Source organism: Peromyscus californicus, unplaced genomic scaffold, assembly GCF_007827085.1.
Source record: "Peromyscus californicus insignis strain IS unplaced genomic scaffold, ASM782708v3 Scaffold_8__1_contigs__length_139910024, whole genome shotgun sequence".
Classification (NCBI taxonomy): Eukaryota; Metazoa; Chordata; class Mammalia; order Rodentia; family Cricetidae; genus Peromyscus; species Peromyscus californicus.
This window is the reverse complement of record NW_026294606.1, coordinates 54,938,650-55,010,738: the sequence shown is the minus strand read 5'-3', so window position 1 is coordinate 55,010,738 and position 72,089 is coordinate 54,938,650.

Genomic DNA, 72,089 nt, shown 5'->3' with positions numbered 1-72,089 from the left:
AGCCCCATTTTCCACCTTTTGGAACGGGCTTCACTGTACATCTGCTTAAAAATGCTTGTTCCCTTTGCCAATCATTTAGGATCATCTGGGTCCTCCCAGCAGCATGAACATCTCAAAGAATTCATTCTTGGTGCTAAAATGAGGACTAATGCTTTGCTTTCCCTTCAACAGAAAGGGCTGAAGCAAGACACAAAGCAGGGATCTTAAGGGTATCTAATCTGTAGCCCAATCTCACAAATCCAAAGTGATGTGAAATACCACAAGGGAAAAATAAGCCTTCTGTTGCCATGGAGACCATGTACTCTGAGCATCTCTTGAAGCCTGCTGACCATCCCTGGACTGCCCTCTTTTGGGGCCATGTCTTTTCAAACTGACAGTGTTAAGCTGGCACAAATATGGGTCCTAGACAGTGGGAATTGGTTTGGCTTTGTGCTTTTCTTTCTGTTTTCTTTTTCTAATGTGCAGCAAACCTTTGTTTAAATTTGTAAGTAGTAAGAAATGCACACACCAGGAAAGCCTTCACCTGGATAAATACTGTGTACACAATCAAGCTTTGATCACATTCTGAAATGGTGGACAACAGTCTCATATCAATAATGGTTCAAGTGAGAATTTCCTTTTTGCCCCATTAACTGGCAGAACCTTCTCTAAGGCAGATTAAGTTGAATGGTACCAGTGCAATGCAGTTTCCTAGTGTGGCCCAGTTACAGAAGCACCTGTCACCCTCTGTTTCTGTGACTGCTTGAGAAGCACAGTACAGAGGCATCAACACCTTCTGAGCTGGTACTGTCACACATCACCCTGTGCAGTCCATGCTTTGTTTTTGCTGATGCACTTTATCTTTTGTTTTTATTTTTCCAGCTGCACATCTCCTCTTTGTAATGAAAAACAAAACATACAAGCAGAGTTATTTTAGCACATAAAGAACTCCCAAAGCTCAAGCTCATTGCCACAAAACAGCCACTTCATTCAGAAATCCTCCTCACTAGTGGGCAGGGAGGTGGCTCAGCACGCAAAGTGCTTGCTGCTCAAATGTAGTAACTCCAGTTCTGATCCCCAGAGAACATGTATGCAGTCCAATGGGACTGGCAGTCTGTCTGAAGTCCCTGCCTGTGGGAGGTAGAAACAGAGGATCCCTGAAGGAAGGTGTTAGCTAGACTAGCTGGAGCTTGTGAGTTCTGGGTTCAGCGAGAGACCATGCCTCAGTTTATAAGGGTGGACAGCTACCAGGAAAGACGCCTAAAGTGAACTTCAGGCTTACACACACACACACACACACACACACACACACACACACTTGCACTCAAGCATGCTAGCAAACATACATATACACATGCAACAACTCATACATACACACTAGAGAAAAAGAAAATTAAGTGAATACCCCATCACCTAGGAATGATAATGAAAATGTATTTCATCAAAAACATAAAAGTATATACAAAAATAGTAATAATAAAAAAATATATAAAACAAATCCCTGACACAAATGCCTTCTGCATGCTAAGGAAGTGAGACTATAATTTATTGTTTGCCGTGTTGTATTTATAATATTCTCAGAGAGACATTTGATATCACTGTGATACAGATATTTAAAGCAGTGAGATATTATTTGCTTGAATCCAGCAACTCTGAAATATTAGTGGAAGCAATAGTTTTTTTTTTTTTTAAGAATCTGATGGGAAACTAGAACTAAATGCAGCATCAACTATTTCTAACATGTTTCCCTAGAAAATATATTTTATGATGACAGCTATTGTGATGTTAGAAGATCCAACTTGCCTCCTGAGAGCGAAGACCTTGATACTAAAAATAATGTCCCACAGATGTCACTACAGAAGCCCCAAATTACCCTTAGCTCATTTAAAACTTCATCCCCAGATGCTGCAAGAGCCAAGTTCTAATATATGTTAGCACTGCATTTTTACCAATTAAAATCCTAATGAACAGTTATGAATAACTAAAGCAGCAATATTTTGGGGCTAAGGTTATATAACATAATACGTGATCAGAATTAAAAATTAATAGGCTTCTCACTAGGCCTTGTCATATAGACCAGTAATCTCAGCTGCTCGGGAGTCTGAGGCAGGACATTGGCAAGTTCTAAGAGAGTCTAGACTACATACCCAGGGCAACTCAGTGAGATCCTGTCTCAAAATAAAATGTAAAAAAAAGTGGTCTGGAGAAATGGCTCAATGGTAGAATACTTACTTTGTGTACACAATGCTCTAGGTTCAATTCTCCTGCCAATTAACTAATTAATGTGAACGCAATCTACATCTCAGCTTAAATGGATCAAGTACTGAGGACTTATTAAGTGGCTCATGTTGGGTACAATCAGTCACTAAAGCTTTGCTGGTCAGAACCCAGTGCTTCTTATGCTCTTTCCAGGTCACTCTCAGTCACAGCCCACTGGATGGTTGGCTTTGCTGTGTGCAAGTGCATGAAGCTCGTGAAAACACTGACCTGACAGGTGGTTGTAGCTACATTCTGCTGAGTAGGTAGTCACTGAGCCTCGTCCCTGTGTTTGGGAGTATCTCGTTAAAAACTTAAAGACTACAATAGCCATGAAACAGCATAGAAATAAATAGTGTGTGTCTAAGGAGTAAGAACTCAAAGAAATTGAGGGTATGTGAAGGTGTTCCCCCACATTCAGAATGAGCAAGTACTTTTAGAGTATATATAAAGCAGTTGTCCATAAGACTGTATTCCCTTGAAACATCATAGCCCTCTTAAATGTTAGTACAGCTTAGATAAGAAGTACCCTCATCTATCAACAGCTCATGTATTAAAGACCTGTTTTCTAAGGGGTGACTCTATTTGGACAGGTACTGGAAATATTAGGCCATTTCATTTCACTAGAGAAAGATGGTCATGCATGAGTCCTTTTGAAGCTTGTACTTGGTCCCTAGTCCTTTCTTTACTCGTTGCTTCCTGTCTGCCATGAAACGTGCAGCCTCTGCTACGTGCACTTGAAACCATGTTGCTGTAGGTCAGAAGCAACCAAGTCTGGACCTAGAAGTCTCAGCAACCATGCACCAAAATAAATCCTTCCTTCTTTACAGTGTCTGTGTCAGGTATTTCTCCACAGCTGTCAATTTATTAACATGATTATATCAATAATTTGTGTTTCTCCCAGTTGTATGAAAGTCCAGCATACACAAGTGTATGTGGTATGTATGAAATAATGATAATAAATGATAAAGTTTGTGGTTTATTTATTTCTGTACTGAACTTCTAGTCATTTTTTTTTTAAAGTATATTCAATGGGCCTGGAGAGATGGCTCAATGGTTAAGGGTAGGCACTCCTCTTGTGGGAGACTTGAGTTCAGTTCCCAGTATCTATGCAGATGGCTCATAGCTGCCTATAACTCCAGCTTCAGAAGAGCTGACATCCATTTCTGATTTCCCCAGGTACCTACATTCACATGTACATGCCCCCTCCTGCATATACATATAATTAAAAACAAAATAAATCTTTAAAAGACTGTATTCCTTCTAATTATGTATACGATATTATATGTACATAAATATATATAAAGTTTCCTGTAAAAGAGTTTTCTTTTTTATAGCAGAAACAGATGAAAGATCTCCTGTTTCCTCCTACCTTGGCTGTATCAAGAAGCTACACAGAGGGACTGACCCACATCATTTGAGTTTTTATAAGGACACTGTAATATTCACACAATGAAGTCACCTAATGGATTATTTCTCAGATCGTATCCCATTGTTAAGCAGCACATAGCTGCAATAGAATTATTCCCTTCAGATCAACTGTGATCTGTTTAAGGGGTCCCAAACAAACTGACTTCTATTCTCTTTCCAGTTCTTGTGACAGAAATAATACATACATCTTAGACAAGATTAAAATATGAATTGCAATCTTCACATTATCTTCATGCATACATTCTCTCATTTCCTGTTGGTATAAGAACTTTAAAAAAAAATAACTCATGTTTAAGGTTCACCAACCTATAGCTTCATCTTAATTTGCATTTGACATCTTACCAAGTTGCATTTGAAAAGGCTGAGCAGAGCCCAGAAGCCAGAAGCCGGAGGAGAGCTGCCAAACCCAAAGAGAGAGCATCAATCTGGGAGTAAAGACAGTCACAGTCGTGGTAAAGGTAGAATCAAAGAAACCACCCGAGGAGCAAATAACAGATTCTCAGCACAAAATAGACTTGTGAGAAACTAATTGCTACAGATTTTATCATGCCCAAAATAAAGCATGGAGAAATATCATGAGCATACTGTAATGCATAAAATCTTGACACTCATGAGAAAATACTCAAAATACACACTAGAAGGCTGGAGCTTGCCTGTAACGTTAAATTCTGCAAATTATTCCAAACAGCTAGCCATATTTGTGGCATCACATTGAACTGGGTGTGAGAGGAAGAGAAGAAACAAAAATAGACATTGTTCTTCCTTTAAAATGTAGAGCCCAGAAGATGACTTTGGAGTCACAGAGATGCTGTGGGCGATGGTAGAGGAGAATCATGTACAAGAGAGGCAGAAATACTGACTGAGACAAAAAAGAAACTCAGCCAAGTGGTCCCCTTATTGAGACACAGGGACCAGAATCTCATACCCCATGGCTTCCCAGTGATGGCTCTTCTTTGGCAATTATCACAAATGACTGTTCATTGCTTGGTAGTTTGAAGGAGGAGGAGGAGGAAAGACTGCATTCCACAAACTGTATCTCTGGAATTGCCAGGTTGACACCGCAATTACTGGCCCCATCAGATCCAGCAGTGCCTCCCGTGGGATTATTTGCATAAACACATTGCTCATGGCAATTCCTGAACATATCAGTCCTCTTGATCCTCCTGGGTTAAAAGTTTATTATAAAGCTTGCTCAGCAACCTCAGTGTGACTGTACTCTCATAAAGCAAATCCATGGGGCTGGGGAGATGGTTCAGTTGATAGGTGCTTGCCTTACAAGCACAAGGACCTGAGTTTGATTCCCAGAACCTCCATGAAAAAGCTGTGTGTGTGGTCATAGACATTTGTAATCACAGCTGGGAAAGTAGAGACAGGCTGGGAAAGCAGAGGCTCTCTGAGGCTTGCTGGCTAGCCAGCCTCGCCTATTTGATGAATTGCAGAACAGTGTAAGACTACGTTTCAGGAGAAAATAAAAGATGGATGTCACTTGAGCAATGATACCTGAAGTTACCCCTGCCCTATACACACTTACACAGAGAGGGGGATTGGAGGGGTTCAGTCAATCTCTAGTGGATTTCTCTGTCCCAGCTCAAGAATTCTCTGTTAATGGCACAACATCCAAAGAAATAAATATAGAGTGAAAGAGTGAGGGAAGACTTCACAACCACTGAATTTCAACCAGAGTGTCATGGTTCCAACAAGGAGTCCTTAGATTTTAATTTACAGAAACTGAAAGTAAGAGGAAGCCAGTGAATTTCAAGCCCCGTGGTTTGGAATGAGAGCAGTGCAGTTCTGTGATGAGGAGCAAATGAAATGATGGTCTCATGTCAGTGGGCCATACTTTATTAACTTCAGTCATTTAGTCATAAGCTTCAATGGTGGAGTGTACAGAAAAGAAAAAGGAATATATGGGCTATGGGGCAGGGACGGAATTCTTCTTTCTCAACAGGGAAAGCAGAATGCTAGACTTGGCCTGTGGAGCATATCTGGTACAGCTGACTTCACACCTGGGAAGTCACTGCTGTCACATGCTCCCAGAAGTTCTGCCCATCCATATAATAGGGAGATAAGGGCCAGTGGTATGAAACAAACTGGATCCAGTTTAGTTGGTGATATTTCTGCTTTACATACAAAGATGTTGTAAAGGAAGTCAGCTCTACTGTGAGATCCTTCTAGAATTTTTCTTTAGCAGTATCATGATACTCAGATGTTCAATTTCTTTCTTGCCCACATGAGAAAGGGACCTCCCTCACATAGCATGGCAGTAACAGCTGGTTGTATGGTTTCACAGTTTCCTGTTCCAAACCATCCACACAGAGAGACACATGCACACACATTCACACAAGCACATAAACACAGAGACATTTATGAACACACACACACACACACACACACACACACACACACACACACACACACACACACACACACGACACCCCCAGCCTATTTAAAAATATGAGGATAACAATTCGTTGGTTGTGTGATATTGGGGATTGAACACAGGCCCTGGAACGTGCTAGGCAAGTGCTGTACCACTGAGCTACTACTTTTATCTCATTAACTCTTCATACTGATTTTTCTTACACATAATTATTTGCTTAAAAGCTACCAGGTCTCTCGCTTTCTGGTCGCACAGGACTATCTGACTCGCCCATCATAAATGACCCATAACATTTTTAAGCTACTGGATCAATCTCAACTATTATCTTCAGTCACTTTGCCATGAGAACTTCTGGGATGGTGGTAAGGAATGTAAAAACAAATGATGCAGGTAAATACACCACCCTTAAGTACCACAAGTTATTGTTTCCCTGTGCATGGACTGACTCAATTGTTTACTTAATGGAGCACAGGAAGGTTACAGTACAATTCTGAACACTGTCCTTGGTTTATGAGGTGACTTTTTGCTGTAAAGGTACCACAACACTCAGAGCAGACATCTGAAGAACAGTCTACTGAAAGTTTTCTTCCCTCTTTGCTGTATAATAATACAAGTGATCTCAAACACACACTATGATGTTTTAATAAGATATCTCTGCCGTCGGGTTTTTTAAAAAGTCACACATAGTAATTCATGGCAGGCTTTTCTAGTTTGTGGGCGTGATGGTCTGATTACAAACTTTATGCAAAACAGGGGCAGGTTGCTACATGTTGCAAAATTACACAGACAGGGTGTGAGCATACCTTTCAGGTTGATTCTTGATAGAGAATAAGAAGCAAGTGACAATGAGGGGCTCAAAACTCCCCCCACATCTCCGACACCCCAGTCACGACTCAGAGAACACTCGTCTCACACACTGCCTGATGATGCTGTCTTGGAAGGCTGAGCAGTACAGCTGTTGCCCTTTCTCTTACTCACCATTGCCCTCTTCACACACCGTAGAAAACGATAGATTACCATTCTCCAATGTAACTTGTAAAATGAGAAGAAGTTCTCTGCTTGTGTCTTATGTCAAACTCTGTCAAAGAATAAGGTAACCTCCAACTTCTCCCACAGAAGATAGGATGAAGAATAAACTTGCCTTGGTCTAGACTGCCACAGGATGCCTCTCATTTCTACCCCTAAAAAATCCTCTTTGTAATTTAACAACTGTTCCAAATGATGTACACATACGTCTATAATTCTGTCATTACAAACATTTCCAATTACTTATTCTATTGTTCTATGTATTAAACACAGTTGTGGACTGAATTTTGCTCATTCCTCTTCATTCATACATTGGAACTCAAATTCCTATGGGCTGAGAATGTGACGCTATTTGGAGACAGGACCTCTATAAAAGTGACTTTTAAAAAATGTGTTGTTTGGGTGGACTCTAACATCATGTAATGGATAGCCTTACAAGAAGAGGGACTTAGGGGCCACTGAGATGGATCATAGGGAAAAGCATTTGCTGCCAAGCTAGGTAACCTGAGTACCATCTCTGGAACCCACACAGTGGGCAGAGAGAACTAATGTTCTTATGTTGTCCTCTGGCGTCCACATGCACACCATAGCATGCATGCATCAGCTCCACCTCAGACACATAAATACATTTAAATGTTTTTTTTTTTTTGTTTTTTGGTTTTTGGTTTTTTTTGGTTTTTCGAGACAGGGTTTCTCTGTGTAGCTTTGCGCCTTTCCTGGAACTCACTTGGTAGCCCAGGCTGGCCTCGAACTCACAGAGATCCGCCGGCCTCTGCCTCCCGAATGCTGGGATTAAAGGTGTGCGCCACCACCGCCCGGGCCATTTAAATGTTTTTAAGGAGATTGACATACACACATTCACAGAAGGAAGCCCATGTTATAACAAGGAAAATATGGACATATACAAGTCAAGGAAAACCAATCCTGCTCACATCTTGATCTTAGATTTTTTAGCCTCGGGAACTATGAGAAAATAAACAACCTAATTAATATGTCAGCTTTATAAAAGACTCTGAGCACCCTGTTTTGTCCATTGATTAAAACACCTAGGCTTTGGTCAATATCTGACTGATGAGCATGGCTGGGAATCTAGATTAATCCAAGAAGTGTTTTCTGTAATTTTGTAATAATGGATAGTTCACTGGGAAATGCTTACACCAAAACTCAACTTATTTATAATCCCTGTTACTTAATATGAGGACTAAAGCCATACATAGCTTGAATTGTGTCTTCAGAATGAGAATTCATGCTTGGGAGCTACCTGCTAAGCAGCTGCCATTATATTATTATTGAACATACCATATATGCACATAGTACATATTATTATACCATATGCACTATTAATTGGAGGCTCACTTTCTAGATCATGTGACCAGTTATAACCAATTACATTTGACCTTGCATCTGAATATGCTCAAGCCTTTGAAATGGTAAAACTTTGTAGTTAGAGTAGATTCTAGACTACAAAAACCAAAAATCAAATTGTAAGTATATTTTATTGTTTCTTTTGGGCCATTGAGTGGCATACAAAGCTCTTTGAATATATGTTCCAGAAATCATGTAACAGGTTGGAAGCAGTGGTTGTTCTCAGCCTTCTATGAGTCTTAATGAAGTAATCAAGAAGCAGCCACTCCAGCAAGACACTCTCAACTTTGCCCAGTGTGACTTCTTGTATTTTATATTCCACATGACTCATTCACATCTTCTGTTTATCTTCTTTCTCTGCCACGACACAGAATGTAGGGATTTTTGACTCCTTTGTTTAATAATGTGCCCCAAAAAGAACAAGAACAGCAACCAATTCATGGAAGAGCAATACATATTTGCTATTTGTTACACAGATGAGATAATTCAGTGTTGCTCCACATGTGACATTGTATTAAATACAGTGGATGGTGCTGTGAGAAATATCCAGTCCCAGCCTTGGAAAGACTTGTGAGGACCAGAGAGATAACTCAGTGGGTAAAGGCATTTGCCACCAAGTCTGATAACCTGAATTCAATCACTGGAACTCACATGAAAAGAAAAGAGAAGTGACTCCTTCATGCTTTCCACTGATCTCCACTTAAGTGCTTTTTTTTTTCCCTAAAGAAGACTTTCTGTGCAGAGTGATAGGAAAGAGCAGGAGTTTGATTCCAAGTGATCCCCTAGATCCTATAAGAAGAGAGGTGAAGGATAAAAGTGAGAAAACCTAAGAAATAGAGAAATATGCCTCAGACCACAAAGGGAAGAGGATCAAAACTAATAATGGACACATGCAAACTGCTCACATGCTCGCTGGCTGGCTTCATTGTGCCATGCAGGACTCCATGCCTAGGGAATGGTGCCACCCACAATGGGCTGGATTTTCTTACACCAATTAACTTAATTAAAACAATCCCTTGCAAATACAATCACAGTTCAACACAAGGCAACATCACACTGAAACTCTTCACAGATGACTTATCACTGACCGCATTGCTTCTTTCTTTGTATATTCAGATTCTACTACATGTCAGATTTAATGGATGCTTCATCAAAGTTAGATAACTATTCTTTTAAGAACCAAGGTGTCCTTCACTAACCATTTACCATCTCTGGTCTACTTAAATCAACAGTTCTCAATCTGTGGTTTGCAACCCCTTTGGGGGTCACACATCAGATATCCTGCATTTCATATATTTACATTACAATTCATAATGGTAGCAAAACTACAGTTATGAAGTAGTAACAATAATTTTATGTTTGGGGGTCACGACAACATGAAGAACTGTATTATAGGGTCTCACCATTAGGAAGGTTGAGAACCACTGACTTAAATTGTTTTGTGCCAAGGTTAAAATAGTAAAGGTTTTGGCATTTGAAAAGAGAACTGAGTAGATAATTTAATGCTTAGCCTAAAAGGAGTAGTAGAATTTTATTGAGGTCAGTGCTCACTCTAGGGGCTACTTTTGCAAGTCTTTCCATTTCATAGTTTAGTCGATTCTCTAAAAGCCTGGAGCTCAGGGGCTAGCGTGGGCAGTGTTCTCTTTGTCCTTAGAGGTAACTCTTTTATTCTGCTATCTCACCTCAAGCAGTGGAGCAAATGCTAATCAAATCAGGAAATAGACACCTTATAGTGCAGCTGCTGCAGGAGTGAGAGAAGGCTGACGACTGTACTGGAAGGGTGTAGGATGGTGTGTTGTCCCCCATTCCAAACACTGAATGGCTGGCAAAAAATCTTACCTTTAATCATAGTAAAAAAAATCATAAATACAGACAACAATGAAACACTAATGATTAAAAAAATCAACATCACATAAAACTAATATTTCCAAATACTTTATTATATTTATTTCTTGTGGTGGAGGAGCACAAATGTGCCACATGTCTGGAGGGCAGAAGACAACTTTCTGGAGTGAGTTCTGGCCTTCTACCATGTGGAAGATGAGGATCAAACTGAGGTTGTCAAGTATGGTAGCATGAAGTTTTGCCGACTGTGCCATCTTGCTGATTCAATACTAACCTTTTTTTTTAACATGGCATTGTCATATAGGTTTAAAATATATAATCTGAATGAACCACCCCAATAATCCTGTGTGAGCAGCAATTTTATTGTCATGTTGCAGATGGAAGGATGGAGAACGGAAAAACTAGGTAAGGTCATATAGCTAATAAGAGCAAAACTATTAAGAATGAAAGGAGGCCCCTTCTGCACACAGTACACACACAAAGTGAGAGAAATACCAAAAGAAACTTAGGGACATTAATATCAAATATTATAGATCATATAGAAATAGAATTCAGAACAGTGTATTTTTAGATGCTGACATTTTCCTGAGCTAGCAACTTTGGAAATATAAACGGGATACAATAATGATGCTGTCTCCATTTACCATTTTGATGTGCTGTTTATTGCATTCATTTGGACTATTTTTAAATTGCATTAAAATATTATTTATAGGTGCTAGTGTGATAGCTCAGTGGATAAGAGCATGTACTGCTCTTACGGAGGACCTTAGTTCAGTTTCTAGCACACACGTTAGGCAACTTGCAACAGTGGAAACTCTAGCTCTAGGGGGATCCAGCTTCCTCTTGTGGTCCCCACAGATACATGCACTTATGTGTACACATACCCATACCACACACACAAAATAAACAAATAGATAAATAAATAAATGAATAATATATTATTTATAAATGTTAGTGAATGATTTCACTTGCCTTTGGATTTTATGCATAAAATAAATGTAAGTAGTCTTTACTGCATACAAGCAGACACAGCTGAGAGAAATCAGACCACGCACTATTAGGAAGAACACTGCAAGGGGTTCATCCACTGCTGGGGGAGAGGAGTCACACAGACCAGAAGCTGGAACTTCTGAAAGAAAACACTGAGGAGTTGACAGAGACTCCCTGTGATCTTAAAACCTCACAGCAACATCCATAGAAGCTGTTGTTATTGATGTGCTAATATGGGCACATGCATGTTACACTTTGTGTAGCTCAGATAACAACTTCCTGGTAGTCAGTTCTTTTACTACCCTTTGTTTTGAGGCAGGGTGTCTTTTGTTTCTGCTGCTGCACTGTATACATCAGAACATTGACCTACAAGCTTCTGGCTGAATCTCCTGTTTCCACCTCCCATCTTGCCATAAAAGTTTGGGGACTACAGATTTGTGCCACCATATCTGGTCTTTACATGGGTTCTGAGGACCAAGGTCTGGTCACTAGGTGTGCTCTGAAAGTGCTTTTCCTCCCCCAAGTCATCTGCCTGACCCTGATTTCTTTAAAAGGAGATGGAAACCAGGTATGGTTGTACACACCTGCAGTCCCAGCACTCAGGAAGCTTAGGTAAGAGGATGGCCACAAATTAGAGGACTACATAGTGTGACTCTATCAACAAACTAAAAATAAATGAATGGAGAAATTAATAAATAAGCAAATACATAAATCGAGACATAATTAAAATGATGTGTTAAAAGTATTTGGGGGCACTGGAAAGATGGCTCAGCAATTAAGAGCACCTGCTGTCCCTGCAGAAGACTCATTTTCAATCCCAGCACCCACATGGCTGTTCACAACTGTCTGTGGCACCAGTTCCAGGGAAGCCCATATCCTCTTCTGGTCTCTGTGGACAGCAGGCATGCACATGGCACACACATACGTACATGAAGGCAAACACTCATATACATAAAAATCTTTTTAAAGAATACTAGGGATTCCCCTTCTGGTAAAGATCTAGAAATCATAAGAGAGATACACTTATGCACTAAACCAGTGGTTCTCAACCTTCCTAATGCCATGAGTTTTCAATACAGTTCCCCATGTGGTGGTGATCCTCAACCATAAAATAATTTCATTGCTCCTTCATAGCTGTGATTTTACTACTATTATGATTTGGAATGTAAATATCTGATATGCGTGCTATCTGATATGTGACCCTGAGAAGGTTGCCTCCACAGGCTGAGAACCTCTGCTCCAAAGAGTCAACCTCCCACCACTGTCTCTAATAATTGACCTAATAAACTCATGAACAGAAAAGATTCATTTTGTTTCATGGTTTTCATGATTCCAACCCATGGTTAATTGGGACAGTTGCTTTTAGACCTGTTCTGAGAAAGTAGATCATAGCAGGAACTTTATGGTCAAGCCTTACAGCTAGAGTTTAGCCAGAATGCAAAAGAGAGAAAGGAATGGATAGATTCCCATTATGACTTTCAAGGCCATTATTTTGAAGCTGAATATGATGACCTCCCATCAGGCCTGGCTTCACAAAGCTCTACCACAATAGCGTCAAAGGTTTTAGGGGGCTAACTCAAGGTTCAAACGATAACATTACTCTAACAATGAGAAAGCAAAATTATCTGTCTGTCTGTCTATCTATCTAATGCATAAAATATAAACCATGTCTTAGGGGCCTAATTCAAGTTTCAAATGATAACACTACTCTAACAATGAGAAATAACAAAATTATCTAATTACATATCTATCTGTTATCTAATGCATAAAACACATATCAGGTTTTAGGTGGCTAATTCAAGATTCAAATAACACTACTCTAACAATGAGAAATAACAAAATTATCTATCATCTATCTATCTATCTATCATCTAATGCATACAAATATATACTATGTGTAAAATAATCTAAGTACTATGTATGCATGTATACATGCGAGGCATTTACCCACCAACCCCACAGCTCCCCAGAGTTTTCTTGAGTGTGAGCAGCAGGAAATATTAGACAGAAGGATTTAGATTGTGGAGATAAACAGATAGAAAATAAAGGATAGCCTCGAGGGGGCCTGGAACTTATTCCAATGGGCCCTGACTGTCTCTGCCCCAGGGTATTTATAGAGACACCAAGGGGTGGAGCAAAAGACCTCCTTCCCCAGCACAGCCAAGTGCTGACCATCTCAGACACCTGCACTCAAGCCAGTGGCCTTAATCATCCTCTATGCAGATCTGCTGGGTAAAGCCACGAGGAACCTGAAAACGAGCTCCCACACATACATACATGACGAAACAAAGACTGAATAATAAAATCAATCCATTCAATTGCTTTTGAATTTTTTTTCTTTTTATAGGTTGACTTTAAAAAAATTTTTATTGACAAAGAATCATAATTTAACTCCTTTTTGCTCTGCTAGAACAGAAGGTGATAGGAGTATTTTATGTGAATATTTTTCCTTGCACAAGTTTCATATCTAAGCGGGTTTTCATGGTAAATTTACTGTTTTTACATATACTATTTAAATTCCACTTTCCTGTTGCTATCTCAACTTCACCTTCTAACACAATTCTAAAAATCATTTTCTTTAATTTTTCATTTGTTATATCATCTCTTCCACCCTTTAAACTTAAATACCCCCTCCCATATATGGAAACTAAAGAAGACAAACAAAATTGAAAGAATCGTCAAATAAGATATCCACTAAGAAAAAAAAAAAGCACACATATCAAACTCAAGCTTCATAATTGGAGTCATGAAGAAATCAATGATTTAAGGAGAAAGAAGCCAGTTAGGCATGTCAGCTGTTGAGATGCCTCCGTAAACACACGAAGGAATGTGACAAAGACAGAGAACACACAGACTCCTCAGCTAGAAGACGCCACATTTGAATATCGTGGGAAGGGCTCTGCCAGGGAGATGTTTAAAATTCAGTACGGCATTTTAATTAAATTACAACTCTGAATTAGACATAAATCAACTTAGACCCACTTTGGTTTCATTTTTAGCACAAAGAGCCTATCATCTTTAACATTTCATTCAAAGCTAATTAAATATGGATTTATGGCTCTGGGTACCTGGAAATACTGGGGAACATTCAGAACTTGCTGACCCACTGGGAAGGTAACTATTTTGAGGCTCCTAACTGAATGTCAAATATTTGCTGCAGCATGCTGCTTCACAGAGCTCAATGTGTTTTCTGGGTGTGTAAACACATCTCATAAAACTCTCACTGTTGTTTCCACCCCTGGTAACAGTGTAAATTCACTACAAACTGCAAGTCTCTGTTTGCTGCCCACACAATTTCAACACAATGACTCCGGTTCTCCCACTCTGCAACCCTTGGCATTCCTGTTCCTTGAAATAGGAAAGAAGCATGGTCAGTCTCTTCTTTAGCCAGAGATCCTTTGTTGCATTCTGTCCACAGCAGAACAGTGCTAAAAGGATTTCCCGTTCTGACTATGGGTTAGTAAGCACGTCTGGGTTGAGGTTTTTTTTTTTTAAGTGTTTTCTAATCCAGTGTCCAGGTTTGTCTCCTGGTCAGTATATGTTCTCTGGAGGGACTGTGCAGCTTATATAGGGATTTAACACTCCAGGTTAGAGAGAAGAAATACATCTAGTAAAGATGTCATCTTCTGTTGTTACATTGAAGACAAGCCATGTGGTCATAGGAAAATGCTGCATGGGGTATACTTGTAATCCCAGCACAAAGGAGGTTGAGGCAGGAGGATTCTGAGATCAGCTTAGTCTGCATAGTGAAATCCTGTCTTAACAAATCAAGGAAGGAAAGGAAGGGGGGAGAGAAAAGGGAGACAGGGAAGATAAAGGAAAAGCAGGGGGGAAGGGAAGGAGGGAAAGATAAAATGCTTTCCTGGAATCATGGGTCTAGGAATACAAAAAGGAAAAGTCTTCTTCTCAATGGCAGTCATGTCTGGAAAGAAATACAGCAAGCTGGGTTTAACTAAGAACACTGCTGTGTATCCTGGTCGGGGGTGGTGGTGAGGGGTGGCAGCTTTGATGTACATATAGAATAATCTGTCCTGAACTAGACAGCCCGAGCAAACGTCTTGGCTTCCTCAAATCCTTCTATACTTTGAGAGACTATAGGAGGTCCACAAACAAAATGTTTATGGACATTTTTAAATGACTAAAAATGAAGTTTCAAGTTTTCTTTGGAGCACAATGAATTTTTATCCAGGACTCGTGCAAGGAGAGGACAGGGCGGCATGGAATTTCTGATATAGTTCAAATAACAGCAAGGGCGGATGAGGCACTTGTAAGAAATCTGGACTGTCACCAGGGAAAGAGCTTTCACAGAACAGCCCCTGCTGCAGTCAATCAGAAGGATCCTAGAGCAGTGACAGGTGGCTTTGAACTTGGCTCTCAAAGACAAGACTGTTGAAATGCTGTGCCAATTACCCTCTGGATTCAGCTTCACACTTACACAACTCATATTCCAAAAATATTTGTTTTGCTTCCTAGTTAAAAATAAATAAATAAAATTCCTTTTTAGAACTCAACACATAGCTTGCCCTAGAAAAAAAAAAAAATCTCATCATATGGTCTGCAATCTGTCACTAGGGGCTGAAGTCTACTTGGTCTGGGACCCAGAAGCCTCTCTCTGAGTCTTCATTTCCCAGTAAGCAGTGAGGTCATCAGAATAATCACTCTCACCAGGGCCTGGAGTTACAAATCTGTAATCCCAGATACCTGGAAGGCTGAGGTAGAAAGTAAATCCAAGGCTTACCTGGGCTACAGAGTGAGTTCAAAGTCACTCTGGGCAGCTCAGAGAGATTGTCTGAAAATAAAAAGCATAAATAAGATTGTTGATATAGCTCACTAGTAGAGCATTTACCTAGCATGTTTAAGGCCCTAATTTCAATCCCCTATATTTCAAATAATAAATATTAATAGTAGAATGAGCTTTCCTACATGACTGGGATATAGTTACAGTGGCAGGACTCTTGGCGTTGTAACCTCTCTCACTAAGATGAAGCACCAGCTGAAAGTTGACCTTAGCCAGGGTGCTTTCACATAGGCAACATGGTTCAATGCAGGCCATCTTAAATTCTAGTCCATGAGCCCCTTTACTGTTGGTAATTTTGAAGCTCAAGTCACCCCCCTCCCCGAAATGATTTCCACACATGTCTATGTCAACATATTGGCAAATAGAAACCCAATACCAGGCCAAAAGGAGATGCTTGGCTACGTTTGGACCAACATCTATATCCAAAGGTAAGATCCCCAGCCTTGCTAAGGAAACCTCAACATTGTCCCCTGGCTTTCCCCCAAGAAGCTAGGGAGGCAATAAGTTCTTCAGGCACATGGCTGTAGAAACCTGTTGGTCTTTTTTGTCCCATAAGCAGTATGTTAGGTGTCCCTCACCTTCTCTGTCTGCCACATGACAAATTCCTCAAATATCTCCATAGACTGTAAAACCCACACTTCCAGAGAATTAGAGGACGGCTGGAGCCAAACCACGCAATGCTGTCCCCCGAGACCCACCCTGTCGGCACCATTATTTTCTAAGATGAAGCCACAGGACGCAATGGTGGGGGAGAGCTTCCATCTCTGCTCCCACTGCTTTGTGGACCCCTCAATGGGAAAAGCTGGTTCAGCGAGACTCTGAAAGATTAGAGGAGCCATGGTTTGTCCGCCCCGGACTCTCAGGAACTTTTTTTGGCTGTTGGCAATGGCTCAATGAGTCATACATTTCACAAGCAATTTTCAAAAAGGGAAACACCTCTCTACATGAAATGTGATTCTCCTCTGAAGACAGACTGTGTCAAAACACCATTGACTCATCACTTGCTGTGAGCCTTCAATGCTTCCTACTGAAGACTGAATTGAGGGCTGGCTTTTTACTGTGAGAAGTCTGAAAGTCAATCCTGTTAAAAAACCAGCAAGGCAAACTCCTTGTCCTTCTACCTGAGTAAACCGATTACTACCTACTCTATCCCCAGGATTGTGTCACAGAAGCGTCACCTGATTTGGGGGCTTAGAGAGTAAAGCTCAGAGCTGAGTTAAAAGGAGGGCCAAGAACAGTGAAGGGGGAGGGAGGTGGAAAAGCAGAGGTGAGGCAGGAGAGGAAAAAGAAAAAGGAGAACTGAAGGAGGGAGAAGAGGAGAGAAGGAAAAGAAACAATAAAACTAGGAAACGGGAAGAGACGCTCTGGGACAGCTAAACTGTAAAGGGACTGAACTGCCTTCCACCTCCAGAACTCCAGTAGAAAATATGCCAATGACTAAATAAGCTGGGGGTGCAGAAGAAACCGGAAGATCCCCGGGGCTTACCAGCCAGCCCCGCTAGTCTACTTTGGCAAGTTCTGAGCCAAGAAGAGACAGTCTCATGAAAACAAGTTAATAGCTCTCTGAGACATTGCAACCAAGTTTGTTCTGTGGCCTCCATAGTCATGGGCACACACGTGCATGAATATGCATACCATGTGCACACACACGTGTATACACACATACCACCCCCACCCACAAAGAAAGAGCCCAGAAAAGAAAGCAGAAGAGGAAAAAGGGAGAAAGAGAAGGAAAATGAAAGGGGATGGGAAAAAAAGACTACTTTGGCCTGTATCTTGACAAAAGTGTGGTAAGGGAAGAGAGGGTGTGGATGGAATATTGTTGTTATTCTCAAAATTACCCTTGTTAGCAGGGCATGGCTAACTGGTCTTTTCTGACAAGCAAATCTCTGCACTCACTAGTTTGACTTTTCCCAAACATGCAGAAAGCATTTGTACTATTTCTTGATTAAAAAACTCAGGGCTTCTCAGTGCTCTATTCTTTTCCCCGGGCACCCTGGAACCATTTACTTTGTCCCAGGACTTCTAACTGAATCGGAGAGACTTTTTGCAAAGAAAGAAGTCGAAGATATTTAGTGTCAGTCAGATGTGGTCAGGACTGGTTTGGGTTAGATGATTCAGCTGTTTTGTGTGTATGTGTGGATTTCCCAAGATTCTTTCTGAAACTCTTGTTGAAAAATATCTTGTGTGATCTTGTAACAAATTAAACAAAAGACAAGCCACTGTGGGCTGTCAATTTGAGAAGTCTAAACCACAAAACCTCTGATTCATGCTGACCTACCCTGGAGGAAGGCATGCCTGGAACATCAGCTAAATTGTAACTTTCACAAATTCCAGCTCACTCCATTCATTCCTTTGGGGAGGTTCATGAGAAGTAGCAGGAGGGAAGCCACATTTCTAATAACCTCTATGGTTTGTTGTACTGAATGTGTTTAAAGGAGTTAAGATAAATATCCCGTCTCTCTCTCTCAGTGGGCTGTGTCCAGATGCCTTGGCTGTGCTCCTCGGCATTCTGACAGCTTCAGTTATCAATTAATTAAAGGATGGAAGGATGACCATATTTATTTGTTTTAATGTTAGCAGCTAAGTAATCCCTTCCTATGTATTTGCTGCTACAATTAACAACAGTGATTCACACATCTTGCCGAACTCTATTTTCCTTTCCAGCCGCACACACCCACATTTCTTCAGTTGCTTACTCACAGGGAAAACAATAAGAACCAGATCTGTTTTTCACCAACCAGGATTCCTTGCCAGGCCCTTCCCAGCCTGCTTCATGCAAATGGAATTTCCAGTGCCCCCCCCCCCCACCTCCCGCCCTGTTGTTATGTTGATGGTGGTGTTACCACCAGGTGTTTTCCTCTAGCCTAAAAAGGAAGCACTGTCTCTTGGGAATCTGATCTCTTGGGAAGCTATCACACCAAAGAACCATGTGTTTCCAGGACAACTCTGTGCAGCCCTGTGCTGGAGTTCAGTTACCATCATGCGAAGCCATAGAATGCATTCTCTCCCCTCTCTCTCTCTCTCTCTCTCTCTCTCTCTCTCTCTCTCTCTCTCTCTCTCTCTCTCACACACACACACACACACACACACACACACACACACACACCAGACACCGAAGTTCCTTTCTGCACAATCACTCCCTCTCCCTCCTTGTCATCACTAAGAAAATCCCCTCCCAGCGCCTGGGAAACGTTCTGCCCTGAGGAGGGATTGGCACATTTGAATTTGCAGTTTCTCTGAGGACGTGAAATGACAGCATTAATCCCTGGTTCTTATGCAGGCTGTTGTGTTGTTATTGTTGCTGCTTTCTGACACTCACGTTCCTGCCTTTATAGAGAACTCCTGGGTTCTAAGGCTGGAGAGCTCAGCACACTTAAAGAAGGAGCAGGAGAGCGAATTTTGCCAAGAAACATCAGAAATTTCCTGTTTTCCAAGTCTGGCTTTACCTTCACCCTCCAGGTCAGTGTTCCCCTGGACATCTGCACCTTTTGGCTCCTGCTGGTCTGTTTCTTCAAGGATCCATGTGCCACATCCAACGGCCTTCTTATAAAGATAAACAAATGTCTCATTAATGCCACTTCGTATGAGCTAATGCATGGGATTTGAAAACGAATGCATTCCTTTTTCCTTTCAGTATGTATCACTTTAGCACAAAGAAAAAAAAATACTCAAACAAGTACTGAAATTTTTCAGTTTATTTTTAAACAAAGAGATGCAATGTCAGATGTTTAAAACTCTGTGAACAGATGAGGAGATAACACATTTAAAATGATGTAAGTCCATAAGAACACAAATATCATATTTTATATTTTATATGTTCTTCATCCATATATGAAGTTTAAATATGTAGCATATATACACATAATACTTTACAGTCTTAGAGGGGAAAACTGAAAAGAAATAGTTGTTATGTAATTAAGAATGAAGTCTAGTGTGAGCCATATGGCTCCCTGAGTGAAGACACTTGCCACCAAGCCTGAGGACCTGAGTTCAATCTCTGATACCCTGATAGGGAAAGGAGAGCACTAACACCTACCTGCATGCTGTCCCCTGACCTGTACTCGGACTCCACTCTGGCTTCTTTACACCCATACACATACACACACAAAAGAAATAAGTAAACAAATTAAAAAATAATGAAAGTGTGAAATCTAGTGATTTGTCAAATAATTTAAAATTACAGGAATAAATGCAGAAATTGTAACATAAAATTGGATTCTATAGAAACCTCCTAAAAGTCAGTCTCAAATCTGCAGTCTCCTTTTAACTTTCCTTCATGTCTCAGCCAACTCAACTTTAGTTGAAATGTAGCCTTTTGAGAAAGGTCATCTACTCTGTAAGTTTTGCCGAACAAATTTACATTTCACAATGGAAACTCTGAGTCAGGTATGGTGGGGCTCAGGCCTGTAATCTCAGCAACGGGGAGGCAGAGGCAGGAGGACTACGAGTTTAAGGTCACCCTCAGCTACAGACCAATATAAGGCCAATCTGGATAGCAGGAGACCATGTATAATGGTATTTGCTCTGCCCATTACCTTGGGCTATATGGCCCAAAAAAGGCAGTGCTTCTTGCCTTCATAGTGACCTCTTAAAAGGAAAGGGAGAGGGTTTTTCTTAGGGTGATTGGAAAGCCAGGTGCATTTGCTCCTAGAAAGAACAGAGGGCAACTTTAGCTGTTTACTCGATTCTTGTGAGTGTATTTCCTCAATTTATATCTTAATAATTCCCTATTACCCATGAAATAGACTCATGTGGATTGATCTTAACAACCATGTCTCAAAATAACAGGAAAAAAAGGAAGGAAGAAGGAAGGAAAGAAGGAAGGAAAGAAGGAAGGAAGGGAGGGAAAAGAAAAGAAGAAAAAGTAGCTGTGTATTTCTCCTAAAAGCACCATAATTATTCTGCAAAACACTCCTGTGTGTCATATACTGCTGAAGCCTCACAAGAGTAAGAATATTCACCCTTCTAGCCATCTCTTAATATATGCTTAAAAACAAGGCAGTCAAGAGCTGCACAAAGATGAACTAGACTGACCGTGAATCCTTTTATATTCTGTTGTTCCCATCTCCTGTCATTCCTGTCTTCTGTACAGAATCATAAATGTAAGTTGTAACAGGACTTTATAGGAACACCGACTTACATACACACATGTAAGTTGACTTCAGCTAATTTTCTAGTACTGAAGTTTGTGTTATGCTGTAGTTAAATTTTCCCAAGTAACACTGAAAAAACTTTCTATCTCAGCTTTAAGGAAGATGATTGGTTCCCAGCTGCTATGTGGGGAGACAGCAAAGCATTTTGTCACATTGCATCAAGGGCCAAGCTACTGCCTCTAAATGTCAGAATATCTTGTACCTATGTAGGTAGAGAAGAGCAAATAATGGCATCATTGTAAAAATGCGCATTAGAACGATAGTCACAAAACAATTACTAATTTCACCTTACAGTTGATAGAAGCTAAGAATTGGAAGAGTAGATCTACTTAACTTTTGAATATGTTCTCTATTGGTCATACATATGGAGCAATCCTGACCAACCCCAGCATTCACCAGTTCTAAGATACAAGTGTCATTAAGCTAATTCCAAGCAACATCACATAGATAGTGGGAAAGATGCCCAAGGGACTGAAATGGCATCCCAACAGACTGAGAGTGTATGTCTATGAGCTATTGCATGACACTTCCTGGGAGACTGGAACAAATGTCTATTCACCCCAGAAAGGGCACTGGCAAAATAAAAAAACTCTACTCAACTGTAGCTCAGTGAACCAATGAGATTTTGAGTTAACTTAGAGAACTATGTATGACTCAAAGAACCACATCACTGAAAAGCCCACCCCATCATGAGTTGCATCCCTGGAGCTCTCCTCCAGATGAAGAAGGATTAGCAGTAGCTGTGGTTTGGGTTTAGAAGGAGCGAGTTCATTAAGCATACAGTGAGAAGGGGTAAAAGAATTAAACAGTGAGCAGCAGTAAGACAGTAGCGCATCAAATCAGATACTTTAACCACGCAGCCGAAACAGACTGGGGAAGTAGTCACCCAGAGCACTTGACCAATATAGAAGATCCCAGACAGAACGTCATCTCCTGGATGACACTTCCAATCAGCCATTCCCACCACAAGTGTTGTTAGATCATGGGATAAATAGTGGCTGAGTCTCTTCCTTTGGCTTATGGCTTGCATCCCAGCTGTATTCAAAGGTACAACACCTTTACTCTAATGATTATTATTCTTCTATTCTCAAGGATACAGTGTTTGTACTCTTAGCTGCTTTGCTGGTTTCCTTTCCTTTTCCTGTGGGGCCACCAGGCCAGCCTGTCCCTGGCAAGGGTTCTTGGAGGATACCCTAAGACAAACATGCTTGGGGCTGCAGAGAGGGGCAAAGCAAGACAGTGAAGTTAGACAGCACATGCCAATTGACTACTATAGTATAATAGTACAATCTCCCTGACCAACTTGCAGGCAGCCCCACCAAAGGAAGCCCCCAACCACCCCTTACCCTCTGGTAATCACTTGGACTTCTGAATCTCCTACATTTCGTGAGCTTCATGAGCCTTTCAGGCTTCTGTAGCTTCCCAAATCATGTATCTTCCCTCTTTCCTCCAGGGGGAAATGTTTCAGTTCCTAGGATTTCTTCTCCAAGGCACAGGAGTTCATTTGTGACATTTTCCTCCAAGCTCTGAAGTTTCTGTGTGTCTTTCTTCCCGTATAAAAATTTTATAGTCATTTGCCTTATCAAAGCCTAGAGATGTGCTGAAAGAAGCCAGTGAGATAATGGTTAGGAAATTACTTTTGAAAATGCCATATAAGTGCAATGCTGTCACCATCCATTTGTGAAATTGCAGAGAGGAATGATCCAGAACATGTATGTCAAGTTAACAAAAGTCTCCACCCTTCATATTGGATCACCATCTATATCTTGTCAAATCTTGTATCTTCTAACATTCCCTAGATAAGAGACCCCCACCCTTAATATCTGATCACCTACTACATCTATTCAAACCCTTTCAGTCCTCAACCCCAACCTTACCTCCAGGTGATATCTGAACATGATCCACTTTCAACAGCTCCTTTAAAAGCTGTTTAGCCTTAAGTGTCCTCTTGCTGATTTTTTCACTCATTACTCTCCCATGGCTATTAATCCCCAATTTTCCTTGTATTTGAAGTTGCACACAGTCTTTTCCCCTATGGCAAAATCCTCACTGCAATGTTTAATCTTAAATAATGTCTTCTTTGTCATATTTAACAAGTGTCTGGATAGATTTTTCATAAGCAGTGGAGATATTTAGTAATTTGTCAGTCATATGGTAGCATAAACCATGTATTCTAAAGTATATGGAAGGTGTTTAAGCTATTAAACATCTTCATTTTCTTCAATTCTCTATATTTCTGTTTTAATAGACTTCTTTCTTCTTCAAGAGAGAACAATATTCTAAAACTCTCTACAGATGTGGCAGTCAAAAGGAACTCTAAAAAAAGCACTCATATCCTTCCAAGATGACACTTCTCCAATACAACTTATTTGTATAAATAAGAAACATTGCCTGTTATAACAAGGAAACACTAAGGTTACAATAGCTGAAAGTTAATAAAAATATGAAAGCATTAAGTGAATGAGTTAATGTTAACATTTATATAAAGACGCTTTCTATCTTCCAAGTTTGCTCCAATACTATCAGCTAAGAGTGAGGAAAGGTGACTCCTGGGAAGGCTGAAGAAGACCCATCTGCTGCACTTGTACTCCTTACCTTCAGCCCACGGGTGGACCCTTCTAACCTGACCATAAAGCAGAAACCACGATCTTTATCTGTTACCACTTCCTACTTTGGAAAAGGGAGAGGCTAAAGGCAAGTCTCCTGGCTCCTAAATCTTTTTCCAATATACCTGATACAGCTTGCAGTTTCTACATCAGCAGCACAAACTTCCTAACTCTATCATTAGCTAAGTAGATTTCAAAATACAAGAGTGTTCCAATTGTAAAGATAATGATAGAAGAATCATTCTCATTATAGTGTAAATAACTTATTTTCACTGACAAAAGATTGATGTGGCACTAAGGACTTAAAGAAAGAAAGGGGGATTATGACGCAGCACTTTATGGGTTTCATGGGAGTGGAGGAATTGTCTTGTTTGAGGATAATCTTTTCAAAGAAGCCCACTAGTGTGAATATCCTTGGAAGGTGTGTTGGTTAGTTTTGTGTCAACTTGACACAAGCTAGAGTCACTTGAGAAGGAGGAACCTCAGTTGAGAAAATGTCTCCTTAGAATTTGCCCATAGGCAAATTTGTAGGACATTTTCTTGGCTACTGATTGATGCGGGAGGGTTCAATCCCTGTGGGTCATGCCAGCCCTGAGAAGGCGGTCCCAGATTGTTTAAGAAAGCAAGTCTGAGCAAGCCATGAAGGGAAACCAGTAAGCAGTGTTCTTCTGTTCTGTAGTTTCTGCCTCAGTTCCTGCCTCCAGGTTCCTGACTTCAGTTACTTCCCTCAGTGATGAAGTGTTCCCTGAAAGCTAAGCAGAAATAAATTCTTTCCTTTTCAGTTTGCTTTTGGTCTGGTGTTCTACCACAGCAATAGCTACTATAGCTAAGACAGAAGGTAATGAGTGGCTTTGCTAGGAAAAAAGGGAGCAAGATTTTGTGCATCCTTGGAGACATTTTCTAGGGGAAAAATCAGGCATGCTTACTACCAATCGGACAAGATTTGACATTCCTAATCTTTTGGTTGTATCTTTGTGGTACGGCCAATGCTGTTTCTGATATTACCTGGTCCTCTTTTTTCCACTGCATGGGAACTGCATTTTGAGAAACTAGCATAAGAAACAAATGATATTATGTAAATGACGTTGCAGGAAGTAATAAGCCATCCTTTACCTCTGACCCAGGAACCTCTCATCTTCTGTCAGCCATCATGAAACAAACACCTTAACCTACAAGATGAAACCCAGATGTTCCATAGCATTTAACATGAAGAAATTATATTGAACTAGAAAAATACAATCCGAGAGGAGGTCCATTTTTTTTAAATCTTTATCCAGAGTCAAAACTGCCTCATTCTAATTTGCAGGTTTTAAAAGACCAGTGAATGTTTTATAAACACAACTGTTTAAGAGGCTAAGTCCATCTCATTTGTCTAAGAGCTCAGAAGCAAATGGCAAAGCAAGCATGTTTCTGGCTATGTATTCTTACTATGGCTACCTTTGGTTGGCCCTGCTACAAATTGTACTAATTTAATGTTTGTATTTCTATATACATATTAATGCATATAGCTATACATACTAAGCAAGTTATTCCTTAAATGTTCATGTAATTGTAATAACCAGTGCTTTAAAAGCATGGATATGTTTAAGAATATATAAAATACACAATGTTATTGAAAGCCTTGGCTAGGTATAGGTTCCCCCGGTGACAGAAAAAAGCAAATATCACAAACCACATACATCTAGCCCAACCTGAGATAGGGAGGTAAGATTTAAAACCAGGTCCTCAATATCTGATACTCGGGAGATTAAAACACAATAAAATATTCTTATAAATTATACAAGTGGAAATATAACCTTTGGGTTAAAAAAAAAAACTCAAAAGCTAATGTCACCTCATGGGTACAACAAATGTTATCTTAGCAAAGTGACTTCATGAAAACTCATGGGCTTCCAGTGATGGGATAACGTTGGCTTAGAGTAATTAAAATAAATAGTGCTGTCTTTACGCTTTGCGGATTCAGTCAGTTAGTTAAATGGAATCCCTGCTGGGTTTGCTTCCTTAAGAATCTAGCTGATACATGTAAAGACAAGAAAGGTCATTTTTCCATAAGCAGTTTCATTGTTTTGACTTTAATCTGAAGCAAATTATCCTCCTTCCATAAAAGTGAAGAGCTTTAATAATGCAGGGTACTTTTCAAAGTCAGAAATGTAATATTGTGCCAACATATTAAAATCACATTCAGCTCATGTATCTCCATGTATTTGATTATAGGATGGCTCTTTTTCAGTTTATATGCTCATGAGAGAAGATTTCTGTGAACTTGTGATCAGCTAAGAAAACCGACCTGGGATCTAGGCAGTCATAAACCTGAAACTACCATGAATAAGAAGACCAGCCACATTGCTCTCTTTAGATAAATACCCTTTGGAGTCTCCAGAAATAACCAGGATTCACCATAATGGATTAATATAAGTACTCAGTACAATGAGGGGTTAGAGGTGGAAGGCAAGCGCTCAAGTCTTTTTAAGTCTACTGCCTAATTATGATCACACTAAACCAAACGCAGTGCCACTGTTTGGTCATGCAATCTATCAGCATACAGTCCTGGTTTGGCAGAGTGCTCCTGATGTAAGCACTGCAAGAATTTACAGTGGAAAATGGGAATGATGAGTTCACGTCAAAGATGAGATTCACGGCTAAATGGTTCTGCCTCCCCAGTCAACACAGGACCAGAGACTATCAACACCATTTTATACAATCACGAATGTGGTATCTGGGCTGAGGTGACAGTTCAGTGGATAAAAAAGCATTTACTGCCACACTTGACCACCTGAGTTGGATCTCCGGCACCTACAGAGTGGAAGGAGAAAACCCACTTCTGCAAGTTGACCTCTAACCTCCACAGGCACGTTGTGGCATGTGTGTGTGTGTCAATCAATCAATCAATCAATCAATCAACGTAATTTAAAAAGAATGTGGCGTCTGACAAGGTGGCAGAAGCAATAAGAAGAAAATAGGAAATTGTTTCTCATTTTGTCAGGAATTTAGACTCATAGCTATTTGGATTTCTCTGAAATGTATTTGCCCACTAAATATTACATTTTCTGTAATAATAATAATAATAATTATCATCATCATTATTATTATTGTTTTGAGTTTGATGCTGACCTGGCTGGCCTACTGAATATTACTAAGTACTATCTGGTGATGGCTATTTTTTTACGTATAACTCTGTATGTTTATGTTCACAGGGAAGAGGGGGAGGGAAGAGCATGCCTGTGCACATGCAGAGGTCAGAGGAAGACTTCAGGTGCTCTGCTCCACTACTCTCTACTTCATTCCTCACAGAAATTGAAGTTAGGTTGGCAGACAGGGAGGATAAGCAATCGCCCTACTTCTACCCCTACCTCAAGTGCCGGGGTTGAAGGCAAATGTGTGGCAATGGCTAGGTTTATTCCAGGCTGCTGTGGGATGGTCTGTATGTCAAATGTGTTGCTGATTGGTCAATGAATAAATCACTGATTGGCAGTGGCCAGGCAGGAAGTATAGGCGGGACTAACAGAGAGGAGAATGGAGAGAACAGGAAGCTGGGTGGAGGAGACACTGCCAGCCGCCATCAGGATAAGGAAGATGTAAAGTGCCGGTAAGCCACAAGCCATGTGGCAAGGTATAGATTAATAGAAATGGATTAATTTAAGCTGTAAGAACAGTTAGCAAGAAGCCTGCCACAGCCATACAGTTTGAAACCAATATAAGTCTCTGTGTTTACTTGGTCGGGTTTGAGTGGTTGTGGGACTGGCAGGTGGCAGAGATTTGTCCTGACTGTGGGCCAGGCAGGAAAACTCTAGCTACAAATGGCGCTCAACGTGGGGCAAGAGTTTCCACCTAAAAACTGAGAAAAGATTCTAAAACGGAGCTAAAAACAGTTCCTAATTGTCTCTCTCAAATGAGCGGCAGCTGCCGGTTTGAGCTACTGGTGGGTTCCTAGTGTGCGCGCTCGACCTGCGGTGTGGCGGGAATGAGGCCTCTGCAAGTGGCACATTAAGCTGCTTTGTGGATTTAGCCTTTGCTAGTACAAAACAAAAAAAAGAGGTTTCTGGGCTACATGCTGCTTGGATAAAAGCATAGACCCATGATGGCTCCCAGAGCTGGCGGTAAGCATACCGCCGCCATGATGGGAAGCTGAGGTGGGCGGAGCCAGCAGCCACAGCTACTGCAGTTTAAGGCAATAGATTCACAATAAGACAGATTCAGATGTAATAGTTTACAATGTGTGTAAAATATATGTGGGCTTGAAAGAGATTAAAAAGGTGATATATACAGTTACAGAAACAAATACATAGTTTTAAAAAATAAAGTCTTTAAAGAGACAGTAAAATTAATATAAAAAATAAGCCCCGTAAAGATGGATATCACACAGAGAATCTGGATTGTGTTGTCTTTGGGATTCTTAACTATAGAGAGATATTTGATTGTAAAGGAAGCTGAGTTAAACCAATATGCATATTTTAAAGGTACCTTGACTTCAAAATTTGGATGTAAGGATATGTTGCTTTGAAAAGGAGACTCTGCTTTTGTTTCCACAGAAAGCCAGAGGCTATGGATTTGTTCCAGATTAAGACACATCAGGTTTGACCAGCCAAGACCACCTGAAAGGTCTCCGATGACACCATGGCTCAGATGATCCAACATCCAGAACCGTTTCAAGGCAACTGGCTCAGATGATACAGCCTCACGGACTACTCCATGATCCTAAAATTTTCTTTGTTTCCCCAGATGATACAGCGCCCCCCTCCAGCAGGAAGCAGTAAGAGAAGCTACGCCCAAATTCCCAAATATACCAAGCTGACTTTGGAGATGTGTAAAGGTTAAAACCTTCCTTTTTAAGAAAAGAAAAGGGGAAGTGCTGTGGGATGGTCTGTATGTCAAATGTGGTGCTGATTGGTCAATGAATAAATCACTGATTGGCAGTGGCCAGGCAGGAAGTATAGGCGGGACTAACAGAGAGGAGAATGGAGAGAACAGGAAGCTGGGTGGAGGAGACACTGCCAGCCGCCATCAGGATAAGGAAGATGTAAAGTGCCGGTAAGCCACAAGCCATGTGGCAAGGTATAGATTAATAGAAATGGATTAATTTAAGCTGTAAGAACAGTTAGCAAGAAGCCTGCCACAGCCATACAGTTTGAAACCAATATAAGTCTCTGTGTTTACTTGGTCGGGTTTGAGTGGTTATGGGACTGGCGGGTGGCAGAGATTTGTCCTGACTGTGGGCCAGGCAGGAAAACTCTAGCTACACCAGGCATTTGGGGTTCAAAGGCAAGTCCACATTTTTGTGCAGAAAGTGCTCATACCCACTGAGCCCTTTTCCCAGGCCTTAGCAATGACTCTCTTCCTGTCCAAGCCCTGCCCTGTGGTAATGCAGGTCGTCACATGGCAAGAAACGAGAACCATGCATGTGTGCCCCTTCCGACCTGACTCTCTTCTGATTCAACTGTGGGCCTTCATGCTGCAGGCAGTAATTCCAAAAGGTCCCATCTCTAAAAATCATAGTTGGATTATTTTAACCTAGTTAATACCTCACTGTACTAATTAAACTTCACACTGTGAGCCCGTATCCAAGCCATAGCTGATAGTGAAGGCAACTCCTAAAGTCAAGTGTTGATGGCTTCCTCAGTACCAGTCCAGCTGGAAGTCAAAGAGTCTAGGAGGGAGCAGCAAGACAAAAAACGAATGATGCTGTCCTCCCAGTGTAGCATGAATCTTAGAAGGTCTTATTAATAAAAACAAACCTGGAGCCAGGTATTGGGGTGAACGCTGAATGATCAGAGAAGCAGAACAAGCCACAGCTTCCTCACCTCGCCAGTTCCTCAGCTGATCCTGTTTCCTCAGACTGGAAGCCTCTATGTCCTCATCCGAATGGGTCTCAGCTGAACTGCTGCTCAAAAGCCTAAAAGCTTAACCAGGCTATAGTTCCTCGTCCTCACGCCTTAAATACCCTTCTGCCTTCTGCCATTACTTCCTGGGATTAAAGGTGTGAGTCACCATGCTTGGCTGTTTCCAGTGTGGTCTTGAACTCACAGAGATCCAGGTGGATCTTTGCCTCTGGAATGCTAGGATTAAAGGCGTGTGCTACCACTGTCTAACCTCTATGTTTAATATTGTGGCTGTTCTGTTCTCTGACCCCAGATAAGTTTATTAGAGTGTACAATATTTTAGGGAACACAATACCACCACACTCCAGTGGTGTCAGGTGACCCCTTCCAGAAGGGAGTTGTAGTCTAGGAAAGCCTCTGAATATCTGATGTGTAAATGCACCCCTGAATAATCAAGGAGTAATGAAGGAACAAGTAAACAGGGACCAACAATGTAGAACATGGTCAGTAACAAAGATGAATATCTGGCTAAGTCATCTGAAGCAAACTGTACTTGTGTGTGTGTGTGTGTGTGTGTGTGTGTGTGTGTGTGTGTGCATATGTATATATGCATGCATGCATTCTTGTGTGTATATGCGTATATGTGAGTATATTTGCATGCATATGTGCATATATGTGTGCACATATGCATGTGTCTGTATATATGTCCCTAAATATGTATGCACTTGTGAGTATGTATGCATGCATATATTCCTATGTATATGTATATATGTGTGTATACATGTATGTATATATCTGTGTGCCAGTATATGTATACACATATATGTATGTATACATGCATGACAGTATATATGTGTACATGTATGAAGGTGTGTGTGTCTGTAAATATGTGTGCATGTGTGTATATGTATGTGCATGTGTGTTTACATGTGTGCACATGTGTGTTTTTTTGTGGACTTGGGTCCTGATAAAAGGGTCCTGGGTACAATGTTAGTTCTTTTAATCAAAGCTACAATGCATGTTTGTCATCAAGAGTAGAAAATAAACTGCAGTTTGGAAAACAGAAGCATTTTGTTAAAATAAAACCAGATGGAATTACATCATAAACTGTAACGTTATAAAAATTAACTGGAAATTAGCTACCAATGAATAATTTGCACTCCAAAGCTTTTCAATTTTATTATCATGCAGCCTGGAACTCAGCAAAGTTGTTGAGAATGGCATTGGAAAGAGCCCGTAGCTACAAGGTAAACAGCAAATGTCACCACAGAAAGGGCAGAGGAAAGTGATGGGACATCCTGGAGCTATGGCTGGTGTTGAAAAATCTGGTCATGAAAAAGTATGTATTGACTTTGAGGGTGAGCTTTCGTGGTAAGGATAGGGGTCAAAGGTAACAGCAGGTAAGGTGAGACCCTATCACATAAAAAAGGGTGAATGTCTCCTGAGGAATGATGCCAGAGGCTGATCTCTGGATTCTATATGAATGTACACACATGAACAGGCTGACAGACAGACAGACAGACAGACAGACACACATCTCAAATAGTTTATTTAGTGATTAATTCCAGACTTAAGAATACCCCATTATATATGTTGGCAAATTCTTTTCAGAAGTAGGGTGGTTTGTGGCTGGTCTGGTCTAGTCTGAAATAGACTGGTTTCCTTACAGAAGTCTAGAATGACCCCCTGACAGAGGCTTTCCTTAAAGAAGAAAGCCATGCTGCTTGTCGGGTGAATTAGAAGCTAAAGAGTCACCTTAGTTCTCTGTAAACCAGACTTCCCAGCTGGATTAAGTACTCAACAATGCAGAGCAGAGCCCAAATGTTATTGCAAATGAAATCCTATTTTAATCTCCCCTCCCAAATCTTGGAATGTCAAATTCGACAGAAATTTGGAAAGCCCTGTCTCTTTGATCCCCCTACCCCACCCCAGAACGAGCTCATTTTTGAAGCACGAGCTCATTTTTGAAGCAGAAGCTTCACACTCTAGGATTTGACATCTTCCAACATAATTTTTAAGTCAAGTATGTTAAACATCCTCTCTGATAAGTGAAAGGCTGTTTTTCAACCCCTCTGGATTCTGTATTTATATGAGGGTATGGGAGGCAGGGGAGAAGGGCGTGGAATGTGTGAGTTTCTGAGATGTTCAGCATTCCAGCAGGAAGTGGGGTCTGTAGTTCTATGGGTGAGTGGGTGGTTGCCTGGTGTGAGTGAAGAATCCTCCACCAGGAAGCCACAGGACTTCAGGGTTGATAGAGACGCATGCACTTTGTAACTCCTTACGCAACAGCAGAGAAAACTAACCACTGAAGGTCAACAGCAGGGTCCTCCTTAACGGTGCAGCCTGTCGGAGCTCTTCTCTTGGTGCTCAGATTCCATGAAGCCCTCTTTGCTTAGCACATCAGAACTGTTAAGACTTAGCAGAGGCTCGCTGAGAAACAGGCAGGAGCGAGGGACAGAGTGAAGAGAGCGGAAGAGGGAGGATGGGCCAGCTCGAACTTTCTCCAGGCATTTCCGGTATGTTTTTCCCAGCAACAGAAGGGGAGCCTTTAAGCTGAGACCCTTTAGGGATGGATACATGCTTTAAGGCCTGGTAAGGCCTTTCAGGGAATACTGGAAAAGCCAAGAGGTCTGAGAGCCTGCTATAACCTGCCCAGGGCCCTTTGTTCCTTCAGATCCTGGCTAGTTAAAACATGTGATCATGCAGTAAGCCTTCAGCTCCACAAGTTGAATCTCCTCCTTCATGGTACGACTCAGTTCACAAGAGCATGAACTTCTGCGGCAAAGGGATTGCTTGCCTTGCAGGAGTGAGTGATAACTGGAATGGCTCACACTCCTCTTGGCTTTCATCTGAGGAACTTCAGGCACCTTCTCTGAAATCATTAGCTGCGGAACCTACTCGGCCTGTGTGGTTTAATCAGAGAAGCACAACCAACCTGGAACTGTTTAACTCTTAACGACTGGTTCAGGACCACATGGTGGCTATTGACAAATCAAGAACTTAAGACTATCAAAGATCAAGCAGGGTGTGGTAGCACATACCTGTGAGCCCAGCCCTCTAGAAACGAGGATAGACATCCAGAGAACTCTCTGGATCCACTTATTTTTCCCCCTCAGTGCTGGGGTTACATATAGATTAATACCTTAATATAAGGGGAGGTGCTTGGTCTTACTGCAACTTGGCATGCCATGTTTTGTTGATACCCATGGGAGGCCTACCCCTTTCTGAACATAAACTGAGGAGAAGTGGATGGGAGGCGGGTGGCAGAGAGAAGGTGGGGGGAAGGAATGGGAAGAGAGGAGGGAGGAGAAACTTCACTCAGCATGTAAAATAAATAAATAAAATAATAATAAATTTAACAAAACTTGTCCCATTAAAAAAAAAAGACCCCAGAGATAAGTTTGTGAGACACAGTCATTTCTTGTAAGCCACAAGAAACCCCCAAGGAGAAAAACAGAAACAATAAAATGAGTGGTGCTAGAAAAAGTAGATATACGCACGCTGAAGAGTAACATCAGACCATGATTCCATTCCATAGACAATCCCCCAAAACGAATTAAATATTTAAACACAAAACCCCAAAGCACTAACCTTATGGAAGAAAACACAGGAGGTAATTTTATTCTAATTGATCTCGGCAATGAATGTTTGACCATGACACCAGAAGTATTGGCAGCAAGTAAAAATATTTAAGGTAAAATAAATAAATAAATAAAAATTAAAAAGCAATAAAATACAAAGACAACCAACAGAAAAGAAAAACATTGCAAATCAAATATTTGGATATTAATATCTAAAATATTTGAAAAACCCCTATTACTAAGTACAAACAAAAAGAAGACAAAAGTATAATAATCTAATTTTAAAATGAGGCCAGTACCTGCGTATTTCTCCAAAGAATATATATAATAGCAAACAGGAGTAGCTTGGTGCTCAACATCAGTGACCTTCAAGGAAACAGAAATCATAATGTGATGTCTCCTAACATGGTAAAATTAAATGCTTTAAGTCATTTGGGGAACTATAAATTGGCACAGCCATTATGCAAGAGCATATGGAGATTCCTGAAAAATATTAAAACAGAAATCCATATAGTCCAGAAATTCCATATCTTAAGTATATGCCTATAAATTTTAAATCACTTTCTCCTGTATCTGCTACATCTACTGCAGCTGAGACAGGCAAACAAATGTCCATCCATGGATGAGAGTGTGAAGGAATGCAATACTGCTCATCATCAAAAGGAAGGAACTATTTGCAACAACATAGATAATTATGAAGGATATTATTCCAAGTGGAATAAACCTAGCACAGAAAAGCAGTGTATGATTCCACTTATATGCAGACCCTGACATAGTCCACTTCATAGAAGCTAGCAGGATAATGGAGTTTGCTAGGGATTGAAATTGGAGGGAAAGATGCATAGACGTGCATCAGAAAACACAACGTCCCAGTTACATAAAGTAATATCTGAAGATCAACCATAAGGTGACTTGTCTACAGCTAACAATAATGTATAAGCTTCATAATTCTAAGAGGCTTTGTCATGTCAACCCCCTTACAACAACAACAAAACAATAGTGATAATAACAGATAAATAGTTGGGAAGAAACCTCAGGGTGTAATCAATGCATTCATGGCCTTCATGGTGGCCATTGATTTATGTGTGTATACTTAACCCCCAATTCATCCACCATATGCATTTTGTCTATTTGCATGTTCAGCTCCCTCAATAAAGTGGAAATTTGGAAAAGAGAGAACTGAGACAGTGAGGAAGATATCCAGTGAAGTTATTCTACCATTTTCTGTGTCACCAATTACAGAGCCTTTTTCGAAGTTTCTATTTCTAATAATAAGTGAAAATAATAAGAATACTATCATCACAATGTTGGAAGGCTTAAACAAGGTAATATCATTTTTAATGTGCTTATTGGCGCCACAACAATTTCTGACTACTGTTTTCCTTTGCTGAAATAAGAATGATAATGATAAACAGTAGAATTGTTGTTAATGTCTTCAAATGGATAGATTCCAGATGAATAAATTTTAAACAGTAGTCCACAATACTCATTTTTAGTAGAAGCAGAGATGCAGGTAAATTGGAATAAAATTTTGCTTGAGTAAATTTTAAGAAACATCTCCAAACACCAAGCAGACATTAGGAAATCCATGAGATAAACAAGAGCATTGAACCAGCCAGATACACTGCATTTTGTAGCTCCAACCAAGGGTTTCATGAGCTGCAATTTTATGTTACTTACTAAAATGCAATCCCAAGACTGTGTAAATATTGTATAATTTTCTATTTTATTGTATCTCAGGACCCTTCAGTGTTCTGTGTATAGCAATTGATAATGATATAATTTAAATTAGAGTCAAACAATATAGCATCTTATCTATCAAAATAAAGAAGATGAAGGTTTCTTGTTTTGTTTCTTGTTATGATTCATCTGTATTTTGAACACTCTGAATGCCATGACCTCAATGAAGTCCAGCTTTCTCAGAGAGTTGTCAACAAAGAGCTACAAGTCACTTTCACATATTTAGCTGAAAGAAATTGAGAATTAGCCTGTGCTATCTCCCTTCTTCCTCCAAAATTACCTGAAATAAAGTATGTGCTTGCTTTTTATAAAGAAAATTTACATTTATAAAAGAAATTTTTAATAGTAGAGGCATTTGTACTAGAAAGAGAGCTGATCTGATACAATAGTTATCACTAAAGACCGCTGTCTTCACTCACCATATCCCTTTACCTTCTGCTTCTCAGGACATGCCTGTCTGTTCCGCTCCCCAGAAACCCCAAGCTGTATTCCTCCCATAGTTCAGTGTGTATCCAGGACTCTGTCATCTAGCTCCTTTGTTCTCACAGATTTAGGTATTACTGTGAACTTATACATAACTAAAGTCATGTTCTGTTACCCTGCCAATGCCTTTGTAACTCTTCAACTAGCCACAGAACTGATAATGGGTAGAAGAAAGCTCCCCTTTCCCCAGAATCCCAGTTGACCCCTGTATATGACTCCACTGATGGGAAGTTTTGTAGTTAAGGGAGCACTTGGTCTCATTTTGTCTCTTCCTGTCTATCTATCATTTCAGTTCAAACTTTACAAGGAAAGATGCTCTAGGAACAAAGGAAAATCACAGCTAGTGTCTCAAGACAATAGATGAACTGATGCTGTGAGTGTAAAGCTACTTCAGAAGTCTGTTGGTGAGCCTTCTGTTAAATGTTGGGTAAATCCGTTATTCCTAGTCCTGGAGCAGAGGGTTATGAACTTGATTCTCCCTTTTAAAACAACAGCATCATTTGACCCCAGCTTTTCTCAGCAGTGTGCCCCATAGACATGTGGATCCAGATGTTAACATTTGAGTTGCAGAATGCTAAGCCCATTACGAGTTCCACAGCAGTGCTTGCTGAAATTGTCAATTATGTAGTCTAAAACACAAACCTACAAGTAAACAGTTTCCATCAAATGCACTCTATTAGCCTCCTTCATTAAAGTCATTTTTTTTCAATTTTAATAATGCCATTATGATCAACTGTCAGTTACATTGAGGCTGTTTACGATGCTTATAAAATGCCCAAAGCCTAGTCTAATAATGCATTAGTACTTCACCAGCTGGAGTCTTGTTGACAGCTACCAATTAATAGGAATATCTCCAGTAAACCACTGCTCTGCCTTCTTATGGTGCACATGGAAATGGCCAGCCTAATCTTCATAGAAACAGGAAATAACACATTACAGGTGCAAGTTTAAAATTGACATATTACATTTTACAAGTAAGGAAAATCCCAGGTTTGTTTGAGGGATATTTATTTACCAGTCGAACAAAAACAAGCCTATAGTTTCTGGCTGATTAAAAGGCATGATTAACTCCACTTATCTGGAGAAAGAGAATAATGAGAAAGTGGAGGTGGCAGTGCCCACACCTCACTTCCTGGAGGGCCACAGTCCCTGACTTGACATTTCTTTTATCCGTAAATGGTTACTTCCTTTCATTAACAGCTTAGTGCTTTTTGATGAGGGTGAGAAGATGCATCAGGGTTTTGAGAGCTAAGATTGGTAACTATTAAAGATGATGAAGTCCTTGAATCCACACCATGCCTTGAGGCTCTGCACCCATGCAATGGGGAGATTAGCCTCTGCAATGTGGATGCTCTTTCTGCCGGCACCCTTAGTATGAGCATACTGATAGAGCATCAGCATACCTGTGGCATGCCTTTTAGCTAACAGTCCAAAAGCTTTTGAAGAAATGATTCAGTGGTTAATAGCACTTGCTACTCTTGTAAAGGACCCAGGTTTGGTTCTAGGCATCCATATGGCCGATGAACACAACCATCTGTAACTCTGCTTCCAGGAAATCTGATATCTTCTTCTGGCCCCTGCAGGCAGCTGCACACATGTGGTGCACATACAGATAAGCAGGCACACAACACTGCAAGTTGAAGTTAGAGGTTGACATCAGTCGTCTTCTAATATCACTCTGCTTTATCTTTTGAAATAGTCACTCATCAAATACAAGGCTCACTTATTGACAAAACCAGCTGGCCTGAGCTCTGGATATCTACCTAGCATAGAGTCACAGATCTGCATAATCATGGCTGACTTTAATGTCAGTGCTGAAAATCAGAATCAAAATCAGGTTCTCTTTGCTTGTGTGACAAGTACTTTATTGACTGAACTATCTTCTACATAGATAGATAGATAGATAGACAGACAGACAGACAGACAGATAGATAGATAGATAAACTTTTTATATATTTCTATATTACAAATTTTGAAATAATTTTTATAATACTTTATAATTTTAATTATATAGATATATACTTTTTCTGCATGTTTCATAGCATAATGCAAGCCACTCAGGGAGGATACATTCTCTCAGGCCACTGCCACCCCAGGTGGTATCTTTTAGTGTACCTGGGTTGTATTACAAGGGAGAATACTAGCAAGCAGACACTTTTCAAACAGGAAGCTTCCACATAAGTATTTGCTTGATTTTTAACTCTTCCTCATGGAGCTGAGCTGTGAGAAGATTTCCTGGCAGATTGGCTCAGCTGGATGTATTTTCTGACATCAAGAACTGTATTTTACAGGATTCTTCATCCATAAAATTAGGTGGTTAGACTAGATCATCTCTAAGGGATTTACCAGCTCAAATCTGGTATGATTCCATCATTTTGTGGCTTGGCTCTGAATTTTTCAATAACGTTTTGCTCAGTATGGATTATTTAGCTTCCTTATGATTTGTCACAAGAACAGGGCATTCCATAATATTCAAGCCGAGCTCAATGCACAGATTTATTTACTCTAGAGACAATTGACAATGTTCCTTTAAACCAAGTAAGTTTTACAAAAGTTAAGGCTAAATAAATAGCTCAGTAAATCTCAAAATAACAAGGAAAATCCAAAGTAAGTCTTATTGCTTCTCCATTTGAGAATACAAAAGTCCTATTTAGAACGTACTTCAACATTGGGAGACAATCAACAATTGCCATTATATATGTGATGCGCACATATAAACACACATTTAGTATCATATATTATCTGTTAGAAGTGAAGGTATATGACCTCTAAGATATGCTCAGATGGGGCTATGGCAGGGTATGCATAGTAGAGCAAAGTTCCCCTTTCCTCCACACACTCTCAGGAAAGTCCTAAAGAGATTCACATAAGCTTGAGGAACCATCTCCTGGCCCCATGACTACCAGCTGCTTCACTTCTCATGTGTCTGAAGGAGATACTTTATTGTCCAATTTCCATAAAAAGGTGACCTTTTAAATGACATTTAGCACAGCCTGATACCAGATTTGCAACAATACAGGGCATGAGAATTGAAAACCATGTCCATAAGCCTCGAGTATTTCTCACTCCAAAATTCAGGTGGAATGTCAACTGTTCATGATATTAGATCTTGGAGCAACTCTTGGTGTAGCAATAAAGCGTGGATGTGAAGAAATGTGCTGTGGATTATTTATTAAGCAATCTACTCCTGGAAGATATTTGAATTATTCTACCTTTTTTCTGGTGGTGCCAACAGCACTCAGACAACACAGATCTGAACACATAAATAGCCCTCTCCAGGGACAGATTTCCAAAGAGAACATGCAGTGTCAAATGTTCAATGTATTTACTAGGTTTGTATTGTTACTTTTCCTGCTCTCTCCCTAGACATTCCCTATTTTTCATTACCAATAGAAAGAAGTAGAAACAAGTATTTCTTCATTTATTTACAGTGATCAAAACAATGCCTACAATGATATCTATGTCATAATTCCATGAATGGGTGACTAGGTTATATTACATAGCAAAAGGAACTTTGTAGATAGAACTGAGTTGGAGAGTTGGCAACAAAAATAATTGGTAGTTTTCCAACACTGTAACAAAATACTTGAGATCATCAGCTAAAAATGAAAAACAATGTTTATTTGAACTCACAGTTTCAGAAGCTTTAGTCCATGATTCCTTGGTCCTGTTACTTTGGGTCAGTGATAAGAAAGAATATCATGGTAGGTAGCATATTAGAGGAAAGCTGCTCACCTCCTGGAGTCCAGAAAGCTAAAGGAGAGAGAGGCCTAGTCGTGACCTATGTTATATATTATAATTTTAAAAATAATTTTGTAATACTTTATAATTTTAATATATATGATATATATCATATATATATATACTTATATATAACTTCCTCTAACCATCATGTTCATCCATGTATTTGAAATAGGCCAGTAAGAAGTCCCACCTTTGAGTTTATAATATAAGGTTGTCTGACCTTTCAAACTATATACTTGAATCTCTGGTGTGATCTCCAGGATTTCTCAGAAGGATGCTGTCACATGGCCCATACTTTCCCTGTTCAAGGAGGTATGAGAAAGTCTTATCAGCTTTCTTTCTGTGCTGAATTTTCATTAGAGCATGCCACCAGTGATCTGACTTCCTTTCTATAGAACTTATCTCCTAAAAGTTTGACCACTTTCCAAGCCATCAATGCATGGTCCCTTGGAGGACTCTTAATATCTGAACAATAGCAGGAGATGATCCTGGATTATTTATTATCTGAACAGAAAAAATGCAGTCACAAGGAACTGTAAATGTAGATGGATAACAAAGAGCAGGCAGTCGGGGTATGCAATACAAGGACTCAGTCACTGTTGCTGGCTTGGAAGGTGGACGAAGGAGCCAGAAGCCAAGAAATGAGCACACTTCAAGACACTAGGAAACAAAGTGGCTCTCTCCTGGAGCTCCAAAAAGGAAGCCTGTAGCCCAGCTGTCAACTTGATTTTAACCCGGTAAGACCTTTGTCAGGTTTCTCACCTCCAGAACTATCTTGAGTAGATTTATGGAGTTTAAAGCCACAAAAAATAAGTCATTGCACAGAAAATGAGTACATCCACTCTACGTCTTAAAATTTCTTTTCATGTTCAGTTTTAGTATGCAAAAGAGACAGATAGTTAACCAAACAGTTGCCCAATTGTCATATCTGTGAAGGTCCTAGGTATTTCTCTCTCTTTGGCCCCTAGACCTCTTTCTGTTTAATACCCAAACCTGTTATCTAATGTGCACATTTTGTTTACAATAACCTGTTGATGACTTTATTAATTTTTTTGACATCTTCTATTGCTTCATGAAGGTTGTTTTTACTTCTAAGACTCTTTTTCAGTGAGTGGCTGCTGGGGAAAAATAAAACAAGTCAGAAATTAAAATAAAACATTGCCTCTTATAAAATTCCCTTGCAAGAGAGAAGGAAAATAACCAGCTTAGAAAGCCCTGCATCCCCTTCCTTAACACATTCCCATTACATGTTTTGTTTTATACATAAGTAGAGCCTGTGTAACTCTCCAAAATTGTCCTGTGGTCAACAGGGAGAAGCAAGAGATGGAAAGATCATGATCCAGAGCAGGCTAGGACTAAGAGCTATAGCCATCCCAAAGGAAACTGGAAATACATGCTTGAAGGGAAGCTAGGTGTCTAACCAGGAAAACATAAGGGCCTCGTCTGTTGAAATCACAGCATTCTTCCTTTAACATGGATGTATAGTGGTGAAATAAAACAATAAAGGACCTTTTTGTGCCATTATGAGAGAGAGAGATTCATCATGGAGCAATTTCTAATCAGTTTGCATATATGTAAAATAGCAGGAATGTGACAGCGAAGTTTACACAGAATTGCCTCCAGATTGACACTCTACTCTTGAGGAAAGGATAATTAAAATTTCCCATAAACCCAATGTGGTCTGTTTTTACTCACATATGAAACTAGCTGTTGATGTAGCTCATAGTTAGGCACTTTCCTAGTATGCACAAGTTCCTTCATCTCATCCATGGGGGAAAAGAACATACGCAGCTAAAATTTTGGCTGTTGAAGCTGAAGAGATGACTCAGTGGTTAAAAGTGGTTGCTGCTCTTTTAGAGGACACAAGTTTGATTCCCAGAACCCAGGTAGTTCATAATCACCTTTAAATCCAGCTCTGGATGATTCCCTCTTCTGGCCTCCATGGAAACCTGCATTACATGCACATAGTTCCATGTAGACCAACAGACAGACAGACACACAGACAGACAGACACACACACACACACACAATTTGAAATAATAAATACATTGTTTTTATAACTGAGCTTAAAGAAGGCAACACAATGGGGAAAAGGATGAGAAAGGAGTATTGGGCTAAATATGGATTAAAGTGCCTAGTATACTTGCTGGACTTGTCCTTAAGGAATCAATCATTGTGTGTGTGTGTGTGTGTGTGTGTGTGTGTGTGTGTGTGTGTGTGTGTGTGTGTGTGTATTAAGACTACTAGATGCTAGAAGTGCAGGGAGAAAAGGAAAAGAAGGAGAGACTTTCTAGAAAATCAGAGCTAGATGGGAGTAGTAAGTTCCAGTATTCTGCAGCCCATGGGATGACTGCAGTTTGTAGCAATCTCTTCACACTTCCTGAAGATTTAGAAAGGACAAAGTCTAAGGTCTCAAGTATAAAGACATGATAAAGCCTCGGAAATGCTAATTACTATGATTCATCAGTACACATTCTCTATGGGTGTGGCATTATCATGAGTTCCATAAACATGTACATTATGATGTGTCCATTAACAAGAAAATTCAGCATAGAAGGAGAGCTGATAAGACTTTCTCATGCCTCCTTGAACAGGGAAAGTATGGGCCATGTGACAGCATCCTTCTGGGAAATCCTGGAGATCATGCCAGGGATTCAAGTGCATAGTTCGAAAGGTCAGACAACCTTATATTGTAAACTCAAAGGTGGGGCTTCTTACTGGCTTATTGTGTTTTCAGGTACATGAATGAACGTGAATGGTAAGTTCATTATTTAAACTATAGTATGGCTGTTTGATTACGGAAGTATGAGTTTACTCATTATTGACTGGTAAGGCATCTTTTTGTTTTAAAGATTTATGTCAGCATCCAGCTTAAAGGGATCAACTGCTTGATTTTAATCAACAAGGGCGCTATGAGTGTTGAAATCAACCCACAGCCTTAAATTTCTTATTGATTTCTAAATAACTACTTTCTGAGAAAGAATTTCTTGGCAATCCTCCTACAACCAAGCCTATATTTTTCTTAAGAACTTTAGAATGACCTCTATTTAATAGTATTTTTAGTTCAACTTTAATTATGCTATTAGTGGTAAATATTAGCTAACAGACTTTGAAGTGAATAATTGATCAATAAGACTCCTATGCACTGACTATTTATATGAACAAACGAATAGATTTGATCTAATGAAACCCTCCTGAAATCAATCCTTTCTAACCTAATCATTGAAAACTTAAGATCTCTACAAAACTGTCATTGCAAAGCACAACTGTTTTATTTTTGTGCTAAAAATTTAGTCTCATTTCAATAGTTTCTATAAAAAGATTTTGTTCTCATTTTACTACCACTGGTCTGTCAAAACACGATAAAGAAGTTGAAATTAGGTTTTGCATTTTAGCCTGTTGTGTTACTTGGGCATGGTTTTGAGTTGGGATATTAATTTAGGAGTAGCTATATTTTATTTTATTCTTCCAGTAAGTAGAAGTGCTATGATCTAGAATTGTAAATATTTTAAGCAGATTTATGAAAGTCTAATTTGCATCCCATAAAATTCATCCACTTTAACTTCTCAATTCAATGATTTTTAAAAGACAAATCTACAAAGTAGTGAAGTCATTACCACAGTGTAATTTTGGATTTGCAAAAGCATTCTATTACTGGTTTGCAGTCGTTACTCATTCACACCCCTCATGTCATGTCATGACATGTGACAAGAACCTACTTTTCATCTCTGTAGATCTGACTTTGCTTGAGTATTTCATGTAAAAAGAATCATATAGCGTGCTTCATTATGATTGATAATTTTGCTTAGCATAATGCTTTCAAGTTTCACTCATTATGATACGAATTAGTAGTTCTTTCTTTACTACTAAATAATACTCTACTGTATGAATCTGGCCCATTTAATTCATTCAATTGTCAGTTGATAGACATTTAGATATTTACATTTTAACTATTATTAGAAAACCTATTATGAACATTTGAAGGCAGTCTTTGTAGGAATACATACACTGATTTTCCCTTGGGTAGATTCTTTTGGTCTTAACTAGTGGAGTTGATAACATATTTTTATTTACCTTTATGTGAACAATTTTTTTTAACCAATGGGAATATTCATCATGCCAAATGACTTTCTAAAGCTCTTCTTCCTATCAGTAATGTATAGAGGGTTCATGTATCTTGGTATGCTTATCAACACTTGCTAGGGTCTACCTTTTTATTATAGTCACCCTAGTGGTAATGTCATGTCATATAACATATCCCATGTCATTTCCCTAATGACTAATGAGGCAGAGTACTTTGACATCTGCTTGTTAACACCAATATATCCTCTCTGGAGAAGTGTGCATGCAATGGATTCGTATAGAAATAAATGCATGTTGCTTTAACATAATCTTGTACGTTCCAGCTGCTGTAAAAGCATTTGAGTCCTCTGAATGAGCATTCACTGTTCACCATGTGCCAAGCTGCTTGCTTTATACCATTAATTGGGAATTGTGAACAAGAACTCCTGCAAAAAAGCTGTGTCTGCAGAGACTGACTGACTGATTAGGACTTCAGTGCTGTGGAGATGCCAGAATGTTACAGGTCCAGAGGCTAATTAACTTCTCTTGGGCTTGCTTTAGCCCCAAGAACCATTCCATTCCCATCACTGTGTCAAAACTAACATTCTGTGACTAATAGACAAAACCCTTTTGGAATCTATTAACCCAGCAGACTACTAGTTCCTACCAATCAAAAGCTAAGAATGTGACCAGACAGCATTTGGGGCATAAGGAAAGCTCCCCCATCTTGCTGTAACTCCTCTCTGATGTACCCACCAATGTATTTTTTAACTTGCCTTGATTTATGAATTCCTTTGTTTTGAAACTATAAAACTTCATGAAACTGATTCCACATTGGAAAATGGATTGAAGTAACCTAAATCTGTGTTCTCTAGCCATGGTTACTCAAAATGGCTTCCCTGTAAGATGGGAGCTATGTTTTTGTGTCAACAGTATCTTTCACGAGGTATGCATTGAACCATTTGCTTTGTCACTTAGCAGAAAAATAAAATAAACTAGAATCACAACATTTCTAATATTTTGAGAATATCATAAAAAAAAAAACCAGAGCACACATAGGGGACAACTTGCAGGAGTTATTTCTCTGTCCATAATGTGGATGTTGGAGATCTAACTCAGGATACTAGGCTTGGTGGGAGGTGCTTTTACCCACTGAAACATCTCTGTGATCATGAAATAAGTACATTTTAACATAGATGACTCATAAATGTGGACCATTTTATCAGATAATAATAGATATTTTATCAGTTTGAAGGAAGAAAATAGTCCTTCTATCATGATAGAAGAGAACCATCAAAGCTTTCTTAGCCTGGCACCATGGCATACATGAGATTTTAGCATGCAGGAGTCAGAGGCAGTGTGGCTATAAGTTCAAAGGAAGTATATGAGATCCTTCTGAAAGAGAGAGAGAGAGAGAGAGAGAGAGAGAGAGAGAGAGAGAGAGAGAGAGAGAGAGAGGAAGGAAGGAAGGAAGGAAGGAAGGAAGGAAGGAAGGAAGGAAGGAAGGAAAGAAGGAAAGAAAACAGGGCTGGCAATGTAGCTTAGTGGGAGAATGCTTGTTTAATATGTACAAGACACTGGGATCCTTCCCCCACACTATGAAATAAATAAATAATAAATGTAATAAAATCATTATAAAACAGAAGCATTCCTTTTTTAGACCTACCTCAAGGCAAGGTATTCCTGTCTACCACAGTGAGGAAAGGAGAAGATACATACATTTGTTGAATGATAGTAATCACTATCAAATTGGTAGATTCTAGAATCATCTAGGAGACAAATTTTTAGACATTTTCATAAAATAGTTTCTAGACTGGGTTAAATGAGGTGCTGTGGATATCGCTCTGTATAAATAAACACTGACTGGCTAATAGCCAGACTGGAAGTATAGGCGAGACTAACAGAGAGGAGAATTGAGGAAACAGGAAGGGAAGAGAGAGATTGCCTGGAGCCGCCACCAGGACAAGGGAGATGTAAGGTACCGAAAAGCCACGAGCCACGTGGCAAACTATAGATTAATAGAAATGGGATAAATATAAGAGTAAGAGCTAGACAATGATAGACTTGAGCTAATGGCCAAGCAGTTTAAATAATGTAAGAGTCTGTGTGTTTATTTTATAAGTGGGCTCCGGAACTGGCGGGACTTGGTGGGAGCTGGAGAGAAATTCTCCAGCTACAATGAGGAGAAAAGACACATGTTGACTGGTCAGTGTTGTCCCAATGCCTAGGTTTCTGGATTGAACAACAACAACAAAAAAAAAAGAAAGCAAAGTGAGTACCAGCATTCACCTTTCTTTGTTTTCTGACTGAGGATGTAGTGTAATCAGCCACCATGGCCTCCCCACCATGAAGAACTACACCTTCAAACTGTGGAATAAAATAAATCCTTCCTTTCTTACATTGCTTTTCTCAGGGATTTTGTCATAGCCATGAAAAATATAATACATGCTGTTGGACGTTTGGCAGGTAAACCACATTCTTTGTCTTATTATATCTCCCATTCATCTTAACAGACAGCAGGATCAGCTTCATCTTATGGAAAGAAGACTGAGTTGAAAGGAGTTAAGTAATTTGCTACAGAGAAGATTGCACGGCTCCTGGGCTTGGCCAGGCGTGGAGTGGGAGGGGAAGACAAGACAGGAAAAGACAAAAAGCCTTTGATTGTTGAGAGCTGGTAGAAGCCTGGGTCTCATTAGGGGCTATTCTAAAGCAGCCTTCTGATTAAGAATGGACACTTCTGCTGGAATATAGACATTGAGTAGTTTGTCAGAGATTCAAAAAGTCCTTGAATACTTTCATGATCCAAATGCTAACATTTACTTAGGCCATTAATGAAAGCTAAAATTTAAGTTAAAATCCAAACATTATGCATTCTCTGGAGCCTTATTTTATACATCTCAACACCTTGAAAGCAAAACTTAACCCTTTCAATGTTTTCTAGAATATTGAAGTAGGGACTCTCTTATAACAGAGAAGCATCAAGCCAGGAGACTCACTTCAGGGCTAGCATGTCAGAATCACGTGTCCATACTTGGAAACCATAGAATTTACAAGATATACTCATTTATTTTATCTCCTATTCCCTGAAACTGAAGCGAACATAAGAGAATATTCATTGCTGGGGAGATGGCTCAGTAGAGAAGAGAGCTTACTGTGTAACCAAGAGGACCTAAGTTCAAATCCCAGTATCCATGCAAAAGCCTTGCTTAGCTGCACATGCCTGGAACCTCACTCACTGTTGAGGGGGGCTAGAGGACAATGACAGGGAGACCCTGAGAGCAAGTGAGTTGAAATAAGCTTCCAGTTCAATGTGAGACCTTGTTAAAAATAATAAAGTAGATGGGAAAGTGATAGAGGAAAGCACCTGAGGTTTTCCTCTAACTTCTGCTTGCACATATAGGGTTACACACACGTGCATATGCCACACACAGCAAAAATAAAAATTATAAATTATGAAAATACAGTTACTGCCTCACTCACATTTGTACCATTTAGGAATTTATCCAGTCCTGGGGCCTTCTTTTAGTCCATCAACCGAAGAGATTGTTTTCTGTTCCCAGCAGCAGAACATTAAAAATTCTTCCCACCAGCATTTTAGAACTTTGTCAATCTCCTGCTAACAAGCCCCAGAGAAAAAGAAAAGAAACAAATAAAAATCCAGAGAAACTGGGGATCCAAGTCATGCTCTGTGAAAATGGTTTAAGCAGGGAAACAAAACCATCCACAGCTGTGATCTGCTCTTGCGCCTCCTCCCATTGCCACATCTCTTCCCCTTAGCTGTCCTTGCACTGTTACACTGCCCTACTTGTCCTTTTAAGAGCCTATTTTGGGGGGCATAGGTAATGGCTATTTCATTGACACACTTGCTATGGAAGCATGAATATCTGAGTTTAGTCCTCCAGAACCCATGTAAAACAGCCCCCCAGTGTTGTCTGTACCAGTGGTTCTGGTTCTAGGAAGGTGGAGACAATAGAATCCCTGTGGCTTGCTGACAAGGCAGCATAGCTTAAACAGCAAACTCCAGGCTCAATGACAGACTCTGTCTCAAAAAGGGAGCTGGGGAGTAACTGAGGAAGACACTCAACGTTGACCTCTGGCTTCTGTGTGTGTAGGGAGAAATGTTCTCAAGAAGTATGAGTGATAACCTTTCTGATTCTTCCTCATACACACTTGCTGTTCACAAATATTGCCCACAGTCTAACATCTGATCCAAGATTGAGTCTTGGGTGAGATCAGGTGCCTCAGTCATGACCCTGGGAACTGGGCATTAGATTGTCAAAGGGGACATTGCCATGTGGAACAGGTAAGTATTATCATGAAGCAATCAACCATCTCCCCAAATCCCTAGATTGAAACAACTCTCAAAGATTCTAGTCTTACTGCTTGTGTCATGAGCTCTTTCCCCACACTCCTGATGGCTGAGTGTTCTCCTGGCTTTGCCCATCAGGTGGAAGCAGAGACAGGTGGATCTCTGAGACTCACTAAGCACCTGCTACTTGAGCCTAATTTATGAGTTACAGTGACCCTAGCTCATAAAAGATGAATGGTGCCTGGAAAAAACACCTAAAGTTGTCCTCACAGGTATATGCATACATGTGTACCCCCACCCCCTACCCACATACACATACACAAAAGAAAGAAAGAGAGAGAGAAAAAAAGGAATGAAGAGAAAAAGAAAATTTAACATTGATAACATTGTTTATCAAATGAAGAACTTTCTGGCAACTAGATTTTGTGTTGCTGTTTATTGAGGTTACAATTTAAATACTAATAAAAGTATTATAATAATTTTCATCTGTTCAGGTTATCACTGAAACTCCAGATCCTCTGGTAAAGGCCCTTATATCAAAACTTAGCCCAGCCAGTGTTCCATTGCTATAGAGACACCATGACTATCGCAACTCTTACGAAAGGAAGCATTAAATTGGGGGTTTGCTTATAATTCAGACTCTGTCTTGGTTAGGGTTTTATTGCTGTGACGAAACTCCATGATCAGGGCAACTCTTATAAAGAAAAACATTTAATTGGGGTGACTTATAGTTCAGATCTTTAGTCCATTATCATCATGGTAGGAAGCATGGTGGCACACAGGCAGACAGTGTGCTAGAGAGGTAGCTGAGAGTGCTACATATGGATTGTCAGGAAGCTGGAAGAGAGAGTAAGCTACTGAGCCTGGCTAGAGCTTCTGAAACCTCAAAGCCCACTCCCAGAGATACACTTCCTCCAACAAGGCCACTCCTACTCAAAGAAGGCCACACTTCCTAATAGTGTCACTCTCTATAGGCCTGTGGGGGCCATTTTCATTCAAACCACCACAGAGGCTTAGGCCATTATCATAATGACAATGAGTGTGGTGGCAGGCAGGCAGACATGGTGCTGGAGAAGTAGATGAGAGCTGCATTCTGATCCACAGGCAGAGAGAGAGAGATTGGGCCTTCCATGGGCTTTAGAAACCTCATGCCCACCCTTAGTGACACACTTCCTTCAACAAGGCCACACCTCCTAATCCTTCTAATCCTATCAAAGAATTCCAATTCCTGGTGACTAAGCATTCAAATACGAGCCTATGGAGGTCATTTTTATTTATACCATCACATTCCAGTCCCTGGACCCCATAGGTTTGTAGTCAGATTACAATACAAAAATAAATTCATGCCAACTTCAAAAGTCCCCATACTCTATCACAGCCTCAACAATATTTAAAAGTACAAAGTTCAAAGTCTTTTCTGAGACTCATGCAATCTCTTAACTGTAACTCCCTATAAAATAAAAATAAAAAAGCAGATCACATACTTCCAACATACAATGGCACAGAATATACATTATCATTCCAAGAGAGAGGAAAGGGAGCCTGGTAAGGAAACACTGAATCAAAGCAAGTCTGAAACCCAACAGGGCAAGTTCTGATTCTCTATATCCGATGTCAAAGGGCTCTTTAGATCTCCAACACTTTTCAGCTTTGTTGACTGCAACATATTTCTCTCTTGGGCTGGTTCCACATCCAGTCTGCAACTTTCCTTGGCAGATATGCCATGACTCTGACATCTCCAACGTCTTGGGATTTCAAAGATAATCCAGGTTTCACCATCACAGCTTTACTCAGTGTCCCATCTGCGCCTCTGTGTGGGCACACCACTGATAAACACACCTAGATTCAGAAGCTTTCCTTAATCCTGGACAGAAATTGTACAACCCCTTTCTTGTATCTTTGACTCTAAAGCTACATGTGGCTGAAACTGCCAAGTTCTGCTACTTGCTGGGGCTGGAATTTGGCCCCCTGTTTAATTACATTTGAATCAGTTTTCTGTTGTTGATGTTTTCCTTCACTGCTTAAACTTTCCTTTAATTTCTTTTCAAAAATTGGAAGCTTACCTGGATGGGATCTTTCCCTGAGATCACCACTCCCTTCATTTCATTTAGTATCGGGTTTTTCTTTAAATGTTTTATCTTCCTGAGCACTTAGTTCCAATATACTTCCTGCTGTTCCTTCTTCCCTCAGACTGTACGCTTTGTATCTCTTTGTCCAGCTTGCTTATTTTCATTATAGACCTGCATAAGAATAATAGCACTGTCACACTACATAGTCATACTAGGCTATTTCAAAATCTCCTCTGCCAAATCTATTAATCCAAAACTCTTCCATTTAGCCTTGGGCAGAATTTTAGGACAAGGGCAAAAGCAACCACATTCTTTGTCAAAATATCACAAGAGTGGTCTCTAGGCCATTTAGTAATATTCTTCCCCTCTGAAACTTCTTGAGCAGGGCTCCCACAGTTCAAATTGCCCTTAGCACATTCTCCCATGCTCCTACTAGGTTGGCCCATTAAGCCTCACTTAAAGTGTTCAATTCCTTTTCTAGTCCACACTCTCAAAGTCTTCCATATTCCTCCAACAAGCAAATGATCAAGCCTGTCATAGTAATACCCCTGGTACCAACTTCTGTCTTAGTCTCTGTTCTAGTGCTGTGAACAGATAGCATGACCCCCCCCCCCCCCGCAACTCTTATAAAGGAAAGCATTTAACTGGGGACTTGCTTACAGTTTTAGAGCCTTAGTCTGTTATCGTTATGGCAGCGAGCATGGCAGTGGGCATGGTGTTGAAGATGTAGTTGAGAGCTACATCCTGATCCACAGGCAGAGCAAGAGACTGAGCCTTTCATGGGCTTTTGAAATCTCAAAGCCTACTTCCAGTAACACATTTCTTCCAACAAAACCTAATCCTTCCAATCCTATCAAAGAGTTCCACTCACTGGAGACTAAACACTCAAATATAAGCCTGTGTGTGTTGGGGGGGGGGGTGGCATTCTTCTTCAAGCCACCACACAATCCTGTCTAAACTTCTAAACTGTCTAAACTCACCTCAATCCTGTGTACAATTCTACTTTTCCTAAATTGCACAGCATCTTCATTTTGCTTCCCTGAATTGACTGAGCCTTCTAAGCTTGTTAGCTTACAAATGTTCTTCAAGAGGGCATGTCTTTTTAAACTAAAGGTAATCCTAGTATATAATGCTCAAACATGCTGCTTTGGCATATTTATTATCTGGAGCTAAAAAAAATAATTGAGAACCACTAAGTGTAGGAAAAGTTCTTTATCTGAATCAAGTGCATGAAGTAAAAAATATAAAAGTAACAACAACAACAACAACAACAATAATAATAATAATAAAATGTCTCCTTTTGTAAATGATGTTTGTGGTTTTGTGGTTATAAAGGAAATTTCCAATAATAAAGAAATCTGCACCTGGAAGACAGCTAGCTACTCTGAAACAGCTTTTATCACCTGGGTACCAACATCTGAATAAAAATCCAAACCTTATTAGCTATACATCCTCACCCTTCTGCTTCCCATGATCTAATAACTCCTATTCCCCTCAGTAACTGGGGGTGACACATGTCTCAATCAGCTAACTTTTCCCTACACTCCCATATTCTGCATTACCACTGTGTACATGTCAAATTTGAAATCGTTTTCTCCTGTAAGTCTGTCTTATGGTGATTCAATTCTCAGACCTGTCACATAATTTAGAATGTTAAAAGGAAATATTTTTTACTTCTCAGGAAATTTGTCCATACAGCTGAATTCTGGGTGGAGGTCTGGAGACAATAAGATGTGGAGTGAGGTAAAGTATTTATATAGTTGGTTTTTTCCTACAAACAAAGTCATTCATGAGGGAGAGTGATAGCCTTCAGCAAATAAGAATTAAGAGGCTGGAGGGGAAAGTTCAATAGGACTTGGGACACAGATAGTGAAACATGTAAACCTTCTTGCCCATCTCCATTCTTGAGCTACCTATTTCATACTCAAACAGGTAAGAGAACTGTCACTTATGAGCAGTCACACACAAGCTGGAGTATCAAGCTCTGCAGTATCAAGAGGTAAGATACTTTTTCAATAAAGACATCAAAACTGCACAGATTTCTTCTAGTTAAAAATTAAGAATTTTGATTTTTTTTTTTAAAAATCCTAAGTCTCAAATTCCAAAGAGTCAATCATCCAGTTCAAATATTCACATATTTCTTAGGTCCTGTCTTGGTCACTGTTCCATTGCTGTGAAGAGAAACCATGACCACGGCAACTCTTATAAAATAAAGCATTTAATTGGGGCTTGCTCACAGTTTCAGAGATTTGGTTCATTATCATCGTGGCACGAAAAGAGGTGGCACACAGGCAGACATGGTGCTAGAAAAGCAACTGAGAGCTACATCCTGATTCTCTGACCAAGAGAGAGACTCTGGGCTTAGCATGGGCTTTTGAACTCTCAAAGTCCACTCCCAGTGACACACAACTTCCAACAGGGCCACACCCCCAATCCTTTTAAATAGTTCCACTACCTGGTAACTAAGCAATAGAATATATGAGCCTGTAGGGTCTATTCCTATTCAATGCACCATATGCCCATAATTCAATTCTGTGGCAGCATTGGCACAGGGATGCCCTGAAGCCCAGGCCATCAATAATTAGATGACTAATTCAAGGTGGTAAACTGGAGACTATTCTTTAACTGTTTTATCTCTTAATGATATATATTAATTAATTGATACATCTTAGCTCAAGATGTATTTTAACATCCTCTACTTCTGATAAAGAAACTTGGGTCCCCAAACATTCCTGGCACTTACTAGCTATAACTATTCTAGACACAGATTTCTGTTAATAGTTTGAGTTATTAGCTATGACCAACATAACTTTGAACAGTTTTAGGATTATTCTCAAGGACTGTTTTGCTTATTAATGGGAACTAATAGAGACGAGATAGTTGGAACTACAGAGGAACTTTCTCCACAGATGGGAAACTGAGGCTTTGCTGACATTACCATTACTTGCTGAGTGTGTTATCCAGAGGCACCTCAACCATTAACCACATGAAGCTGTTGATGGTGCCAGAGACCCCAGAACTGAATGTTCCTGCTTTGGCCTACCATCCTCAACTCATCACCTTTTCTGCATCACTAGCTGCATTAGGCTGCTAGTGCTGCCATAACTACGAACCATGTTTGGGTGGCTGACTGCCCACACATCTACAGGCTGGAAGTTCAAGATCCTGGTGTTGACAGGATTAGGTCCTTCTGAGGCTGTGTGGAGAATCAATCCTGTCTTTGTCTCCTTGACTTGTAGACAATTGTATTCTCTCAATGTTTCTGTGTGTGTTTTCCCTCTATACATGTCTCCCTCTGTGTCCATGTTGCTCCATTTATTAGGACATCAGTCAAGTGGGAGGTCACTCTGATTGCATCATTCTTTTCATTTCCACAGTTTCATATGTGAGCACTACAGCTACATAACTCCCACCTCTCTCCCTCTCCTTCAAGTCCTCTTATGGTCACTTCCCAAATTCATAATCTATTCTTTTTGTTATACACACACATACAAACACACACACACACACACACACACACACACACACATGCACACACACGTGTATATAATTTACAGAATCCATTTAGCTTTGCTCATTTATATGCTTAGGATTGACTATTTGGGACTGGAAAATCTCTGTGGGAAGCTACCCGTAGAACTAACTAACTGTTCCTCTTTCAGTAGTTATTGACCTTTTGTAACTCTTCATGTAGGGGTAGGACCCTGTGGAATTTCCCCTGTTTTTGGTCAACTTGTATTGCCGTGCTGGTCTTGTTCAGGCAACCATATTGTTGAAAATTCATGAACATATATTTTGTGTTGTGCCTGGGGAGGGACAGGGGCATAATCTATCAGCAGGTATTCTGGGCTTCTGGCTCTTAATTACCTCTGTAAAGACTAACTCCAATTGAGATCACATTTGGAGATATAGATGGCTAGCATGCCAGCCTAAGAATTTTGGAGGAACATGCAATTCAGTTTATCAATATCTTAAATTTTATGTTTGTATATATGTAGGATGTATAGTGTGTGTGTGTGTGTGTGTGTGTGTGTGTGTATACAGTACATCTACATTTTAAGTCCATTAGTATATAAAAGAAGAACACCCACGGTAAAAATCTTGGTCCTAGGTAAACAAGTTAGTTCTTTTCCCCCATACTGTGAGTGTCATTAAATTTCTTTTCACCAGTGATTGGTAAGTCTGTATGCAATTTATCCAACTATTGAGTGAACAGCTGTTAAAATAGATAGAGTAAGGCAAACTCATTTAATAAAGTTGTGCTTGATAGTAAAAAGTATGAGCTGACGCTAAGAATGCTTCAGAAAAGTCATATTATTTTTTTCTAACTATACTGCAGGTGGCCACACTTTACTGTGATAACAATATCTTTAAGCAAAGCACATCTAGACCTATTTATTTGTCTCATATTGTTGCCTATTTAGCACAAGCTGTGTAGTGTAAATGAGGAAGCTGGTCTCCTAAAGAGTTTTCAATCTATTAGCATATTTTTAAAATATTGAAAACATAATGAGTCCAGCAAAAGTGTGATTCTACCAAAAATAATGTAGTTCATAATTTCTTCATGAAGAATTTATTTTGTATACAATGTTGAAATGTTTGCAGTATGTTAACAAGAGAGGATAATAAAAAGTAGGGTCTGAACACCCACTCTGTTCCTCATAAGCAATCTACCAGTAGTCCTTTGGTCAAAACTATACATGAGCGATAGGGAGACACCTCAGTGAGTAAAGCTATTACCTTATAAGCCAGAAGATCTGAGTTTGAATCCCCAGAACAAACATAAAAGATAGGTATGGTGACACACAGCTGTAATGCCAGCACTAGTATAGAGAAATGAGAGGTAGAGGCAAGAGAGTCACTGGAAAGGTGATGACCACTTAGCCTGGTTCATGCTGTGACAAATAAGAAAGCCTGTCTCAAACAAGACAGAATGAGAAGACCAACGTCCAAGGCTATTGTCTGACCTCCTTGTGTGTGCTGTGGCACATGCGTGTAAACACATACACACACACACACACACACACACACACACACACACACACACGAATATACACACAAGATCACATAAATGAGGCAAGTCCATTCCACTATGTTAAGGTCACATGAATGCAAGAATAACTAAAGAAATGCATAGATGGTTCAGGAACTTTCAAAGCTTGATACAGCAAAAAGAAAAAAATTTGAGCTGAGTGGTGGTGGCACAGGCATTAAAGCTCAGGACTCAGGAGGCAGAGGCAGGTAGATCTCTGTGAGTTCAAGGCCAGCCTAGACTACAAAGCAAGTTCTAGGACAGCCAAGGCTACACAAAGAATTCCTGTCTCAAAAAAATAAATAAATAAAAATAATAAATAAATAAATGGAAGAATGAACGGATAAATAGATAAATAAATAAATAAAACCGTTACTATCTTAAAAGAAATAATATTAGGAAGAGGCAACACCTGTAAAGACAACTCAATGTGTGGCTATTCTAGATCCCACCAGCCAATGAGTCCTGAACAGGCACCTTCTCTTTCTGAACTGGGCTAAATAGAATCCCAAGACACTTTATAACATTTACAGATTTCATAATGTGGTTGCTTCCCAGAAAAAAAAAATTCTCAAAAACATCTAGAAAAAGCAAAGTTTGCTTCTTGACAAGCCGTGGCAAAGCCCTTTTCTAGCCCATTGCCTCCCAGCAATGCTTTCCTTAGAGCCTCTGAGGACACAAGCGCTGGCTTCCTTTCTGGGATTCTGAAACATTTCAAGAACGTCTTGGGTGGTGGTGAAGACAACTTTTCAAAAAAAAATTATGTGGGTCAGAAATTTCAGTATAAGATTCAAGCCTTTAAGTAAACACCAGACTGCCCAATTCTAAGACGGATTTGGAGGTACCCAGGATAATATGTACACTTGTTTTGCACTGAGATTGCTGTACTTCCTGTATCCAGTCAAGCCAGAAATACCAAAAGTGCAACCTTTCTCACGGTGTTTTTCCACTCCTTGACTGGGTCTCTGCCAGATGCTCAAAAAGAACAGAGAGCAGCAATAATAAAAGCTGTGGCCATTCCAGGAACCATGTCACAGGAATTCAATATACTGTCTTCTCGTTAACATCACTAGCGATAATGAGAACAGAAACATCCCTAGTTGCCACTGCTAGTGTTCCATGGATGAGCGTAGCAGGAAAAATGTCACAGATAAGAAAACGTATCTTTTCAACATAATTTGAAAGAGTCACACAACTGAATCATGGACTTTGAAGATTCCTGAGTCTACACTACACATTCCGTAGCTCAAGTGAACTGGGTGTCGGGGGTAGAGGGTTCCTAAGAAGTTTATCCCAAGCAATCCTCAAGCTGAGTCCCCATTCCCAGGTCCCATTTAGACGATTTTCAACTACTCCATTTAGCTCTTGGCTAAGACCTTGGCGGTAGCCACAAGAAGGATGTGTACAGATTAGAGCCCGTTGCTCCTCTGGCTTTTGACTCCTTGTCTTGGTCTTTCCTATTATATGTTCTAGTCTATTTTCTGACTCTGTAACAAAATATTTCAGACTGAGTAACTAATAAGGAAAAAGAGTCTGCTTCCCATATACTCCAGATGCTGACATGTTCAGGACTGACCGATTGCTTCTAGCAAAGATCTTCATACATCCTAACAGGGCAGAAGGCATGCTAGGGCAAGAAGGGGCACTGTGTGAGTTCACGTCTTCTCTCTTCCTTTTCCTCAAAGCATTGAACACTTTGTAAGGACTCGACTCTCATGGCTTCTCCCAAACCTTATTTGTCTTTCCCGGACCCTACTTCTACATTCCATACTTAAGACATGCATTTGGGATCTAAGTTACCAGCATGCATATGTGTGCGCACACACACACACACACACACGCACGCACACACACACACACACACACACACACACACACACACGCACACGCACACGCACACGCACACGCACACACACACACAGTTTGGGTAGTACACACTAAAAGCAATACATATTCCAAATGCTAAGATCTAGCATGCTATGTGACATTATAGCTAAGAGCCATAGTGGTTTAACATAATGTGGTACACAGAACCTCTGTCTGGGATAGCAGGACCACTGAGCCCCTCTCTGTTATCTTGTCTGGTCACGAAATCAGCAAGAACTTGGACATTTCTTTTTAAGTTATGATTTAATCTTTAAATCTTAAATGACCCCCAAAATACCATGTTTTGAAGGCTTGACTACCAGCCCTATAGTGCTACTAGAAAGTGCTAGAGCATTTAGGGGGATAACATAGTAAAAAGAAGTATGACAAAAAGCAAAACTTTGTAGGGAACATTACATAGCGGAACCACAGTTTTGTGACTCTTTTCATTGCTCTACCTCTATCTCTATGACTGTTCTCCCCCTCCACCCTTCCCAGCCATCCTGAGATCAACAGACTTCATCTGCCACACATACCTACCCTGCCATCACAGGGCCAATTTATCATGCCTCAAATCTCTAAAATTATGAGCCTTTATAAGGTCTTCTTTGTAAATTTATTAACAAAGGTATGATGTAACAGTGATGGAAAAAAAACATGACATTCTTTTTAAATCTATAAGGAGCTGATGGCTAATAAAATTGGCACATATACATAGCCATAGATACTTGAGAAGTTGAGGCAGGAGGATCACTTGAACCCATAAGATGAAAATCAACTCACATAACAGACAGCGGTTGCATCTCAAAAATATAAAATTAAAACTGATTTTAAAAAGGAGGTAAGAATGAAGCCAACGTCACAAAGGAGAGACGGCTTAGCATGAAGCCTGGTCTCTGTTTTCATGAACATTTTCTGAAGAGTATGTGAAATTAATCAGGGTATAAATGGGGTATGCACAGGAAAGTAGATCATCTTGAATCCCTTAGAGACCATGCTGTGACAGGAGGTAGGCTGACTGATTACTGTCCTTCCTGATCAGTGAACGTCTCAGCTTTGGTGGACATTGATAGAGAATGGAGAGTGATTGCAGCTATGGATAACTCCAGTAGAAATTTCTGTTGTTTCAAAGAGAACCATCCTAAACACCACATCACATGTGAAACCGTCTACTTAACATATTTGAGTGTCAAGAAGAAAGAGTGGGCAGTGGTATATTCCCTGCAGTCTTACTGTCAAAAAGGTAGGTTTTTCCAATGTAAGCAGAAACAGGGCCAGGGTTGCTGGAAAGGCCCGGAGTTCTCAGCAACCACATTGGTCAGCTCATACTGACCTATTATCTAGCTCTAGTGTATCCAATGCCCAGTTCTGGAGAGTCAGAACTGAGAGACACTGCAGTCACATGCACAGACCTAATCACAGACATACATATATACCCATGATATAAAGACAATAAGCATAAAAGTTAAAAAATAAGAAACTTGAGATTTACACTAAATCTTTAATTAATTAAACTAATCAAAAAATTAAAATTTTAATATAAGCATCTTTGACAGAATCCAATTATTGCCTAGATTTTAAAATACCAGTTGTGAACAGAAGGGACACTACCTGCCAGGGAAGTTCGTCTATGTGCACTACACTGAGAAAGTCACGTCCTTTCTCTAATAAAATTCTAAAACAGATGATTAATATAGCCAAGGACTGAGTTAGATTAATTAATTTGGCTAATTTGAAATAATATGGCACTTTGACAGCATAATTTAGTCTCAGCTCAGTGATGAAAAACGGACTTTAAGAGATTCTTCCTCAAATGTTTTAGTCTTGCAATCATTTTAATTTCATGTTGATCTAATTAGTAATTCTAATCACAGGGGGAGGAGAGAAAAAAAAATTTCTCAGTTCATGGTCAATAATTTTCCCCATGTGGACATTAGCACTTTCCCATTTCTCACCAGGGGTCTGGATGCCTTCCATCTGATAATGGATGATAATGGATGGATGGGCTTTTTACACAGCTTGGCTTACTCTGGGGAGACAGTGGGCCTGGCGACTCAAAGTGTGTGAGAGTTGAACATCGTGCTTAGAATCCTACAGCGCTTCTTTCTCTACCTCCGGGATTACTTTTTCCTGAAAGCAAGCAGCTCCACAGGTCAAAAAAGAATGGTTCAAAAATTTTCTCCTTGACTGTATAAAAAAACAAATGAATGGAGATACAGCAAGCATATGAGAATGGAAAGCAAGGGGAGGAAATCACGTCAGCCTTCCAGATGCAAGGAACAGATGATGCACCTAACAGGGCCCTGCTCCTTAGAATTCAAGTCGTGACTGCAGGGAAAGATGACTAAGGTGAACTAAGAGGATGGGAGTTATTAAAGGGAGAAAATTGGACTATAAATATCAATCAATATCACCTGACAGATTTGTGGCCGGAAAGAGGGGATGCAACAGGCATTTTGTGATACACTGTGGGGATGTGGTCTGCTGCAATTGGTCAAGTTGACACAATGGCAATGATCCCATCGTCTCCAAAAGGGACACTAGCCCACAAGCCTACCTGAACAAGCCTGAAGGCCCAGCACCTGCTTTCTATAATATCAGAGGCAGCTCCTGGGTGAGTCATTGTATTTGTTTCAACTTCCTATATTTTTTAATATCAGAGGAAATTACTTATGAATTTATGAACCTTGTACAATACTTGAGAGTTAGGTGTTCCCAAGTATCACCCAATTCAAGTCAACATGAGAGACTAGGATCAGGCAGATGGATGGTCACTATGTTGGCTAATCTTGATTTGACACTTGATTGGATTAAGAAAAATCTAGTGCATTAGTAAAGCATACCTTTGAGTATACTGTGATGGCAACACATTCAAAGTAAGTGGGCATGTGTCTGCATTCTGAACTATTATACTGTTACATTTCTCAGAGTTTTAATTAACACTAAGTCCTGGGATTCAGAGTTTATAAGCATTCTAAATGGCACAGATACTATAAATTATAAAATGGAACAGTGACTATAGGCAAGTATTTAAAAAAAATCAACAAAATGATATAATTGTTGAAGATAGGAAACCATATTTATTTCTTTGGGGAGTCCATATACATAAGGGTCATAATTCAAACGGATCTTGGGCATGTACAAAAAGCATCATTGAAACCCCATGTCTAGAATCCTATAATATTTGCACGTCCTAGGGTGCTTCTGCATGATCCAGGATCTTGAGGAAGTTAACAGTAAATAAGGCCATCACAGGCATACTGTCTCTAATAATGGGGCATCCCCTCATGGCCTACTCGACTGGTCCTGAGGGGAATATGCAAATCCTTATTCTGAGATACCCTAAGTATTAATAATGACTTCCTTAAAGAGCAAACTCTTTTAAGTCTAGCCCTCCTAGGATTAAATGTTCCATTTACAATTTAGTTTTGATATTCCCATGTTTTTTTCTCTAGTCTCTGAAATGTAAAATTCTACATCTCAAATGCAATTGTTCTCATCCATCCCTCCTTCTTTCTCTTTCTTCATTTGTATGTTCTCTCTCTCTCTCTCTCTCTCTCTCTCTCTCTCTCTCTCTCTCTCTCTCTCATATTATAGACAGGGCATGACATACACTAAGCAAATTTTTTACCACTGAGTTATTTTCTCGGGATAAAAAAATGAAGATAAAGTCTCACTAAATGTCTCAGACTTGATTTCATTCTGTAGTCCAGAGTCCTGGGATCTCCCTCACCCATGCATAAATGTCTTAGTAGTTGGGATTATAGGCCTGTGCCATCAGGCCTGGCTTGTGCCTTTTTACTACAAAGCCTCAATCCTAATTGGCTTCTGGTAAATTTTCAAGGGTTGAATTAATGCAGCAATGAGAAATAAGTAATAAGAAAGAAACTTAAAATTCCAAAAAACCATTCATTTACTTGTAATTCAAAAGAAAACAACAACAACAACAAAAATTAAATAAAGAAGAACCCTGATTCATTTTGTCTGGGTCTAAGAACTACATCATTACCTTGTGTCTCACTGAATTGTAAATAACTTCCCAACAATTATGCTGGCAGGAAATTGGACAAGAAGCAGGCTAAAGAGCTGACTTGCACTGTAGGGTACCCATAAAAGAGTCATTACCTTCTGCAAGCTCCATGGGACTGGCCATCCTTAAATATATACGATGATGTACTGTGGTCAACCTCAAGCCCTGGCCCCCAGACCGTTGCACCCACTGAAATGGTGCCTTGTGATGAAAATGCTGCCTCTGGGTTTTTAGCTCATTCTAGGCAATAAGAGACCCAGGATTTGGAACCTGTTGGGCTGAGAAGCTGAAGGCAGCAAAGACAGTCTACCACAATCAATACTGGAACCCACGTGCTACATGATTATGAGAAACCAGGGCCCCAGTCCTACGGAAGGGACCTCTCCTGGCTACTCACGACTTCCTGTTACCTTCATTCCCTGGGAAGTAAGGGCCTCTCCTGTGTTTCAAGTAGGAAATATTTGAATTTTCTTAGCTATAATTCTACAAACTGATGGAAAGTCATGATTTCTCTTGGGGTAACATTTTTTTTGTTATAAGAAAGGGAATAAAACACAAGGAAATCTAATTGGATGACATTAGTGATTCAGTCTTATTTCAGTTTTCTCATGACCAGAGAGACTGGAACTGTTAATATAGTCATCTTGTTTACAATGAGAGAACTCAGGCTCAAAGAGACCATGGAGAGATTGTACAGAACCACACAACAGTTAAAGCAACTGCTGAGCTCTGGGTTTGGAGCTCAATAGCTCTAACACCCACAATGGCTCAGTCACAAGAACACGTACTTTAGATACAGTGTCTGTAGGGCTTTATGATCAGACACTTCTTGGCCAGTTGGTTGAAAATACCAGTTAATTATCCCTGAGGCTATTTTCCATAACCCCCAGGATCACAGTCATAAACTGTAGACACGTAAGTATAGATGGTGTCTTCTTATGAATAACTATCTTCTTCAACTGATGACCCATCATATCTTGGCAATTAGTGCCACAGAGCGGAACCTAGGGCTAGTGCCCACTGGTGCAGATGATGGACACTTCTGCTAAGAGCTTTGTGCTTGGCCACAGTACTGCTTTTGCACCCAAGCAGCATGTGGCTCTGGATAGAGAACCAGGGTTGCACACCCACATTGTTCTCCTTTACCATGACACATGTCAACCAATGGGAGTGTCTGTAGTGTTCTAGCTTGCCCAGATGTGAAATAAATCAGAAAACAGACACAGACACTACTGGAAAACCAGTTGAGTCTTACATATAGACAGATTCAAAGAATAGACACTAGACATGACTGTGCCAAGGGGTATGACACTTCTCTCTGTGTGTGACTGTGATAAGAAACTTTTTAAAATAATAGCATGAGCACAATGCCTATCTATGCATCAAGAGTCTGCTTTGGCACTGTATCATATATTATTGTACCCACTTCAGACCAGAACTCTTCTTTCTAGTACTGCTACCCAGTACTGTTGATTGCTGAACTGCAAAGCTGAGCATCTCTGCCACACCTCAATTCATGGGGCTTACCTGTAGATGTAACCAACTGTCTTATTAAATAAGAAACACAGAACCAATGCAAGGAAGAAAGCCAAGAGGTCAGAGCTAAAAGCTAAAACCTTACCCTTCCTCCTGCGGTGGTCCTATCTCTCCGAAAAAGAGCTACTTCCTGTGCTAAAGTCTTTATATAGACTTTCTGTTCTGCCTTCTCATTGGTTGTAAACTCAACCACATGACCACCTCATCACTGCCTGTCTGTATAAACCTCCAGTTCTTCTATGGTTGGTATTGAGATTAAAGGCGTGTGTATCCAATGCTGGCTGTATCCCTGAACACACAGAGACTTACCTAGCTCTGCTGGGATTACAAGCGTATGCCACCATCGCCTGGCTTTCCTATGGCTTGCTAATAGCTCTGACCCCCGGGCAACTTTATTTATTAACATACATATAACATTTTAGTACAAAATAAGGTATCACCATACTTACCTACGCAATTCCCACCCAAATACTCTGTACATAAACATCACAAGCCCTTCTACCATCACTGTGTGCAGACAGCCCAAGCTTCACTCCACCACTACTGTGTACAGTCAGTACAAGCCCCACCTCATTGTTTTAACAAAGAGTACTCCATTTAGCCCTTAAACTCACAAGGACCCATGGAAGCAGTGAGAGCTCTGTCACAGTTACAATCTCCTGCAATTTTATTCCCTGTTTTTCTCGTCCCAATCATTTCTCCCACCTCTTAGCTTCTGCCTCAGAACCTTTCTCCAGAAAACTCAAATGACAAATCTAGCCAATGTATCTTATACATAATCTCTTAACCCTTTCTGTCATCTTTCATAATAAGGATAAGCAAAGGAGAGGAAAGGTACATCTTCAGTACTCCAGCAGGACTGGAAATATCAGTCCAATAGCTCTTCTTAAGCTTTGAAAGACAAAAACTAAAAACTATGGCTCAGTATGTGTGTGTAGCTTTAAACTTTACCCATAGCCCCAGTAGGTAGACATAGATACATAAGGAAATTAAGAAATTAAATTTATACCTATTACCCTTCTATTTATTATTTATATAGCAACCTATATTTGTTTAACTATCTATTGGTTATCTATCTATAACTACCTATTATCTGTCATCCATTTAGTATCCATCGTTTCTTGGCATATATGTATCTACATATAGCATTTGTGTGTGTGTGTGTGTGTGTGTGTGTGTGTGTGTGTGTGTGTGTGTGAAAAGTACTACTTGTTGCAAAAATACAACTATATCAAATATAGCATTGCTTGTGAATTCTATCACAACTTAAGATCATGAGAATCAACCAAGATTTCTGAGAAAAAAATCTTCAGAGATAAAGTTTCCACTTTTTTTTTTTTTGAGATGAAATACTTGGTGGTGTTGCCTCTATTTGGCAGAGGCAACTCAAATGCAAGTCTTCTGCCTCAAATAGCATTTTGGTTTCCACTCCACAGTGCTCTCATCTCAACTTTATGTTTCAAATTAATTAAAATTTAGTTAGCAGGAAATGTCTAATAGTGTAGTATAGAAGAATCTCAGTGGGATGGGACTTCACACAACCAGGCGTCTTACTTCCCAAGGTTAGCTCAAAAAGCAATCTAGGTTCCCATAGTCTCTGGGCTCTGTTGCCCAAATATTTCCAGTGTGCCAGCAGAGAGGTAGCACCAGTGAACTGTTAGAAATGCTAATTTCAGGTCTCTCTCTAGACACCATGGGCCTAAAGCAGAAAAGGTTGTTTCTTAGGGATATAGGTTAAAAAACTGTTCCTGTTTCCCCCAAAATAGAGGAAGCTGGGCATAATAACAGCAGTTGCAACTTACAATGATTTTGAAGAGTACTGTTAGTGTCCTCAAAATTAAAACAGGTTAGAAAACTGGAACTTCCAGCTTTTTGTGTGATTTAAGTGAAACTTCAAGCAAGCTAACTCAAACATTTGCTACTGATTCGAATCTACCATAAATTTTACTTAGCTGACACATGTTCTTGTGGCAGGGTAACCTGCTCTGGTCAATTGTCAGCTTTCTAAATCCAACAGAGTAAGAAAAGAAAGCTTACATATAATGGATGAGCTCTTGCTATAATGCCTGACCTCCTGTCAAGTCTAACCTTGCTTTGAGCTTTTACTTTCAAGCATCTAGAGTATTCAACTGTTTTAGTCTACTGATGCTGTTCTGTAGACCTGCTTATAATGTAAGTTCATTAGAAAAACCAAGATTTTAGAATCTATGCATGGGAAGTTTGAAAGGGTCTATTGAATATAAAGATAGATGATTATATAAAAATGACAGCAGAGAGCAATTTTATTGTAACTCTAGTTATCTTGCCAATTCTGGCTTACATTCTCAAAAAATAAACACTAGAGGAAGTGTAAGAAACCTAACTGGGGCTAAGATAATGGCTCAGTGTATAAAGCATTTGACACACAAGCCTGAGGGCCTGAGTTCTATCCTAAGAACCTAGGTGCATGATGGTAGTCCCAGTACCCCAACTGTGAGATGGGAGGTGAGGACAGGAAAATCCCCAGGGGCTAGCAGGCTAGATACTCTGACCTACACAGATGAACATAAGAGACTCTGCCTTAAGCAAAGTAAAAGGTGAGGGCTGATACCTAAGATTGTCCTCTTACTTCCATGCACAAGTCATGACGTGTGCATGCTCCCCTACACACCTACTCAATACCTAGGTGAATGATGCTCTTGGAATAAAAATAACCTTATGATAGAATAGTTATACCTGTGGCCCTGTAGCTCAAACCACAGATACAGGAACTGTGCCTTCTGTTCTGTATCACAAAGCTATTTGCCTCCCACTTCAAAGTCTCTTTGCAAACCATCATATTTCTCCAGTGGTATGTACACATCAATATTTCCCTGTGCTGCCATATTTAATGTTTCTGAACAGCTGGGACCTAGTTCTTGTCCCTGCTACTATTTTGTTGCCTAAGTTATAGCACCAAGTTTTCAGGTAATGAGGGATATCTGATCAGGCATGCCACAAAATACAAAGAAGAAAATGTGAGACTTACTAGAGACTAATTCAGTTAAGAAATGTTGAAGTGATTAACTCATTCTCCAATGCGTTAGGTTTTTGATAAAAATCAGGCTGTTACTTTAATTAGTCTATGGTTACATCACTAAGGAAACAAACAAACACATTTCAAACAAAAGAGGTGCTAATAAAAAGCACTCAAAAATGAATGTCATTGTGGTTGACAAGAAATTGGAAAGGAACCTATCAATGGAACTGAGTTTCATGCTATAGTAGAGGAATTGAGTAAGACAGTATTTCTGCATATTTTTCATACACACACACACACACACACACACACACACACACACACACACAGAAAGAGAGAGAGAGAGAGAGAGAGAGAGAGAGAGAGAGAGAGAGAGAGAGAGAGAGAACTGGGGTGGTGAGTAGGTACAGAGGTGAGGAGGATCGGGGAGGAGTTTGAGGAGGGGAGAACATGATCAAAATACATTGATTGGAAAAAAATTCAATTTAAAAAAGAAGTATCAGAAATTGACCAATGGATTCTGCAATTCTGCACATTATACAACCCAAAGCACAACCTTTCACCTGCCAGGAGTTGTTAAGGTATACTACTGTATATTTAACATCCTTCAGATGCTGCGTGGTAGAGTCAGTATTGGTAGTCCTGAGCAGGAAGCTAGCCCATGTACTTTTATATGCTGACCCTTTTCCTACTGTATCCCTTATCTTATCAACTACCACCCATGAGTCACTCAACAAACCAGTACAGAGGTCTTGTTCACCTCGTGACTTAGGAGAACATTCCAGAATCTCTGGTAAGGACAATATCAGAGTCTAACTCAAAAGTTGTAAATGGCTGTAGATGCTTGTGTTTAATTTGCCATAATTACAAGACAGTAGAGACTGAACCTTAAGACCTCATCTCCAGTTTCCTTCTAATGCGGTAAGTAAAGCTGCCTAGTCTTGCAGGAGATTCTTACGTCTCCTGCTTCCTTTTATTAATCACTCTGTTTTTACAGAAAATAGCAAGGAAAGGTCTATTATGTGCCATTGCAACTCTGACCAGAAAAACATTCGTGATGGAAATGGGAGGGTTGGGAAAAGTATATTACCATTAATTTTGATGTCCAATTCATTTTGTTGTAGGTCAAGGTTGGAAGTCACAGCAGATGTCAACTTTTGAGGACAGATCTTCTATGGCCATTTTTGTAGAGTACTTCCAATTCTCATAACCAGATCTTATTTGCACTGTGACTCATGAGAACATTCCAGAAGGACAAGGAACCCCTATGCGCTCTGATCACCCAGAAAACTGGAGGATCATTTTAGTTGTACGGTCAGTCCTAAGTCCACACATTTCCTGAGTTATCTTTCAAAATGTAAGAAAGAGTTATGTAAGAGCCACAAAAAGCAAAATCTTATACCAAGTGGAGTCACCCTCCTTCTCTTGCTAAGTGATAAAATGTTGACAGAGTGTTCTCTCCCACAGCCTTGAAGGGCAAAGTTAGGCATGGTCTTTAAGAGCAGGCAAGCTGTAAATGCCTACATCAGATCAGTGGTCAGAGCCCACTGGACATCTGGGCACCATCAGGGAGTAACTATCCATAGAAAAGATGCAAGCCGCCCTCTTCATTTCTAGAGACCAGACCTAAAATCTGGATGCAGCTCAATTCTATTAGATGTCTTTCTCTACCTTCTAGGGCTGATAAGAAAATGGACTACTCATTTTACCTGGGGGCTGTGTGGCTTCTGATGCATCAGTGCTTTACTTCTGAACCCAATTCAACCCCAAACCTCGATGTGTTAAAATAGATATATAGAGAGATGTCCCCCCTTTAAAAATAGAGCAGAGGAGTGGGTCTTCTGAACTGAGGTGTCTCCGAAAGTTCACCAGTTAAAGCACTGACACCCAGCTCCTCAAAATGTGACAACACTTAATCATACAGATAAAGCTAAATGTTAAGGCTGCCTGAGCCAAGAAAGAGGAGCTTCTAGAAGCTATGATGACCTCCATTCTCTCACTACCCACCTCAGACATCACAGAAAAATTTTGACATTTAGTGGAATACAAGTCTTTAAAAACACCCATAAAATTCCATACCCTCATTTTAGAAGCAAAGAATGTGCCCAAGACTTGAAGTCCATCTATGAGGTGCCCCAGACTCCAGTAAAGTAGATGATGGTCATGATAAGCAACTCTGATGTCATCCCCTACCCTGTAAGCTGAACACCTGGACATTCCTGTCCAAGCTGGAGTCTCTGGCACATGCTCTGGAATCATCCTTCCCTGATGATTCCTGGTTGTTCCGTACATACAGGCAGCACACAGCGTGGCTCTGGCCTCCAAGGCTAGGCTTCCCACCTTTTCTTTTCCCTTTCCCACTGGTATCAGACATGACTCCCAGAAAGATGCCTTTAAAACTGGATTTCCAGTTCACAAAGCTCTACTTTGGCTTATGTGATGCTTAAATCACATTCCTTTCCTAACACACAATCAGGAATGCTTACCTCACTGGATGACTCTATTAGCTAAAACTCACAAAGGTGTGATGTTTTTCTCTTCTGAGAACATAGGACAGAGAACTTGGGTGTTCCACTGTAAGAGGCCAGGCATTAGTAACATAGGAAAGAGTGTGCTCAACAGAACCAATCTTGACTTTGGCTTGACCTTGACAGATTTGGCTGTTTCACTATACTTCTGCTGTTGAAATGTGGTCTAGTGCTTATAAGAAAAGTGAAAGAGGTTCTTGTGGTCTGAAAGGCCACTCTCTGTGAAGCAGACTCTAACAACCACCCCAGTAGAATCTCCTTAATGAAAAACAAAGGAAGAAGAAATCCAGACTTGTCCTCTCAGAACTTTTTTCAAGGGACCTGGAATCTAGAATCCATGCCTGCCTCTTCTGATGTTCCCTAGTGGCCCACTAACGAGGTCAAGTTCTTTACATGCAAACCGAATACCTTGGTTGTCTGGGGAAGCCCTAACCAAGTACCACAGAATGGAGAAGAGCAGCTTGAACAACACAAATCTACCTTCTCACAGCCCTGGAGCCAGAAGTCTGATGTCAGTTTCAGCAGGATTGGTCCACAGTCAACTGCCTTCTCCCTGCCATCTTTTTACATGCTTGATCCCCTGTGTGTGCTAACATCTTAACCACTTTGGTTTTCAGACATCAGGAGCACTAGATTCAGTCCAGTCCTTGTTTTCTTCCATCATCTTAACCTCAGCATGCCAATCTCTCAAGTCTAGTCACTTTTCTCCTAGTATTTGATCTAGGCCAGCCACCCAGCACCTCCTGTCCACCTCATCTCAGTGGATCATTATCTTCTGCAAGCAGAAAGAATCCATCCAAAGGGCATGTTGAAAGTTTCACACAGGGATGACCTACATAGATTATAGATGCATTCCAAAGCCAATAGGAACAGTGAGGAGACCAGAGGTCAGCCATGGCAGGAAGCAGGATCTAGGTCCACCTCCACCTCAAGGGAGAGGAAGAGAGGTCATTCCTGGGGTAGGTATCAGGGACCCACAGGGGGTTGGAGCACTGAGAAAGCACAGGCATAGCTCAAGACAACTGAATGTAGGCACAAAGAGGGGAGGAGGTTAGCTCTTTCTACTTAGTGTCCAGTTCTGTGATATTGCTCCTGGATGCTGAAACCAGTAAGTCTGGAATGTAGCTAGAGTTTTCCTGCCTGGCCCACAGTCAGGATAAATCTCTGCCACCCACCAGTCCCACAACCGCTCAAACCCAACCAAGTAAACACAGAGACTTATATTGGTTTCAAACCGTGGCAGGCTTCTTGCTAACTGTTCTTACAGCTTAAATTAATCCATTTCTATTAATCTATACCTTGCCACGTGGCTTGTGGCTTACCGGTACTTTACATCTTCCTTATCCTGATGGCGGCTGGCAGTGTCTCTCCCACCCAGCTTCCTGTTCTCTCAATTCTCCTCTCTGTTAGTCCCGCCTATACTTCCTGCCTGGCCACTGCCAATCAGTGATTTATTCATTGACCAATCAGCAACACATTTGACATACAGACCATCCCACAGCACTTCCCCTTTTCTTTTCTTAAAAAGGAAGGTTTTAACCTTTACACAGCTCCAAAGTCAGCTTGGTATATTTGGGAATTTGGGCATAGCTTCTCTTACTACTTCCTGCTGGAGTGGGGCGCTGTATCTTCTGGGGAAACAAAGAAACTTTTAGGATCATGGAGTAGTCCATGAGGCTGTATCATCTGAGCCAGTTGCCTTGAAACGGTTCTGGATGTTGGATCATCTGGGCCATGGTGTCATCGGAGACCTTTCAGGTGGTCTTGGCTGGTCAAACCTGATGTGTCTTAATCTGGAACAAATCCATAGCCTCTGGCTTTCTGTGGAAACAAAAGCAGAGTCTCCTTTCCAAAGTAACATATCCTTATATCCAAATTTTGAAGTCAAGGTACCTTTAAAATATGCATATTGGTTTAACTCAGCTTTCTTTATAATCAAATATCTCTCTGTAGTTAAGAATCCCAAAGACAACACAATCCAGATTCTCTGTGTGATATCCATCTTTATGGGGCTTATTTTTTATATTAATTTTACTGTCTCTTTAAAGACTTTACTTTTTAAAACTATGTATTTGTTTCTGTAACTGTATATATCACCTTTTTAATCTCTTTCAAGCCTACATATATTTTACACACATTTTAAACTATTACATCTGAATCTGTCTTATTGTGAATCTATTGTCTTAAACTGCAGCAGCTGTGACTGCTGGCTCCACCCACCTCAGCTTCCCAACATGGCGTGGTACTTTACCACCAGCTCTGGGAGCCATCGTGGGTCTATGCTTTTATCCAAGCAGCATGTAGCCCAGAAACCTCTTTTTTTTTGTTTTTTACTAGCAAAGGCTAAATCCACCAAGCAGCTTAATGTGCCACTTGCAGAGGCCTCATTCCCGCCATACCGCAGGTCAAGCACGCACACTAGGAACCCACCAGTAGCTCAAACCGGCAGCTGCCGCTCATTTGAGAGAGACAATTAGGAAGCTGTTTTTAGCTCCGTTTTAGAATCTTTTTTTCTCAGTTTTTAGGTGGAAACTCTTGCCCTACGTTGGGCGCCATTTGTAGCTAGAGTTTTCGTGCCTGACCCACAGTCAGGATAAATCTCTGCCACCTGCCAGTCCCACAACCGCTCAAACCCAGCCAAGTAAACACAGAGACTTATATTGGTTTCAAACTGTATGGCCGTGGCAGGCTTCTTGCTAACTGTTCTTACAGCTTAAATTAATCCATTTCTATTAATCTATACCTTGCCACGTGGCTTGTGGCTTACCGGTACTTTACATCTTCCTTGTCCTGATGGCGGCTGGCAGTGTCTCTCCCACCCAGCTTCCTGTTCTCTCCATTCTCCTCTCTGTTAGTCCCGCCTATACTTCCTGCCTGGCCACTGCCAATCAGTGATTTATTCATTGACCAATCAGCAACACATTTAACATACAGACCATCCCACAGCACTGGAAGACTAGGACAACAGTACACAGGGTTTAGCAAAGTAGAAGGAACAGAAAGCCCTCACTGGCAAATACACCAGGAGTTTCCACTCAGTTCCCACTATAACAGATTCTGTACTTTGTGTTAAGTATGCACGTGTATGCATGTGGGATGCACATGTGCATTTGTATCATTTATTTGCTTGTCACAAACTCTGAACTGTTAAACCAGCTTAGGCCTATTGTTATAATGTGACTAGCTGAGTATAGTTTACAAGTGGCAGGTCCAGGACATGAAGGAATTTCATCGTCATATACTCCCTTAGAGATGTACAAATAATCAAGGTGCTGCTTTACTCCTGTTCAAGTTTGAGCTAGAGACATTAGCAACATTGAGTAACCTCTGTGTAGGATCCACCTTTGGTAGCATTGACAGCTAATAATGGGAAGGTTGTTTTACTCTATGGCCACAATCTACCTCCTTTTTTTCTCATTTGGTTTAAGAAGTTTTATTTTATTTTGCAAAGAAGCTCATGCTATGAAGAAGAGAGATAAAACTGAAGGTGCAGTGCTTTATTGACTCTACACAGGCCCGAGCCCCAGCATAGCATGCCTCACTGAGCTTCATCTAGAAGCCAAGATCAGAGATAAGAAGTCTAAGCTTCAAAATCCAATCTCCTGGCCCGTAGTCTGAGATCACGGCGGCTACAGCTCCCACAACCATCGATTTGCAACAACACAGGTTGCTTGATATCAGTGTTATCAAATTAGACAGCCTGCCAGATCTTGGGTATAATAGCTATTGCACTGGCCTGTGCCCTATCAAATGAACACACCCCCAAAATAAGGAAGTGAAGTTAATAATTCACTCAAATGCCATCCAGGAGCTTTGGCTAACACATTTGCATTATGATTCAAAGTCTAGATTCTAAATATGAGTCTTTCTCTTCCTCCTCCTTCCTCCTCCTCCTGATGTTCAAACTTCTTCCCGCTGTTCCCCTTCCTCATCTTCCTTTTCCTCCTTACTGTCCGCTTTCCTGCCATTCCTCCCTACCTTCACCTGCTTCTCTTAACCCTCTTATTCCTCTCCCTCCTCCTCCTGCTTCTTGCCCTCCTTCTCCTCCTTTTCTACTCCTGGAGTCATCCCACCACCTTGAAATCATGATCTGAAATCCAGATATGATCTCTGAGAAGCTAAAGGAGAAGCTGGCTGTAGAAGGAGCAGGTGCTCAGGCTCTTCATGAACAGGAGATCATCATCCTCTATTGTGGGGATTTATGGGTAAAGTATGTCCAATAAATTCCTAAGGTGACTGAGACAGAGCTCAGGAGTCATGGAGACTCCCAGCTCCCAACTCTTTCATAGAAATATACACATATTTTGTTGTCTTATGCATCTCTTAATGGAGTCCAGTGGGCAACCCAGACCAACCATCACAGCACCTAATGGCATAAAATAGTCTATGCAGTCGCAAGGTTATAGCCCACCATTGTTTTATCTTACCTTGCAAACTCTCAGAAACACAGACACACACTGTCT